Genomic DNA, 54851 nt, shown 5'->3' with positions numbered 1-54851 from the left:
ACACACACACACACACACACACACACGGGGAGGGGGGTGCTCAATTGGAAAGGCACTTGTCTGGGATCCATGTGGTAGAAGAAAAGAACTCCCTCAAGTTGTCCTCTGACCTTCACATTCAAGTACACACACACACACACACACACACACACACACACACACACACACACTAATAAATAAAAAGGAAGGGAATTCCAACATACTGTTGTTACGTGGGCAAGCCTTGAAAGCAATATGCTCTGTGAAGTAATCCAGGTACTAGCAGTTATAACCTTGATGCTGTCTGGTGGCCCAAAGTGGTGAAATTCCTAAGGAGAGCAGTCGAGTGGCAGTTGGATGACTCTGGATGAAGAATAGACAGCTAATAATTGCTAGATACAGTGCCCATTTTCTGAGATGCAGGGTTCTAGAGGGAGGTAGAGGTGATGGCGGATTACACCTTGATTGTTTCTTGTTTGTTTGTTTGTTTGTTTTTCAAAACAAGATTTCTTCATGTAGCCCTAGTTGTCCTGGAACTCCATGTATAGACCAGGCTGACCTCAAATTCGCAGATGATCCACCTTCCTCTGCCTCCCAAGTGCTGAGATTAAAGGTGTGCACTACTATCTCCCAGCACCATGAATGTTCTTAATGTCCCTGAACTGTGACTGAAAAAAGTATTAAAACAGAAAATTTTATGTTATTCATATCTATCCACAACATAAAATTTCAATTTTAAACATATTTTCATTAAATTCAAAAAATAAATTCTAATAATAGCAAGTATTGGGGCTGAGGACATAGCTCAGTCTGTTAAGTTCCTATCTAGTATGCACAATGTTCAGGTTAGACGTCCGGAACTGTGTAAAACACCTGTGATCTTAACACTGGGGAGGTAGAGGCAGGAGGTCACCCATGGCTACATAGAAAGTTTAAGGTCAGCCTGGGCTACAGGAGACTGTTTTCCTTTTTGCAGGCTGGATATGAAAGTTTCTGTTTTGTTTTGTTTTGGTTTGGTTTGGTTTTACGAGACAGGGTTTCTCTATATTGTTTTGGAGGCTGTCGGTCCAGCCCGGCCTCGAACTCACAGAGATCTCCCTGCCTCTACCTCCCGAGTGCTGGGATTAAAGGTATGCACCACCACCGCCCGGCTGGATATGAAAGTTTTTAGTGAACCATGATTGGTGGAGTGATGGGGACTTGTGTATATGTCAATAAATTGCTGTTGGCCAATAGGGAAGCAAGATAGGTGGGACTAGGAGTTGAGGAGGATTCTGGGAAAGAGAGACACAGGCAGTCATGATGTAGCCGCCATGGGAATTAGAGGTCCGGACCCTTTTCTCTGGTAAGAGAAATTCTTAGATTAGCAATTGTGGGTTAAATACTTAAGTCAGAGATAGCCAGTAAGAAACCAAGCAAACAGTCAACAGCTTCATAATTAATATAGCCTCCTGTGTGTTCATTTGGGACTGATGCGGCTCTGGAACCAGGCTGGCGGGAAGGCTACACTCTACAATGGAGTGTGGGACTCAGCACAGTGCAAACCCTCAGGACTGCAGGGCTTGCTATTTGTGGAGGAGACCTCAGCTAGGGATAGATTTGTCCCCACAGTCATCGGGAATGACCTGCTCCCCAGGTACCATGTCTTCAAGTCCATCTGCATTTAACTACTGAATTCCCTCTGCTTTGAGATATGGATCTTCTGGTGACCATGGAGTTTGAACTTGGCAATACACAGGGCATCAATCACATGTTCCACGTTCTGTGGCTGGTCACATGATCCTTCCAATGTGAACCCTGGACACTATATCCTGGGGATTCCCCAAAACACCCCACATACCTGCCTGGAGCCTTGGTTGGGGACACAATTGAGATCAGAGACGTGAGTATCCACTAGAAACTGTCTCCAAGGCGACAGACTCTGTCTCTTAAAGGCGGATGGGGAAGGGGCTGGAGAGATGGCTCACCAATTAAGAGCACTTTCCACTTTTGCAGAGGATATGGATTTGGTTCTCAGCACCCACATGGTGGTTCACAGTCACCCTTAACTTCAGTTCCAGAGAATCTAATACTTGCCTCTGTCTTCCCCAGGCATGCACATGGTGCACATACACACGGGCAAGCAAAACATTCATACATACAGAATAAAATAAACAGAAAAAAAACATTGAAAAGAAGTTGAAAAAAGAAGAAGAGTATAATACCAAATGTCACAAGGATGAAGAATGGGAAGTCCTGTTGTTTTGTTGTTGTTTTTTGTTTTTTATTTTTTTGGTTTTTTGAGACAGGGTTTCTCTGTATTGCTTTGGAGCCTGTCCTGGAACTCGCTCTGTAGACCAGGCTTGGTCTCGAACTCACAGAGACCCGCCTGCCTCTGCCTCCGGAGCGCTGGGATTACAGGCGTGCGCCACCACCGCCCGGCTGGGAAGTCCTGTTTTTAAACTGTGTGTCATATGTATGCGTGAGCAGGGTTGTGCACTTGTCACTGTGTGGATGTGGAGGTCTCAGGACAACTTTTGGGAGTCAGCTCTCTCCTTCCATCATGGCTCTCAGCATGCATGTTTACCACCTCATACCCTGCCCAGCCATCTCTTTGGCCCTGCAGTAAGAACACATGCCCATAACTAGTAGGACACATGTCACACTTTAGAGAAACTACCCAATCTGAAGAGAAATTTGACTCTGTCAAGCAAAGCCAAGGCAGCACACTAATTTAACAAGTTTAGCTCTCCAGATAATCTCTGTCTGTTTCCCATGAGTTGGGATTACAGGTGAGTTGCTATGACTATTTGGCATTTATGTGGGCATTGTGGTTTCAAACTCTGGTCCTAATTAGCCCCCCCCCCCGTGTGTGTGTGTGTGTGTGTGTGTGTGTGTGTGTGTGTGTGTGTGTACATTCCACATGCATGGGTGTTGGCTCTTCTTTCCACCATGTAGGGTCTAGGAATTAAACTTAGTTTATGAGTCTTTGTGGCAAGTTCCCTTACCTATTAAGTTCCTGGACTGACTTTATTTACACATTGTTTACATATTTTGTGGGGAGAGAGCATGCACATATAACAGTGCATGGACAGTGGTCACAGGATAGCTTTTGGGACTCACTTCTCATTCTACTATGTGGATTCTGAAGATCAAATGCAGGCCATCAAGCTTGGCACCAAGGGTCTTTACCCACTGAGCCACCTTGCCAGCCTCTGAACGGAAACGAACAGTAATAACCATACATGGAATAGCTACATTCATACCAAATAGTTGTCTCTAAAATAACATTCCTGGGAATAAAGTGGGTATGGTATGAACTTATGAAAGGATCAATTTTCCAGGTAGACACAGCCATCTCCTCTGGCTCCTTGTCTCCTAAATGTCCAGAGTCCTTTCCTGGTTCAAACAAAAACAAGGATCTGGAGAAGGTGGTTCAGTGGTTAGGAGTGCTTGCTGTTCAGTGCTCTTAACTGCCTAGTCATCTGCCCGTCCCCTTTTCTTGATGCAGGATCTCACTACATAGTCCTGGCTAGCCAAGAACTGAGTAGAACAGACTGGCCTGTAACTTACAGATATCTGCCTGCCTCTGCCTTCAGATTGTTGGGATTAGAGGTGTGTGCCATCAGGTCTAGAAGGATAAGGCATTTCAATGTCAGTAACACAGAGAAAAATACCTACGTATGTGTATGCTATTTGCATGCCTGCATGAGCATATGTATTCACGCATGCGAAAGTCAAAGGTTGATGCTGGATGTCTTCACCTGCTGTCCACCTAATTTTTTTGAGATAGGCTGTCTCACTGCAACTGGCACTCCCCAATTTGGCTAGGAAGATCCTCCTGTCTTTTTTTTTTTTTTTTTTTTTTTTTTTTGGTTTTTTTCGAGACAGGGTTTCCCTGTGGTTTTGGAGGCTGTCCTGGAACTCACTTGGTAGACCAGGCTGGTCTCGAACTCACAGTGATCCGCCTGCCTCTGCCTCCCGAGTGCTGGGATTAAAGGCGTGCGCCACCAACGCCCGGCGGATCCTCCTGTCTTGGTCACTGTTCTATCGCTGTGATGAGACTTTATGACCCTGGCAGCTCTTATAAAAGAAAATATTTAATTGGGGGCTTGCCTGTAGTTTCTGAGAGTTAGTTCATCATCACCGTGGTGGAGAGCATGGTGGCATGCCAGCAGGCATGGTGCCGGAGCGGTAGCTTAGAGTTCTATATCCAGAACTGCAGGAAGAAGGCAGAGAAAGACACTTTTCTTCCAATAAGACCACACCCCTAATCCTTCCTAAACAGTCCACCAACTGGGAATGAGACATTCAAAGATAGGAGCATCTAATCATCCCTCCTCCCGGCACTGGGATTACAGGCATACACTGCCAGGCCCAACCTTTTTTTATTTTGAAAAAAGGATTTTTATTTGTGTGTGTGTGTGTGTGAGAGCGCCTCATTTGTGTAGTGTTCATGTAAGACAGAAGAGAGTGTCATATACTCTAGAGCTGGACTTTCAGGAAGTTATGAGCCATGCAATTTAGGTGCTAGGAACCAAACTTGGGTCCTCTGTGAGAGCAGCAAGAGCTCTTAATGGATGAGCCATCTCTCCAGCTCCATGCCCAGAACCATGGAGTTTCTGGAGACTAGCTTGGGACCTCATATTTCTGCAGCAAGCGTTTACTTTCCTGGCTCAGCCATCTCTCCAACTAAAGAAATAGTTTATGTGACAATCTTAGAGACAAAGCCACCTACAACCACAGTGTATATGGTATTTTTTTTTTGGTCGTTGTTGTTTTGAGACTGGGTCTAACACATGCTGGACCTCATTGTATAGCTGAGAGAGACTTGAACGCCTTGTCCTCATGCCTCTGTCTCTTAAGGGCTGGGTTGCCACTGCAGCAGCCACTGCATTTAACATGTAAGATTCTTTCCTTGTCCTCTTCTGACAAAATTCTTTTCAAATACTAAGAGCCATGCACAGGCAACAGGGGATTTGTTGTAAGTGTTAGATAATGAAGTCCAGGATGGTAGAACAGTCCACAGTGGCCTGACCAGGTTAGAGTCATCTTCCCCATCTAGTCCCCCAGAGATAATTGGCCAGACTAGAGTTACTCAGCCAGAACCTGGTTATCCTAGTTAAGTGTTTTGCGACCTTTGCGATCCACTTCTGGAAGTTAATCTCTTTACCCCATTTCTGCTCACAGGGAGAGTCAGCAGGATTGTGGAAAGGTGCACATTTTTCCCCTCAAGTGCATAAACAGTAAAAACAGGGGCATCTGTTAGTATTCAGATGCCCTTAGGGTTCTGACAGGATGTGCCCTCAGCTGCAACCACTAAGAGCACCTGTGCACATTCACTATGCTCCTTTTGTGTTTGCTTGTTTGTTTTGCTTTTTTTAGTTTTTTGAGACAGGGTTTCTCTGTGTAGCTTTTGCTGTCCTGGAACTCGCTCTGTAGACCAGGCTGGCCTCAGACTCACAGAGATCGACCTGCCTCTGCCTCCTGAGTGCTGGGATTACAGGCGTGCGCAGCCACCACCACACCTCTACTACGTTACTTCTGAAAGGGCCCTGTCCACCTCCCATCTTCCTCTTTTTCTCTGTCTTCCTGCTTCTCTGCCTGCCTCTCTGTTTCTCCTTCTCTCTCCCTCTCTCTCCTCTTTGCCACTCCTGTGCCCAGAGGCAGGTCTCCCCTCTTCCTTCCCCCCTTTTCCCATCCACTTTACCCCAGTAAAACTCCCACCACGCAAGTTCTGTTGCATGGCGTCTTTCTCTTGTACACCACTTTTTAAAATCACAGATATGACGTTGAGCAGGATCATGCCTGACTTTAAGGTTGAGACTCTGGTTGATTCTTTTGCAAGCATAGATAGTGAAGTGAAATACTCAACCATCCAGAGTGCTGGCTCCTGCTTCCAGACGGCTAGTGCTCAGTAACAGCCACACTGCCCACACATGCTTCCCTACAGGTTTCCAAATAATCTGTCTAAAAGTGATCAATTTCAATGTTGCAATTTGTTTTGCCATAATCTAGGAACTATTTGGCTTCAACATTATTCTATTCAATATCAGTTTCCTAAGCACCTAATATGTACCAAACTCTAGGAATACGTGTCAAAACAAGAGCCTCTTGGGTGGTGGGGTGGTGAGGTGGACATAAGGGCTTGCAGTCAAGCCTAACAACTTGAGTTTGATTCCTGGAACCTACGTGGTGGAAGCAGAGACGCAATTCTAGTAAGTTGTCCTCTGCCCCCCACCCCACATGCATGTGGCAACACATTCATTCATTCATTCGGGAGAAAGGAAGGAAGGAAGGAATGGAGGGAGGGAGGGAGGGAGGGAGGGAGGGAGGGAGAGAGGGAGGGAGGGAGGGAGGGAGGGAGAGAGGGAGGGAGGGAGGGAGGAAGACAGGAAGACAGGGTCTTAAGTAGCTAGCCCAGAGTGGCCTAGACCTTACTAACTCAAGAAGACGACCTTGAACTCCTGATCCTCTTGTGCTAATCCACCTCTCAAATGTGATGGCAGAGTGGGGGGGTGACTTTTTGTTCTAACAAGGTTGAAGGCAAAAGAAGCATGTTCCAAAGGAGGACTCGTTGCTTTGAGAAATCAGTGTTACTTTTTGCCCCCCAAACACTCAAACATTCCACAAGACCTCTTGGCGTCAGCAGGCCCGAAGGCAATGATGGTCCTATGTTATTTCCTGTTTCCCCAGAGAGAGTGTGAAAGAGGATGCCAGGCTGGCTTTACAGCCAAGGTGGCCTTTTTGAGCGCTGTCATGAAACTGATGGCCAGTCCTGGGCCTGGGACTCCCCGCTGCCATTCTGGAGTACTGCGCCTCCTAGCACCATGGAAAGGTGCTAGGTTTTCAGTCAATGCAGCACACCGCGCCAATGGGGAAGCGGGGGCTGCCAGTGCCCCCTCGACGGTTGCATGAAGTGTCAGGTTCCAAAATATGACAGCGGGCACTCGGCGGCCACACTGGAAACTCAGCGGCCATCGCCCAAGTCGCCCAAGGCCGGGGGCCTAAGACCCCCTTTGTAGGGCGGGGTCGCGACCCGGCCTTCTTGACGGACAGCTGCCTCGTGCGCTGGGCAGGCCCCCCGCCTCCCCCCGCCTCCCGCAGCGGCCACGCCCCCACTTCCGGCCGGACAGCGGTCACGTGCCTTAAGACCCCGCCTCACAGACGCGGCTTTTCCCCAACCTATCTCTCACTAAGCGGGCAGTGCCTTCCCTTCGCTTCCCTTCCGCCGGAAGTGGGGCGACTTTCCCTTTCCGGCTACGGGTCCCGGAGCGGAGCGGGAGGCCGGACCGGGGGAGCGGAGCGACGGCAGCGGCGGTGGGGTTGGCCATGGCGGAGCTGGTGCAGGGGCAGAGCGCTCCGGTGGGCATGAAGGCTGAGGGCTTCGTGGATGCCCTGCACCGGGTCCGGCAGGTACGAGGGCGGGAGGCCGGGGGCGGGAGGCCGCCTCGCCGACGCCTCGGGTGGGCGCGTAGGACGCGTGAGGCCCGGGCGGTTCCCTCAGGCGCCCCGGGCCCGGAGGAAGCCTTAGCCGAGCGCTCCGCGAGCCCGGCTGCAACCACAGGCCTGCCAGCAGGGGCTCAAATCCCGACAACTCCTGATGGGCACTTGGGTGTAGACCCCGGGCATCCATCTGACGCCCTAGACGTGGCTTCTGCAGCCGTGGGAAACTCACCTTCCTCTTGATGCATTGGAAGAAATCGAGAACATTTTATATTTAGAGGAATTTTGCAGAAAGAAGGGGAGGTGTTAGGTGGGTGGTCCCTAAGAGTTCCTTCTGGCGATTAGTCCTACTTTGCTGGGAAGAGTGTGGGATGGACTCGCTCCAACAGTGAAACTTTACCATCTGGAAGTATCGTGCCTTTTGTCAGTGAAACTGGCTTTTTAGAGGACCTGGGCTTCCCTGGAGAATGAATATGGGACCTCTCTGGTTCCTGGCATCGTGCCTAGAACAGAATTGTCCTTGTATCTTGCCTGAAACTTAGTGACAAGTAACCCTCACGCTCAAACTTCTCTCTGTTCGGTGATATTTATCTTCTCTGACTTTGTAAGCTTGCTGGTTCTTTGAAAGCTGGACTGTGACTAATGATGGTTTGATTCCTAGCAGAATGCCACAATTCTTAGGAAACTCTCACCTATGCACATGAAAATGGAACCATTTCATCACTTTCCTGTAGTCCTGCGAGGGAACCCTGTCTGTCTCCCGTATACTTTGTGTTTAATATTGACGGTTCTGTAGTCAGTGTCTTGAAGCCTAACACTTCCCAAACGTTCCATGATGAATTGTTTGTTACTGCCTAGGACAGCCAGTACAACTGTGAGCATCCATTGATGTCCCACTTGAGAGGCACTCACCAATTATAATGGGTGAACCTGCCACCCATCTCCCCTTCTACCACTCTGCTTACTGGCACTTTGTAGTGTTTTCTTCTGCTGGCCAGGATCCTGAACCCTGTTTTGCACTGGTTGGTAATATCTGCTGGATTTCCCTCTATGCTAGAGTGTCAAGTCATCGTGTTGGCTTTCTGTGACCACTAGCAATTATGGTCATTGGTTTAGAGAGCTCAGATCCTCTGTAGCCCTATAGTTGAACATAAAAAAAATTTTTTTGAGACAGTTTCTCTGTGTAGCCCTGGCTGTCCTGGAACTCCCTCTGTAGACCAGGCTGTTCTTGAAGATCTCAGAGATCTACCTGCCTCTGCCTACAGAGTGATAAAATGAATTTTTAAGCATTGCTAAGACTCTGCATCTCTTAACTTACACAAGGGGGATGCCTTCTGTTAAATGAGGAGTGCTGAAGAGGGAAAACCCGTCATCGTTGTTCTTATTTCTGAAGTGCGCCAGTGGCTGAGCGGTAGTGAGCTCTTTGGAGATGTGTATGTTGCTTCTGAGTGGCATAGCTAGAAGTCCACATAACCTTAGGAATTTGCAAAAAGAGCCTGGTATAGTAGTGCACTCCCTTAATCCCAGCAGTCAGAGGCAGGTGGACCTCTGTGAGTTTGAGGCCAGTCTACAGAACAAGTCTCTACAGGACTGCCAGAGACCCTGTCTCAAAAAAAAAAGAACGAAAGAAAGAGGTAATTTGGGGGTTATTTTATTGGATTTCAATGGTAGGACTAGACCATTACAAATCTGCATTGTAGAAATCTGCTCTTAGAAAGGACCTGGATTGTATTCCCAGCATCTACCCGAGTCCCAGGTTTCTGACACCCTCTTCTGGCACTGCACACAAATTGTGCATGGACATGCATGAATGCAGGCAAAACACCTACACACACAAAGTAAATTTATCTTTTAAAAAATGTGCATTGTGCCGGGCAGTGGTGGCACACGCCTTTAATCTCAGCACTCAGGAGGCAGAGGCAGGCAGATCTCTGTGAGTTTGAGACCAGCTTGGTCTACAGAGCTAGTTCCAGGACAGACAAGGCTACACAGAGAAATTCTGCCTTGAAAAACCAAAAAGAAAAGTACATTATCTGGATAGTCAGGGTTCTGTGTCTCCGTTAAATACACTCTCTAGTGCTGCTAAGATGATATGCCTCCTTCACCCCAGCAAATGGAAGTAAGATTTGTGTTTTGTTTTGTTTGTACTGGGAACTGAACCCAGGACCTTGTACAGGCTAAGTAAACCTTTCAACACACAGTGAAAAAAAATTTGGGGTCTCATTAAGATGCCCATTGGCTGGCCTTGAACTCAGGCTTCTGCCTCAGCCACCTACATATTGGAATTATAAACCTGACATTTTCTAGGCTTGATTTACTTTTATTTCTTCATTTTTTCCCTTATTTTTTAAACTTATTTTATTTGCATTGGTGTTTCGCCTTGGGTGTTGGGTCCCCTGGAACTGGAGTCACAAACAGCTATGAGCTGCCATGTGGGTGCTGGAAATTGAACCCAGGTTCTCTGGAAGAACAGCCACTGTTCTTAACCACTGAGCCATCTCTCCAGCCCCATATTTCTTCTTTTGATAAGCATAGAACTTTCTCCCTTCTCGGCTGGTCTCATAAATATTGGCAACAGTAAGGCCTGTAGGTTATGAGTTGTCTTGTGTCCAATAGTCCTAGTAGTGTGAGTCGCCCCTGGTGGAGTCCAGTCTGTTAAGTCTGTTGTATAGCTCTCATTGAAGTTACTGAGCTTCCTTCCCGGCATTTTGATGCATCTCTGTATGAGTGTCTCCAGGCTCATAACAGTTACCAGTGGTTGCTGTTAGTGTACTTGAGTAGGGGTTCAAAGGGAATCTCTGGAGATAATATAGAAAACTTAAAAATATTTTCAGAGTGCAAGTCCAGAGGATTATTGTGTGGCAGATTAAAAAAATTCACATCTTTTCTGAAAGGTAATGGAAATAAGATCTGATTTGAGACCACTGATAAAGTCTAGGACAGCTAGATATTCACTGAGCATCATGGCTAGTTCTTCAAATCATTGGCTGCTTAACTAATTAAAATGTTCTTTCAGGCCGGGCGTTGGTGGTGCACACCTTTAATCCCAGCACTTGGGAGGCAGAGGCAGGTGGATCTCTGTGAGTTCGAGACCAGCCTGCTCTACAGAGCGAGTTCCAGGACAGCCTCCAAAACAATACAGAGAAACCCTGTCTCAAAAAAACAAACAAACAAACAAAAAAACCAATGTTCTTTCAGCTAGTTTAGAGAGGACTGAACGCTTGGAGTATGGGCTCAGAGCCAAAGGAGGTCATCTTCCAGAATCACATGCTACACTTGTGCCCTTACTTGGGTTACAAGAGGGATTAGTAGACACTAGTCTGTTTTAAAAGTTTTTCTGAGGATGATTAAAAATGTTCCCTGGCTGGGGATATAGTTGGTAGAATGCTTGCGGTATGTAGTACTAGTTTCAGTCCCCAGGGCCATTTAAACTAAACATGGTGGCACACATCTGTATATGATCCCAGCACTTGGGAGTTGGAGACAGGATGATTGGGAAGTTCAAGGTTGTTCTTAAGTACACAGGAAGTACATCAAGTTTGAGTCCAGTCTATTAGCATTCTTCATCTGGTGAAGACAGTAACTTGTTAGCATGGTCATGTACCTTCACAGTGTTACAAACTACTAACAGCTTCCCACTAGCTTTCATGAAGACAGGTAGCTATTGTGCCAAAGTCAGTGTTCTTTAGGACTTTAAGTTCCTGTTTGTTGTGGAAGTGGTTTTGTTGAGGCAGGGTTTTTCTGTATACTTCAGAATGGCCTCAAACTCATGTTCCTCATGCCTTAGTTTCCTAAGAGCTGGAATTATGGGCATGCAACATCACACCTAGCTAAGGAGTTTTGTCTTAGACCCCATTGAGGCCCTATGTATTACCCAGCTTCATAATATGTATTCATACAGAGTGCAATATAAATGGTTCTTCAAGGAGTTGGGCACCATGCTTTGCACCCAAATAAAAGTGACCAGGCCATTATAAAATCGAGAAGGCTAGCAAAATAGCTTAATGGATTATGGGATTTGCCACCAAGCTTGGGGACAGAGTTCAATTTTAGGACCCATGTTTCAGAAGGAGAGCAGTAACTTCCATAAATCATATGACCTTCACATGGACACCGTGGTACATATGCAACCACATAAATAAATGTAATTTTAAATCAATAGAAGATAACCTTTTAGGAAGCTTGTGGGCCTGGAGATCTAATCATTACTGGCACCTTTGTGGAGGAAATATTGATTAGTGTGGGGCCTCAGAAGTTCAGCCTCCTTGTGGTGCTGCCATTTCCTACTTTTGAGACTGAGAGTAGATTGCATGGGGTAAATGCCCTATTCCTTGGGCTAATATGGGCCTTCAGTAATATGATATTGGCATAAGCAGCAGGTTTTCTTTAGCAGAACAGAGTGTGCCTGCTATTAGCAAAAGCTCCATTCATTGGCTATTGGATGCACCTTTGCCCACTTAATATGTGGGTCTACTTTGTGCCTCAGGTGAGCTGCTGAATGCTGAACAAAACAGAATGAAATGGTTTTCTACTGAAATCACTGCCTTTTGCCTGTATGCTCTTCAAATTTCTTAGACACTAGCGTCTATGGGGGATTCTTGACCTGCTGCCGAGGCTTTGCTCTGATAGGGTAGTGCTGAACCCTTGAGAGTGAGTCCACTTGTGAGTTTTGGTTGGCTGCCATGTATTAGTAGAGTGGTTCTCAACCTGTGAGTCTCGACCCTTTTGGGGGTCTACATATCAGATATCCTGCATATCAGATATTTACATTATGGTTCATGATAGCAAAGTTACAGTTATGAAGTAGCAACAAAATAATTTCATGGTTGAGGGTCACCATACCATGAGGGTTGAGAACTGCTGTACTCGTAGAAGTTGGAAACTTATTTGGTGTTGAAAAGTAGGTGCTAAATTAACTGCTTTCCACAGTGTGCCTCAAAGGCTTTTCTCACTTCCAGTTGAATTTAAACACAACAAGATTTGACCGCCAGAGTGTTTGAAATGTAGCAATGCCTTAAGGTTTGACAGCCCACTTATGTTAACACATTTTGCTGTCTTTTGAAGTCCCAGCTATGTAGTAAATACATTGATCACAGCTCTCCAGCTAGTGCTTCATGGACTGGAGAATACTCCAGGAACCTACAGCTATCTTTTCTTAATCCACGCTGTAACAGCTAGAAGCTAGTGTGGTGTCACATACTCATCTAGGTCTCTAGCTTTTCCTAGAAAGCTGACTGCCTTTTGATGTCTGGCCCAGCAGTCATTGTCTTCCACTCAGTCATCAACAGTAGCTGCTGTCGTGACACTCTGGGCTGCCTTCATTCCTGCACCTTGCTGATGCTTTATACTGCCCATTGAGGTTCCTGACTGGCACTTTTCTCCCATCCTTTTCCAAATTGGGAGCCCATCAAGAGGTTCAGGTCTCCTACAAGTAGCTGCTGGACCTTGACTGTTGTGTTTGAGCTGCACACTGTTACTAGGTCTTCGAAAAAGAATTTGTGGGCAGGTATGTTTAGGACATCAGGGTTAAATAAAGGTAGAGCCACCTCCTTGATGCAGAACTTCCTCTGCATCTAATAGCTATGTGCAATAACTCCTACCAGGGTAGAGAGTGTTACATTACTTTATGGAGACAAGTCTTCGATTCTATGAACCAAACTCTAGAAAATATTGCTCTAGGTAATCTTGGCGGCCCTTTCACATTCATGAACATGCAGAACTCCTTCTAGCTACAGCTAGAAAAAAAATGACCATGCTCACTTCCACCTCCTAACTGTTAGGATTAAAGGTGTGCACCACCATGTCCTACTCACTGCCTTGCTTATTCTGTTGTTTCACTCGTGAATCATCCCAATTGAAAAAACATAATTTTTGTCTTTTAGGAAAGAGTTTCATGTAGCCTACGCTAGTTTAAAATCATGAAGTGTATCCCTCAAACTCCTGATCCTTTGTCCACCTCACTAATGATGGAGCTAAGGTGTGTACTACTGTAGTGGGCTGCATTTGGAGACTTGAACTAGTCTGCTTCTGCAGGCACAAACTATAGTGAGAATAGATAGGGACAAGACACTTACCATTATTTGAAGAATTGAGGATTCCTGTGTCTAAGGCGGCTTTCCAGGGGCTGGGCCAGTGGGAAGATAAATAAGACACATTTGTGGCTACTTTTATTTTCCTGTGGAGTTAGATGCAGGACAGGGGCTAGAATTCTCATCTCATATTTGAAAATAAGCCAAAATAGATAGAGCAGTTTTTCTCGAAAAGACACACAGAGGGGCTTGGTGGATAGCCCAGATGGTAAAATTCTTGCCACCCAAACAGGACCTGAGTTCAGATCTCTAGGTTCATGTCTAATCCCAGTGTTGGTGAGGTAGAGACAGGAGGAGCTCACTGAATTGATGAATACAAGGTTCATTGTGGGGTGGATGATGGAGGAAGACTTCCAGCCTCTGGCCTCACATGTCCTACATACATGCTCACACAAGTAATACTCTATATGCTCTGACTCTTGGGGCAGGCTCTTAAATTTTAAGTAGGACTTGATTCTTGTGTCTAGTTCCTTGGATTGTTTCCCCCTCTATGAGGTGACTGCAGCTCTCTGACCAGCAGTGAAGGGATGCTTGCAGAGCAGGATGGAGGGAAGAACACCAAGGGGCGTGCCATCCTCAGTCCCACCTGTCAGCCCAGTGTCTCAGCATGATTCTCTCAAGTGGGCTTCTCCATACCCGCTTTGTCTTCTGCACGTGTTTACTGAACACATGCCACATGCAAGCATGGTGCCCATCATCAGAGAAGGTCTGCTTTAACTCTGGCAGAACATGTACCCCTTTTGAGACTCCTAGGAGCTGAACTTCTCCCCAGAAATATTTCAGTCTTATGAAGTGTAGGATTCTTCTGAAGGTGAATTAGAGAGAGCACCCAGTTAACAGATGCTTCAGGGGACCACAATGAGTGGGGCAGGCCTGGTCCTTCAGAGCACCCACAGTTATAAGGATGCAGTTTAACCACCTCGCTGAGCTTGTGCTCCTGTGAGTTTGTGACATGCTACAGGTGTAGAGTTTCAGTCTGCCCTTGTAGATGCAGTGAACAGTTAGAAAAAGCTGGGAAATAACATCAGGATCAGCCAAGGGCAACACCTTCTATTGACCATGTCCATATTGTGCTGGGGCAGGACAAGAATTCTTAAATAAGTCAACTCATTTGATGGTCATAAAGTCCCACAGTGGGTGGGAATGACATGATGTGACTGATCCATGCTGTAGAAGCAGATCATCTAACTAAGCAACAAGAAAACTTTAACAGGATCTTTTTTTCTGTTTTCTTCTTGGGTGGTGTGTCGCCAGTCAGCCAAGTCTGTCTCAGCTTTTGCAGTATTTGGGTTACAGGCATGTACTACCATGCCTGGCTTATTTAACTCTTATTTAAGCCTCAGTTTTTCATATGTGAAGTGGAAACTTTTTGTTTGTTTTGTTTTGGGGGATAGGGTTTCTCTTTGAAGCTTTGGCTGTCCTGGAACTCACTCTGTAGACCAAGCTGGCCTTGAACTCACAGAGCTCCACCTGCCTCTGCCTCCTGAGTGCTGGGATTACATGCATTTGCCACCACTGCCTGCCAAAGTGGAAATTCTTGATGGTAGTAATTTTCTTAAAAATAGCTGATATTGCAAGGGTACCTTTGAACGTTTGGAAGCCGTCCTGATTCGGCTCTTAGACATAGAAACATTGTTTCTTTTGGGTTTGGCTTGAACTCCATCTAAGCTTGGTAAATGCTATGTGCTGGTTCAGTTTCCAAGCCACACCCCTAGCTCAGTGTTGTTTTAGCATCCAGGTGCTATAGACTCTGGCTTTCCTTTGTTACTGTTTCATTTCCACAAAAGGTTTAAGTGGCCATTTCTGTTCCTAATACTGTGTGCCAGATATTCTGGGTACTTTGAATTTATTATATTGATATCCCTAGGTAATCCCTTCATGATAAGTTCCTTATGAGGTCCTTAAAGACCTTATAAAGGACTGCAGCACTGCAGATGTTTGTGGGTGTGTCGGTCATCTGAATTTGATGTGTCACTTCTCCGTGATGTCTTGGGCATGGAATGTGGGACCAGGACATGGCTCTGCGGTTTGTGGCTCCATATGTTGGCATTAGGTCCATGGCCCTGACCACAGTTTCCTGCTGGTACAGGGAGCAGAGAATGTGCCAGTCCAGCTTCGTATTTCCTCAGACAGGGTTACTAGGACTACTGAAGGCCACAGGTCATGGGAAGCCCACATGCTGTGTGGGTGGCTGCCTAACATTTAGCTGTTCTGCCTGTTTGTAAGGGTGAATTGGTGGACTCCAGCTTCCAATTTGGGTTTGCAAGACGAGCTGTCATGGTGTTGAGCCTGCCATTTCAGTCTTGAATGTGTCATGTCTTAGTGACAGTGATTTATTCTGACTCCTTTGGTCTCAGGACACTGTTTGCTTACTATTTTTACTTTATTTTGGAGATTAGGATCTCACTGTGTATGTTGCTGAAATTCCTTCCCAAGGGAGCAGTGTCTACCCCTTCTCCTAAGGTCCCAGCAACAAACTGCATAATTCCACCACGGAACCGATGAGTTTATTGGACTTACACACAGAACATAGGTGAGGGTTCTTCCCCTGAATAGATCACACCTGAAAAACAACTACTCAGCAGCAGTGAGCCCCCCCCATTGATGGGGTCCCTGTTCTCTTATATATTCTGGCCCCTCCTTCCCCAAGGCTTCCTGCAGTTTAACAACCGGGAGGTGGTGGGAAAGTGGCTGGCTACTAAGGTGAGAGTCTTATAGCTCTCCAGCCCTCCAGGATGGGGTATAAACAGTCGAGGAGTCGGGTTGGGGTGATCCTTTTGCAAGGGGGTGCATTTGAAGTCCTCTTGCCTCAGTTTTCCCAGACACTACAACCACATCCAATTTAAAATACTTGTTTTTGTTTGTTTTGAGGCAGTGTCTTATGCTGCATTCCAGACTGACTTGAAATTCAGGCTGGCCTGGAACTTGTGGCAATCAATCCTCTTCAGCTTCTGAGTGCTAGCATTATAGTCATAAGCTACTTTTTGTGGTTCCAATTTAAAATATTTTCCCTTTTCCTTTTTTTTTAAACTCATGCGTGTTGTATGCATGCATACATGCAAATTCTTGTTTTGCTTTTTAAGACAGGGTTTCTCTGTGTAGTCTTGGGTGTCCTGGAACTCACTCTGTAGACCAGACTGACCTCGAACTCAGAAATTCACCTGCCTTTACTTCATGAGTGCTAGGATTAAAGGTGTGAGCCACCACTGCCTGGCAACAGGCATATTCTTTGTTTGCAGGTGTAGATGCGCTCTGCAAGTATGCTTTGAGGCCAGAGGTTGACGTCTGTGTCTTCCTCTTCTTCATTTGCTTCCCATTTAATTTATTCACTGAACCCAAGCTCGTTGATTGAGCTAGTGTAGCCAGCTTGTCCCAGAGACGCTCTTCCCTCTGCCACCTAAGTGATGAGATTGCAGGTGGGTCACCATGCTTATTTGGCTTTTTTTTAATGTGCACACTGGGGGTTCCAAACTCAGGTCCTCAGGCTTCCGTAGCAAGTGCTTTACCCATTAAGCCTGGCCTTGAAATAATAAGGGGAAAAGCATCATTGTCCAAATGGGAGACTTTGCTGTGCATATAAGGGAACTAAGGACAGTGAGGAATGTGTGATCTTGGAAGTGTGGATCCTGCACCTCCCAGAACAGCTTTGTGTGCCTGTTGGAGGAAGCATGAAGGAAAGGAACCTTGCCACCTTACTCACAGTCATGCATACTGGACTCTGTGAGACTGTGGTGTATTCCAATGTGTGTGATTGCAGAAGCTAGATGGGAGAGGGCTGTTGGGTGTTCTGCTCAGTCACTGCACATTCTGTCACTCACTGAACCCTCCCCTGGCAAACCCCAGCAATCCTTGTGTCTCCTCTCCCTGCAGCATTCGAGTTACAGGCATTTGTGGCTATACCCAGCTTTTTACATAGGTGCTGGGAATTTCGAAGCCTGGTCCTCATGCTTGCAAAGCTGAGCACTCTACAGAACCATCTTCAAGCACAAAGCCAGTATTCTTGACTGATTCCCAGTGCCATGCTCCTTTTCTCCATGTTTCTGCTAATTCGACAGTGAAGGCTAAATGTCTTAAGATGTTGCTTCATTCCTTGTCCATCACTACTTAAAATATAACCCATGTTCCTCTAAAAAAGACAAATTAATGTAGTAGAAAATCAACAACAATCAACAACAGAGTCCCCTTTAGGTCAGAGTCAGAGGTTTTGTGGAGTATCCTGTCTCCTGGGACTTTAGCCTGCACAATCTGAATAGAGGGCTGCCTTAGAGCAGCTTTCCTTAGAGCAGCTTTCTGAGCAGCTGCTAGGATGGGAAGCAAACCCTGAATACTGGACTGGAGTTTGACTAGTAGCTAGGAGCCTTGCTGGAGTTAGGGAGGTTTAAATACTGTCTTCTGCTACTTCTGAGCTTGATGACTTTAGACGGGTCACTCAGCTTTTCTCTGCCTACACAAAAATAATGCCAATACCCTAGAGCAGTGGTTCTCAACCCGTGGGTCATGACCCCTTGGGGTCAAATGGCCCTTTCACAGGGGTTGCCTATGGACCATCAAAAAGCACAAATGTTTACATGCTGGTTTACAGCAGTAGCAAAATTACAGTTGTGAAGTAACAAAATAATTTTATGGTTGGGGGTCACCACAACATGAACTGTATTAAAGGGCTGCAGCATTAGGAAGGTTGACAACCACTGCCCTAGAGATTGTTTGGAAGGAATAAATAAGAAAATATTCGGTGTTTCTTGTTGGTTTATTATATACCAAGACCATTTCCTGGAATCAAGGTTACATTGGTTTTGTTGTCTTTTTTTTTTTTTTTTTTTTTTTTTGAGACAGGGTTTCTCTATGTAGCCCAGACTCTCCTGGAACTCACTCTTTAAACCAGGCTGGGCTCTAACTCCTAGAGAATCCTCCTGCCTCTGCCTCCCGTGTACTTGAGTTAAACGCTTGTGCCACCACTGCCCACAAGGTTGCATTTGTATGATAAAGAAAAACATTGTTTCTTTATGTTGCAACACAATAAAATGTTCACTATACTATAAATGATATGTTGTAACAAAACATTTGTGTAGCCAGGATTCAAGTTTAGACTGCTTTAAAGCTATGGTGGGTCTTGTTTCCTAAATTTGCTTGGGGTTGATTTTGAGACAAGGTTTCTTTAGAGCTAGGGGTAGAGCCCTTGCTAGCATGTGCAAAAGCCCCTGAGTTTGACTGAACCAGGGTCTCCCTTATATAATCCAGGTTGACCTTGAATTTGCAGTCTTCCTGCTTTGACCTATAGTGGGTTTTTGTTGTTGTTTGTTTGTCTTGCATTTTTGTTATTGTAAAGATTTATTCTTAATTATGTAGATGCATTTATATTTGTGTGGGTTTGTGTACGTGCATACAGTGTCCATGGAGGCCAGAGGTGTCAGATCCCACTACCATAGGTGATGGGAACCAAACTCAGGTCCTGTAAGAGCTCTTAGCTAATGTGCCACTTTTCAACCTGGCTTTGTTTGTTTGCTTGCTTACTTTGTTTTGAGACAGTGTCTCACAGTGTAACTCAGGCTGACCTGGAACTCAAGGCAGTACTACTTCTACCTTCCTAGTGCTGGGATTGTAGACATGAACTACCATACTCGGCTCTAGGCTATTTAACTGTTACCCTATGCTACATATACTATATACGTAATATTGTGTTGGTCACTGTTTTGTTGCTGTGAAGAAACATTGTGACTAAGGCAACTCATAAAAGAAAGCATTTAATTGCCGGCTGTCTTACAATCTGAGAGATTTAGTCCGTTATCATCTTGGTAGGGAACATGGTAGCATGGTGCTGGAGGAATGATTGAGAGCTACATCTTGATCAGTAGGCAGAGAGAGAAAGATTGGGCCTTGCATGGGCTTTTGAAAACTCAAAGTCAGCTGGGCAGTGGTGGCCTTTAATCCCAGCATTTGGGAGGCAGAGGCAGACAGAGCTACACAGCCAGAGCTACACAGAGAAACCCTGTCTCAGTAAAGAAAGAAAAGAAAGACTCAAAGCCTACCCCCTGTGATACATTTCCTCTAATAATGCCAAACCTTCTCAAATAAGGCCACACCCCCAGTCCTTCTAATCCTTTCAAAGAGTGCTACTTCCTGGTGACCAAACATTCAAATATATGAGCTCTTGGGGCCATTCTCATTCAGACCACTACATATATTCTATACTACTCCATCTCAGTGTCAATTTCCCAAATTGTAGACAACCAAAGCAATCATAAATTGAGAACAAATACAGAAACTTGATACAGTTTAGAAGGATACTTGTTGATTCAATAAAATGAGCACTAGGAAACCATCCTAACCCTCATTCCAGCCACTTGGAAGACCAGCAAGATAGGAAGGGGGCTGAGCATAGTAGTGCACACCTGCAGTTCTTGTACTCAGGAGGCAGGAGGGTGGTCAAGTGTCAGTTTATCCTGGGATGTGTTGTGAGTTCCAGGCCAGCCTGGATTGCATGAGACCCTGACTCAAAAAGCAATGGCCAGGTGTGGTGGTAAAAACCTGCAATCCCAGCACTTGGAGGCCAAGGCAGACTTTGTCTCAAGTGAACAGAAATCTGGAAACCAGAAGGCATCTTCCAAAGGGAATGGAAAAACCTGTCTAAGGTGCACAACTTGTGGTTAGGTCCTATCTGTATTCAGGATACTCACTGTTTGAACTCTTTTACCTCTTTGGGAATTAATTTATTTACTTACTTATGGGGTTTGTTTGTTTCTTTTCTTTTTTTCTGAGACAGGGTTTCTCTGTGTAACCCTAACTGTCCTGGAATTCACTCTGTGGACAAGACTAGCCTCAAACTCACAGAGATCACCTGCCTCTGCCTCCTGAGTGTTGGGATTAAATGTGTGCATCATTGCTGCCTGGCTGAGAATCGTTATTAAATTAATGTTTTAAAATACTTGTTTTTATTTCTATATCTATGTGAAAGTGTGTGTCCACCAAAGCCAGAAGAGGGGGTCAGATTCCTGGAGTTGGAGTTACAGGGCGTTGTAAGCCATCTGACAGGAGTGCTGTCAATCAGACTTTCTGCAAGCGCAGGAAGCTCTTGACCGAGTTCTCTCTCCAGCCCCTGGTGTCATTTTAAAAAGTTATGGAGCTAGAGAACTGCTTGTCTGTTACAAGCATTGACTGCTCTTCCAGACAATCCAGGTTTCATTCCCAGCACCCACATTGCTCCTCACAACCATTTGTAACTCTAGTTTCAGGGGATCTGACACCCTCTTATGGCCACTGAGGGCACTAGGCACTCATGGTGCACAGATATCTGTGTAGCATAAAATTAAAATAAGTATGTGCATGTGTGTGCTATGTATGCACATGTGGGAGTCAGAGGACAGCTGATGGAGTGTTTCTCTTCCCACATTCATGTCAGTTCTGGAGATCAGACTCCGATGGTCAGACGTGGTGGCAAGCACTTTACCTCTGAGCTCTCTTGCCGACACATTTTTACTATGTGCTAAGAATGTTGAGGCTGCTCTTAAAATTCAGGTGGTAGTCAGGCGGTGGTAGCTCACGCCTTTAATCCCATCTCTCGGGAGGCAGAGTCAGGTGGATCTCTGTGAGTTCAAGACCAGCCTGGTCTACAGAGCGAGTTCCAGGACAGCCTCCAAAGCTACACAGAGAAATCCTGTCTCAAAAAACCAAAAAAAAAAAAAAAAAAAAAAAAAAAATTCAGGTGGCCAGAACCAAGTGTGTGCTTAGGACGGCATCAGTCAGGAAGCTGAGGCAGAGGACTGCCGTTTGTTTGAGGGTGTGTGGTTGGATCTTGTCTAAAACAAGACCCTATGAGTGAGAGGACTGAAAGATGTAGCACACATATACATGTTAAGTGACCAAAAATACTGACTTTCTGGGGTGATAGATGACTTAGCAAGTAAAGGCAATGTGAGTTTGAACTGTGAACAGGTAGTAGAAAGAAGAAAACCAACTACCATAGGTGTTTTTTTCTGACATCTCCTCTCTCCCTGAATTAAATTTTTAAAAGGCAACTTTGAGAAGTTAATTTTTAGCTAAAGTGCAAGACCAAAGTAAAATGTTTGCCTTACCAGAGAAAGCGGTCTAGGTGGGAGACATGGGGTAGCCGCCCCTTAGAGAAGGTGCTGTCTTCCCTCCTGGGAACAACTATGGCTTGGTACCAAGTATTTAAATTTGATTCTCTTTGTAGATTGCTGCTAAAATTGATTCAATTCCTCACTTGAATAATTCCGCACCCCTGGTGGACCCCTCAGTGTATGGATATGGAGTACAGAAGCGGCCCCTGGATGATGGAGGTAAGTTGCTGTAAACGGCTCACCTTTTTGATGGCAGTGAACCTGCCAGTTATTTTGAATCTGTGTCAGTCTTTTCTGAACAGTTCTCCAACATCACATTCTTAGAGGAATGGTGAAGAGGAAGTAGTTAGGATGATTTTTCTTAGCAATTGGCTGGCATTTGAGTTCCTATTTGCCTTGATAATACAGGAATCTTTTCAGCTGGGCTCCACAGTAAAGACTTGGCCTCGGCGTCCACTTGGAAGTAATTTGACCCATTTGAGAATTGTGTTTGATTTAGTTCTCAGTCCCTCTGGCACTTGCATGGGAATTAAAGTTACTACCTTTGTGAAATACTAAGATTTGGTGCAAGTCCTGGGGAAACTGTAGTTGAGTTGACCTCTAAGAAAGGGCAGATTGGTGACCTTTCCAGTCTCTGCCAGCTTTCACCATTTCCATTTGTGTCTGGCGTTAGTTTGTTGTTGAATTTTTTTTAAAAAAAAAATCATCCTGTACTATTTATATGCACTACTGGGTTCCATGGTGACATTTTTAGATACGCATGTTAGTTTGTCCATATCCCTTCCATCTCCCGGTCCCCTGCCTGATCCATCGTCTTCCCTGAGAGTCCTTATATACTTTCATGTGTGACAGGCTCTTCCTAAAAGCATCCATTTTCATTCATTCATTCATTAGCTTGTTGGTTTGTATTTCCAACTGCATCTCTAAAGGAATTGGGACCCCTCAGAGTACCTGTGACCAGTGCTCCAGCCTTGGTTGGTCACAGATGTTTGTGCAGAGTTCACACTTGCTGTGGAGCACACTGTGATGGTGTGAAGTGCGCACATGGGCTTGCATATAGCTGGTGAGACTGTCTTTTCTGCTGTCCTTTCTGTTGATCTGCTTACGTAGCCAGTTGTGTGTAGATACTTTTGTGACCCCGTGTTGTTAAGAGAAAAAACCCCACCAAGGTTTAGAATATTGTGTAAGTTATGTAATCTCCTTTCTAAAAGAGTGTGGTTTTTTTTTTTGTCTGTTTTGAAACAGGGTCTTTCTTCATAGCTCTGGCTTGCTTGAAACTCACTGTGCAGACTAGGCTGGCCTTGAACTCAGAGATGTGCTTGCCTCTGCCTATTAAGTGTTGAGATTAAAGGCATAACCCACTATGCCTGATGTGAGTGTTTATTTGTTTTGGTTTTCTAAGGCAGGGTTTCTCTGTGTAACAGGCCTGGCTGTCCTGGAACTCACTTTGTAAACCAGGCTAGCCTCAAACTCAGATATGCTTCCCTCTGTCTTCTGAGTGCAGAGATTAAAAGTGTGCACCACCACTGCCTGGCAAGATTTTTTTCTTTCTAAATAATAATTGGAGCTGTTTGTAGGCTATAGAGATAGTTCAGCACCTGATGACCTGAGTTCAATCCATAGAAGAAGAGAACTGATTGCCACAGTTTGTCCTCTGAACTCCATAATGCATCTCATCTGTGCATGTGTGCGTGCATACAAAATACATTAAAAAAAAAAAAACAACAACAATAAGATAGGCAATGGTGGTGCACACCTTTAATCCCAGCACTTGGGAGGCAGGGGCAGGCAGATCTGTAGGAGTTCGAGGCCAGCCTGGTCTACAGAGCGAGTTCTAAGACAGCCAGGGCTGTTACACACAGAGAAACCCTGTCTCAAAAAAAAAACAAACCAAACTGTTTGTGGTCTCACATAGAAGCTCACCTCAGGGTTGTCAAAATGCTGGTAACCATTTAAATTACTGCTGCTAAGTGTACCCTATGGTCTCTCTGTTTCTGTAGAGTGATGTCCTAGATCTAGTGTGGTTGAGAGTGGTAAGGGCTGTTTTGCCCAAGTGAAGAGCAGTGACTCAGAGAAACCTCTTTCCCTTTCCAGGGCTTTGCGCTTTCTTTGTTTGCTCCTGTGGGACATCAATATAAGAATAAAATGGAGTTGTCTGGCTCTGAGCACAGATCTTCTTAATGGATGGTATCTCTCTAGTCCAATGTTCCCAGAAATCATGATCAATCACTTTACAGTTTACCCATTCCTGTCTAGCAATTCAGCCTGTGGAGTTGAAGTGTACAAAGTTGGGCAATGCTGTCTTTTGCATAGGGGATACCTAAATATTTGCTAGTGAAACCCTATGGCACTCTTAAGACATTTTTCTCCTGTTTGAAAGAAGTCAGTATGCTGTAATTTAAGAAAAGTGACACATGAGAGAAAGACAGACCATGTGACAGCGTTCAAGCAGAGGGTTTTTTTTTTTGTTGTTGTTGTTGTTGTTTTTGTTTTTCTTATTAGGGAAGGGGATCATAAAAGGGGGCGGGGGGGAGACTGGCCTCCCAGAAACAGGTGCTGTGGGAGAGAAGAAAGAGAGGACAGGATGGGGCGGGACTACAGAGAGAGAGGATGGGAGGTTGGCAGGGCCCTTTAAAAAGGGGGGGGATAGTATGTAGTGAATGTGCACAGGTGGTACTGGTACTCCTAGTGGCTGCTGCTGAGGGCATACCGTCAGAACTTCAAGGACAGGCCAGTACAGATTCCTGAATACGAACAGTAAACATTGTGAGATATGGATACTGGAGACAGAATCTGAAGGGAAGACCGGAATCTCACCTAAAATCCCAAGTCCTTGTTATAATGCATGTATTTTCACATCTTTTATTTTGTTTTTTGAGATAGGGTCTCACTGTGTATCCCTGGCTGTCCTGGAGCTCACTTAGTAGAACAGACTGGTCTGCAACTCAGAGAGATCCACCTGCCTTTGCCTCCTGGATGCTGAGATCAAAGGCAAGTGCCTACTTTGCTTTTTTGGGGTGGGAGGGGGTAGCATAGTCTGGCCTCCAAATTGCTCTATAACCCAGGATGAAGTCCTTCCTAACCCTGGTGTCTCTACTTCCCCAGGACTGGGACTACAGGCATGCCCTAGTATGTCTCTGCCTTGTTACCTCTTTGTGAGATGCACACTTTCTGTTTCTGCTGGTGGTGAGGTCAGACAGCCCACCAGTTTAGCTCCCCTTCCCTTCCTTTTCCCGATATGCTTTCTTAGTGAGGAAGTACCAGGAAGAGTACAGCTGCATCTTACTAGGTCTCCCTTACCGCTGCACGCTTGTTCAAAACAACCAACTGTACTTGAGGAACAAGACATTATCCTCAGGTGGTCTGCACTGTGCATCACGGTTTGATCAAGTAAACCTCTTTGTTAAATAACTTAGAGAAAATTGTTTATTTTTCTCCAAGTTCAGAATTTGAATTTTCTGTTGAGCTGCACAAGAACCCTGGAAATTGGGCCTCTTGGCCTCATCCTCATCTTCTCACTCCCTGGCCACCAGGAGAAGTGTCTTGTATGCACAGGAATAAGTCAGCACAGTCTAGGGAATGGCACTTGTGAGTGCCACCTCAGATGGCTTTGGTGCGGCCCTCCTCCTTCTCCTTCCTCCCCCTCTCCCTCCTCTTCCTTTTATGCTTTTGTTTAAAAAATTAACGTACATTGGTGTTTTGCCTATATATGTATGTGTGTGTGAGGTGTCAGATCCCCTGGAACTGGAGTTACAAGGAATTGCAAATTGCTATGTGGGTGCTGGAATTGAACCTGTGTCCTCTGGAAGAGCGGCCAGTGCTCTTAACCCCTGAGCCATCTCTCCAGCCCCAGAGATGATTTCTTAAGCGTGCTTGGTACTACAGGAGGATAGCAGCTCAACTCACCAGACCTCAGTGCTGTTCCCTAGACTCTTAGTCTTTTTGAGGCAGAGGTGGGAATCGGGCTTGTCATGTAGCTCAAGCAGTCACACACTCATCACTCTTTCTATTGTGTGTTGTACACAGAAGTCAAAGGACTCTCCTTACTTTTATTTGTGGGTTCCGTGCGTCAAATTTGAGGTCATCAGGCTTTATGACAAGTCCCAAACTCTAAAACCCTTCACCTCTGAATGCTGTTACCGCATGTTCTCCGTCTTTAGGGACACCCTGTGACATTCCATCAGTTTGGAAATCCCTGCTCTCAGTTGCAGTGCTTTCCTGTCAGACTTTGTACATGCTGAGGTGTACAGCTCCCCAGAGCTGTCTGACCGGTCAACCTCCACTTCGGCAGCAGCCTGCTCAACTGCTGCTTCTCTGTTCTGCCTAAAGCTAACCCCCTAGCATTGGCTTGTGCTCTCCTGCTTCGTGTTAGATTGCAGAGTTGAACGAGATTTCCTTCTAGAAAGTCTTCATCCAGGCGCAGCCCTAGTGTTGGGGAGCTGGATGGGTTGTAATCAATGACAGCTCTGTCGTGAGACTACCTGTGAGGGATATAGAGGATATTTTTAAGGACTGAGACTGTAGCTCAGTAGTAGCCACCACAAAAAAGAAAGGAAGGACGTGCTTTTACTGTAAAACTATCACAAGTGAGTTAAATCCTGTTTCCATCGGAACTAGTCACACAGAACTGAAATAAAGACTTATAAAATGTAAACCTTTACTATGTGGTAAGTGGTTCCCCATATTTATCATGGGAGGAAGGCTTCAGTGCTGTGCTGATAGCCTCAGACCTCATTGTTCACTCACTGTCACACTGTTGCTTCTTGGATCAGGCCTTGGCTTTAAGGTGTACTGGTGGAGAGGTCCAGGTTCTTGTTCATCCTTGACCCTCCAGTCACGTTAGTCTACACTGGACTCTTAAGCAACCAAAGGACCTGATGTGGTAGATGAGGAATAACAGAAATAATATTACAGGATGGGGGTGTAGCTCAGTGGTCATATACTGACCTAGTATGCAGGAGAGTCTGGGTTCTATCCTCAGCACCTTCTAAGCAGTGATCTGAAAGTGCCAGGATAAATGGCAGAGCTCCCTGTAGGGCCCATGTGGATCCAGGCAGCTAGAGTGAGTTTGCAGGTGTCCTGTGCTCTGCCCTGGAAGGCTGCTAATGGCAGCATCTCCCTGGTAGTAGGGAGAGCAGGGGCAGCGCCTTATGGAGTTGCTGGTGGTGGTCTTTTTTGCTCATGAGCAAACAGGAGTGACATTGAACTTGCAATTTTTGATGATAGCTTCAAACTCCTGATTCTTTACCTCCAAAGTGATGGGCTAGCAGGCATGTTCCTCACTCATTGTCACTTAGTGTTTGAAGACTACAGACCAATTTATTCCAGTTTGAGAGAAACTACAGAGCATACAGGCTATAACTCAAAGCCGTTAGGAGGAAGGAGATGTGGAAGAGGAAGAAAGCACCATACCTTTTTAGTTAGGATGGGGGGGGGGATGACATGTTCATGGAAGTTGGCGAGCCGTTGCATGGGGCTTAGGGGTGTCTTTAGAAAAAAATGAGAAAGCTGAGGGTCAGGACAAGCATCCTTAGGATTTGTTCAGTGTCCAAAGAAAGGAATGGGGACTGAGCAGAACCTATACTTGTTGAGTTTAGTGGTGAGGAACTATTAAGCAGTTGCCTATTCTTTGTTTGTTGAGAATGTCACCAAGTACACTAGGCTAGCCTAGAACCCTCAGTTATCCTGTCTCTACCTCCCTTCTGTCAGTTCTCAAAAATAAGCAATTGGAGGCCAGGCATGGTGGCGCATACCTTTAATCCCAGCGTTAGGGAGCCTAAGGTGGTCAGATCTCTTGAGTTCAAGATTTGTCTGCTCTACATAGTGAGTTCCAGGACAGCCAGGACTACATTAGAGAGACAAACAAGCAAACAAAAAGTAATTAGCAAAATCAGTAATAGATTACTTGCCCAAAGCCTTTCTTTTTCAGCTGGGTTCAGCAGAGGAGTGGTCTGTGGTCTGGAACAGGAGTTACTGTAAAAGACACAGGAAGCCTTTGTGTCCCCCCCCCTCAGCCACCTGAATATCATTGACCTTAACTGAGACTGGGAAAGGGCTCATTTTAATCCGAAGAGACAGGTGGGGCGGGGGCGGGTATGGATGGGGAGGAGAGGGTTGATAGTCAGGAGACGAGGTCTGGGGAGATAGCTCAGTGGGTAAAGCACTTGTGTGAGAACGTGACAGCCTGAGGTCTTGTCCCCAGAACCTGTATAAAGCTGGGCTCAGTGTGCAGTGTCTGCAATCCCAGCACTTCCCGGAGCTTGAAAGCCTGTTAGCCTGGTGTATGCAGCAGTGACCTGAACCTCCATGAAGCCTGCACAACAAATGAATGTGCTCTTGGACACAAATACAGACTTAGAACAAAAATCTGAAGAAAAGATTACTTTTGTTTTGCCTAAAAGTCCTGCCATTTTTCTTCTTGCTGGAGCTGAACTCTATCTACTCAAACACAAGTTGTTGGGGGGGAGCAGGAACAGACGATTAGTAAAGTTGCTGCTCGTTACAACATTTTTTTCCTCATGAGAAAGAGTATATTTGGCACCATTCCTTTTTTTTTTTAAGATTATTGCTGAAATTGGCAGAGTGCTACTCCTCAGAAATAATTTCTTACATTGTCAGCTGCCTCACATTGAGAAGTTCATTAGCCCTCAGCATCCCAGGCAGTTTCCATTGTTTGGTGTGGAAGGTCAGTGAGAACTACCCTATGTGTGCAGGTGTGCTGGAGTTTAGTTACGGGGACTCAGGAAGTGAGGTGCCTCCTTAGTGTGATCTTCCCACCAGGAGGACAGAGGAGGCCCAAGAGAACATGTTAGTTACATGTACATGCCCAATGTCCTTTCTTACTGTTGGTTCCATTTTTAGGTACCCAATAAAATAGGTGCATGAAGCCACACATGTGTAGTAACCGTGTGTTGTGCTTGCATGGAGATGGGAGAGGATCTGGGCTTCTCAGCCTGCCTGAGACTGAATACTGACTTGGTGGGATCTTGTTTAGTCCTTTGACACCATGGCCCTTGAAGGTGTGTATTTAGGGAGGATGGTATGTGCAGGTTTGGTTCTGGTGTTTGGGAGAACCTCCAAGTGTCAGAGAGACAGTTAGAATGATGCCATGTACATGGCCAGTGACATGTACCTTGCCAACAAAAAGGAATTTCTGTTGCCATGAACACAGGCTGTCATTGAGTGGTGTTTGAACAGAAGCCCTGGAGTGTTCCGGCAAGTCTCACAGGGTTCTTTGTGGCCAAGTTGTCCTTCTGTATTCCTGTGACTTCTCTGCCAGAGACAGTCATAGCTGAAGATCATCAGCCTGTGGTGTCTAAGCCAGGGGCTTGCAGTCTACCATATAGCTCTCTCGTTGAAGGCTGCATTCACTAGCTGTTGTTTAGTTCTGTACTTGTGGACTCTTCATCCTCTAGTAGGAGAATTCTGATGGAAATTGAAGAAGCTAAGCTTTCTTTTGAGACAGGGTTCACTATATATAGCCCAAGTTGCCCTTGAAATCTATGTGTGTGACTAAGGCTAGGTCAGCCTCTTAAGTGCTGGAATTACAGGGATAGAACAGCTGTGCAGCCCATAAGCCTCTGCCCTTACCCTTCTCTTCGGCATTTTCTTCTGTCCCCTCCTTCGCTGGTGGACAGTTTTGGAGCAAAACCTGTGATGGGGATTCCTCTCCTAAGCTGGAGAGTGTCCAGTTTTCATGTAAATGGGAATCGAGCACTGGGTAAGGGCAAAGAAAGTTCTAAAAGTCAATTAAAGACAACTCTCTTCCCCTGAGATAAGCGATTAACAGCATACAGTGTCTGTGCTTTGGTTGCAGACTGTCATCTTGCTATTGATCCAGGTGGAATATGGTATTTTTTTCTGGATCAATAGCTTCAATGAACTCAGCAGTTTAGTTTTGGCTATATTGTTTCTCTGCTTTCTCTCCTTTTAGCATGTCATGGTCTGGTTTGCTTTTGTTTGTCTCTTTATGGGCCTCTACTGTGCAGGGAATGGCAGGGGAACTGAACAGGAAACAGCAGTTGGCCTTCTTGAGCCTTCTCGCTTTTCCAGACATCGGTATGATTGATGCTTTCCCTCTTTGCCCAGAGACATTTTTGAATGCTCTTTTAGCATCTCGAAAGGTTCATTCAGTTCTAGGGTTTACAGTCTCCCTTTGTCCACTGACTGTATTTCTTGAACTGCATTTTCCAGAAGAGAAATAGCACAGAACCATTTCTGCTGATGACTGGTGAAGGAGGCGCACATCAATAGCTGAGAGACAGAAACTAGACCAGGGAGCCTGGCAGAGCCACTCTGGGAATATGGTTTGCAGAGCCTGTCCTGGTCGTGAGAGCCGCTGGCACTCAGCTCTGTGAAATGGACTAGAGACGCTGCTGCTGCTGCTGCAGAAGGAAGGAACCTGGTCCTTTGTGGTGCTCTTCTGGTGGGGTAGGGGCTAGCAGAGCAGGGACATATGTGCATGTTCCTAGAGACTACAGCTCTGCAGCTGCCATGGAGCAGTCCTCAACAGTGCTTCCAAGGAGATAAATCTTCTCATTTGGTTTTAAAAGAGCAGGAAGGACCTGGTGTATCTACGTTGGGTTTGAATGCCAAGCAGGAGGGAGCGGACAGGATTTAGACAGGCTTCCTTCCTAGGCCTCTCAGCATGAGGACATACAGATCAATTTCTTATCCCTCGTTCAGCTGGACACTGGGTTAGAGACTGTTGAACAAGACGTCCCCTCCTGTTTCATATCACATAACGCATTCATTTCAGCCACTGAGCCTAAATTACTGTTTGCTTTCTTTCTGTCTCCTTCCCACCCCCTGAACAGTAAGAATGTGGGTAAGGATGAAGTTAGTTTATCCGTGCTAATGCTTTGATTTTTCTTTTCTCTTTCTCTTTGCCACAGTAGGTAACCAGTTAGGGGCCTTGGTACATCAAAGGTAAGCAGTGGGTTATGTTTTATTATTTATTGATCATTTCTAATTGTTTATTGATCCACCATCTGCACTGGAGTGTTAGCAAGTCAGAGGTTGGGAGTATGGGAAGCCAGGGGCTACATTTCCTTAAGACCCATGATTTCTGTCAGCCCTCTCCAAAACACCGTCGGCCGGAGGGAGCAGACTGACAGAGGCACTAAGCCAGCCCCTGTTGAGTCTCAAGAGACTTTCACAATGCTGGAGTTGCTCTCTTCCACTGTAGATTAAATTTGAAAGGAGGGATGCATTGTCCTGCTGGTTCTGTGACTGAGGATCTGCAGCCTCTTCACAGAAGAATGCAGTTCTTGGATGAACACAGAGTATGGGGCTTCAGAAGCAAGATGTGCCTGGGATCAGGGGTTGTTGGGAGAATTTTGGCTTGGTGCCTAGTTTGCTCTCTGCCTCTCTTCTCCCTCATAGCCTTCCATTAAGCTGAGAATTTAGATACAAAGACCCTAGACTTTAAAAGGGCCCATCTATGAGTATCTGGTCATAGCATCACCTACAGGAAGCGGGGAAAGTGCCCAGGAAACTGTGGTGCTTCTCCTCTACAGACTGTTAACTGTCAACTGTGTCCTTAGTCTGCACTGCCAGGACACAGTTCTGCCCTTGTGTTCTATATGGATGCTGGGGATTTCTAAACATCACTAAGAGTCGTTAAATGGAAGGTTTAGCCTGATTTTCTTGTTTGCGTTGTTTTGTTTGTTAATGAGTTAAAATAACTTATATGAGGTTGTTCATATTAAATGCTGATAAGCATTTCTTGTTACACTGTAATTGGCATGTTACTTTTCCAGAATACCTATTCATAGTGCCTTAGACCAGTTTCAGCCTTGCCTTCAGAAGAAAACATTTGAGCTGGGTGTGGTGTTATATCCCTCACTTGTGAGACATAGATGGGATGTCTGTAAGTCCAGGGCTAGCCTGGTCTACATGGGAAGTTCAGGCCAGCCAGAGGTACAGAGAGGGGGTGCATTGGAGGGGAGTTAGAGATTGAGACTGATTGCCAGTGTTGTTTATGAGGGCTGAGGAATTGTCCAGCTTTGTAGTTTTCTCCCTTGTGTGTGTTGTTGTTGGGGGGATCTTGTTGGGATTGGTTTTGTTTTCAATACTGGGGATGAGTTTAGGACTGCCAGCAAGCATGCTAAGTAAGACCCCATACAGGGCTCACCCAGTCCTGACATCACCCACCCACTGTACTAGTGCAGAAGGCATTCTCGTCAGTTCCTGTGGACAGCTCGGCAGGCACAGTGCTCAGTCCTGTGTGTGCAGGTCAGTCCTGTGTACGTACAGGACGCCATGGTCCTGACAGCTGCGCTGAAACATACCATTGTCAGGCTGGCCTGGGAAAGGGGGTGTGGGGGCCAGGGGTTGCTAGGTCTCAAGGGCTCTTGGATGCCAAGAATTGGCCCCATTAGGATTGGGTGAATGCTTGTGTTGCTTGAGAGGGAGAGAAATGAGGAAAAATCCCATTTTACACGGGCTGAGGATAGCTCCTGTCACAGTGATGTGGTGGCAGTGCTGTTTATGCTGTTGGCTTTCTTCTAAGTGCTGCACTCCCCTGAAAACGTGCACTGTATTTGGTCCTTTCCACAATGGGCAAAAATCCAGCTGTGTGGGAGATGCTTAAAAATGTATGCTTTTTTCTTTCTTTCTTTTTTTTTTTTTTAACTACTTGTATTTAGCATCCCCTAAGGTAAATGTTTAGATTTAATTGCTTTCCAGGATGTTGGGCAATTGGATATTGTTCACAATACACTGTATGTTGCATTTCAAAGTTTGTTTGAAAGAGCCAGTGGCATCTTTTTTGTTGTTGTTGTTTTGGTTTGTTTTATTTTTTTTGAAGGCAACCTGATGGACAGGATCGCATTTAACAAGAGTCTCTCACAGCACAAGTGAGGCGATTATACTAGCTTGGCCAGCACTGATTAGGCTCTGCAGGGTGCTGGTTTTCTTGGGCACATACTACCTTAGAAGACACAGGTATATTGGAGGGAGGCCAGGAAACAAAAAGATCAAGAAATCCACAAAGTTGACTCTGTTTGTATCTAGAGGGCACTCCCTAGTAGATACCTGAATCTCTCTCCAAACCCTAGCAGATCTGTAACTGTCCCGGGGTTGACAGCATCTGTTCGGCCCTGCAATCAGAACACAGCTGTATGTAGAACAGGCAGCTAGGGAAGGTTCTGAATGTTTCTACTCTGACCGGGAGGTGGGAAGGGGTGGAGACTTGGATGCTTGGGTGTTCTTGAGGCATGCTTGACCAAAGGGGCTCCGGAAATGACACTCTCTGAGTGGGGGGAGGGGCATGAATCAGTATGATTTGTTGTAAGCTTTAGTCTTGGGGATCTAAGGTGGTTGTAGAATTTTGAATTCTGACTTTTTCTTTAAAAACATTGTTTTTAGGGCAGTAATAACAGAAGAATTCAAAGTGCCTGATAAAATGGTTGGATTTAGTAAGTATCTGCATTGTCTTTTCCTTTCTTACCTATTCTTTTTTGTAATACTTCCTTAATTCTTGTCTGTTATAATCTTTTATGAGCTTGTCACCTGTGGTAAAATGCTAGTGGGAGTGTGGCAGGCATTGGGTTCTACCCCTGGCTATGCTCACCTCACCTAAGTACTGTTAGCTGCTGGTGTCATGTTTAGCTTCTGTTGTTGTGATGCCCAAGAGTTGAGATGGGCTCCCCAAATGTCTGCTTGTAGTGAGCTGTGAGCAGAGTGTAAATGTTTGCTGGGTTAATTAAGCTAGTCGTGCATGAGTAAGTGTGGAAGGGGAGGTACATTCTGACCCTACTCATTTTGTTGCAGTTATTGGCAGGGGAGGTGAGCAGATTTCACGAATTCAAGCAGAATCTGGTTGCAAAATTCAGATTGCCTCAGGTAAGGGTTGCTTTCCTCATAGATTTGTTTAGTAGAAATCAGGGTTACACAACATTTTCCAGATCCAGTGTCTTTGCTCTTTGGTAGAAGCTAGGGTAAGTATGTGCGGTTGCTGTCTGTTTTGCATTTGTGGAGTTGGACCCCACCTGAGCACCAGAGCGGAATGTCAGCCTGGAGATGAGGTTCATACTTGCCTTCTAGGGCAACACTCAACTCTGGCCAGCATGGCCTCTTCCTGACACCTGCTGGCTGGGCTAGCACCTATGTTTTCTGCACCAGAATGTGATGCCAGGCATAGTGGAGCCTGCACCCAGCTTCCCTGTACAGCCACCCTTCCACTTTGTGGAGAGAGGACGGTAGGGTCCTGGCTGATTGTGTGTCAGACACCTTTCAGGACCCCTCACAGCACAGTCAGTATTGATCATTTGATGTTAGAAGACAGATTGAAGAACAGTTTTGTTTTGTTTTAGTTTTGTTATATCATCTGAGGTGTCTTCTTCCCTTTTGAGAGGAAGGGTCTGCAGACATTCCAGTAGAAGATATTTGTCATTTATAAGATACTCGCTGCAGCATCTTGAAGGCAGTAATTGCTGTTAGCTATTTGTCTTGAGAATTTTGTTTGCTTGTTTTTACAGCACTGGGGATTGAATACAGAATCTCACATAGACTAGGCAAATGCTACATCCCCAGTTCCCTCTTTGAACTTTTTTTGAGGAAGGATTTTTTAAGAAGGCACTTTCTAGGGTATTGGAAACAAAGGTTTTCCTCTGGTGTCGAATGGTCCAGGAGCCATGCTGCATCCCTGCTGCCAATTTCCTGGGATGTGGGTACAATAGCTGCTGTGATGTGCTTGTGAAGTCCTTACTAGTACCCTCAGCAGTCTGCAGACTTGTGGCCATGAGACTGCTCTGCAGACAGAGAGCGAGGGCAGCATGATGAAGTGACTCAGGTGCTACTGAGTCTCTGGGCAGTCAGAGTGAGTGGAGGTTGGTAATCAGGACCAACTCACAGAACTCTGCTGTGTCCTCCTGGCTCCCCTGCGGGACTCAGTCTCTATGTTGAGAACTAAAGTTCTCTCCCCCAGCAAGACAAACTGGTCTTTTTGGGAGACTGCACTTCTGTGGGGGTGGTGTAGGAACCAGCCCCAGAGACACAGTCTACACACAGAGGCAAAGGCACATGGTTGCCTGATGCCCACCAACACACCTCATCTTCTTGATTCTTCTTATAGAGAGTTCTGGGATTCCAGAGAGGCCCTGTGTACTTACCGGAACCCCAGAAAGTATTGAGTAAGTTTGTTTTATTTACTTTTTCCTTTTACTCTTCTTCCTCCTTCCCCAAGTGAGGAGAAATGGAAGGGCAAACTGTTGCTGCAGACTGTTGGTCTGTGTTGAATCCGCCCCCAGCACACCTCCAGTAGGAGAAAGGCCTGGGAGGATGCCGAGCCAGGAGAGCTCTTCTGTTACCTTGAACACACAAGCCTAGAATGCCTCCCAACTGTTGTGACCTCTCCATAAACCCAGGGACTCAGCAGTGGACACTCACCCTAGCCAGCCACTTCCTTGTTAACACCTCCCACCCTGGAACAGGCCTGGGTCAGAGGACTGGATCACTGTAAGCAGCAGAGAACAGGGCACCAGGCCTTTTTCCTGGGCTGATTGATCTGCTTACCCTTCTGATACTTGTGAACCAAGAGAATCCATTCTTTGTGGCTTTTGTGCCACTCACAGAGCCTTGTGAACCAGCCAGCAGGTGCCTTGGCTTTGGAGGTCCTTGGTGAGAGCCCTGATAATTTGCCTTGATTTCCTGTCCTGGTACATGCTTGCTCAGAGCCCTGTACCAAACATCAACTCATAAACCCAAGCTCCTCCTAGGGAGGAGGACTGTGTGGGCTGGAGTGGCTCACTTTCCTCTTTCAGTCGTACAGTAGTGTTTCACTAGGGGATGGGGGAGCTGAGATTATGTCTGGCTCAATAGGTAGGGTTGTTTTATTGTTTCCATTTCTCAGGGAGCCTAGATGGGTTTAAATTCTCTTGTTCTGCTGTAACATTGCAAGCAGTGAACCAGAATAAATATCACTGGCAGGTGTGCATTATAGGGCAAGCTGGATGGTTTTGCTGGAGTCACAGCATTTTTTTTTCCAGCACAGGTTAATCTAGTACACTAGCAAAATACTAAAAAGCTGCTGCAGCTGAGAGCCCACAAGATGATTCTGCACACAAAGGCTCAAGACTGCAAAAGACTGCACGTCCTTCCTACTCTTCTAAATGTTACTACTTTGTATCTACCCAAGGAGTTGAGGCTTGAGAATTAACCTTTAGGAGGACTCTTTGTCCAGTACAGCCAGCCTGTCTGGTTGCTGAATCTGTTTGTATCAGAGGAACCAAAAAATAGATGGTGTGTGATGATTTAAAGAATAAATTCTGCAAATAACAGCCAGGGAAAATTCTGGTGCAGAAAAGAAAATTGGCCCAACATATGACATTGGTAGGCTGGGTTGTATACTGTTGCCACGTTGCAGAAATGAAGACAGATAGTAGGGTGCTCCCTGGAATGCAGCTGCAGCAGGACACTGCCCCTTGTGCCCTGAAACCACACTGGAGATGTGGGCTTAGCTGGAAGTCCTAAGCAGTGTTGCTGGCCACAGGGAGACTTTGGGAGTTTAGGAGCTCAAGCGTGGTTACTAACCCTTGCTTTCTTCCGTCTTTCTCATCGCTCCTTCTCTCCCCCACCCTTGTTAACATGTGTGCTGAGTGTTTCCCTGTGAGGGTTGTGCTGAATTGGGGGGCAGAGATGGACAAAGGAATAAGAGGAGGCTTCTGCCACCAGAGCTGCTGACGTTCAAAGTAGGAGGCAGGACATTGTGAAAGTGCGAGCAGGTATAGAGGGCAGACATAGAGGGAATGGGGTGTGGCAGTGGCCAGCTCCTTGAGACTCCACCTGGAAGCTGTAGAGATGTGGTGTGGCGTGTGTTGCTTTTGAATTGCAGTTCTGTAGCATGGCGAATGGTTCAGACCTCCCAGGTTGTAAGGCAGGAGCTGGAGCTGGATGGAGGACTGCTTTGACTCCTTGGTGTTTTCCACCGGCACCATCTCCCTTCCCAGAAGACCTTAAACATCCATTTAATGCTGGGTGTTTGTGATTTTTCTCCCTCCCAAAGACAAGCCAAACGGCTCCTGGGGCAGATTGTGGACCGCTGTCGGAATGGACCTGGCTTTCACAATGACATAGATGGCAACAGCACAATTCAAGAGCTTCTCATCCCTGCGTCTAAAGTGGGTCTGGTCATCGGCAAAGGAGGCGAAACAATCAAGCAGTTGCAGGTGTGTGAGTACATGTGGCGCTGAGCTGGGCTGGCCTTGCACATTATTCCCTTCCAGACCCTTCTCACATGAGACAGGGTTCCTCCTTTTGACAGACATATGCTGACGCCAAGTGTCTGGGGTAGGAGAGAGAGACACATGGGACAGCCTGGAGTTGGGGCTCCTAAAATCTGCTCTTATATGTGCTCATTAGACAAACTAAGGGCACATACCTGGAATTTCAGCGCATGGGGGCCTGAGGGCAGGAGGACCAAGACCAGCTTAGGCTACATAATGAGTTTGAGGGCATCCTTGGCTACATGAGATCTGGCTTGTGGGGCATTTATTTATAGCTAGGTGTGGTGACACAGGCCTGAAATCTCAGAACTTAGGAGGGTAGAGTTGGAAAATTATATGTTGGAAGCTAGCCTGAGCTATATATATTAAGACCCTATCCAAAATTGAGCATACAACTACAAAAGTCAAGCCACGGTATATGTCTTCCCCCAACATCCCAGAAGAACCCAGAAGGCAGAAGCAAGTGGATCTCTTTGTGTTCCAGGCTATCCAGGGCTACATTGAAAGACCTCAAAACAAAACAAAAAACCCAAAAGTGCTCATTTACTTTTCCAAGTGCTTGGGGTTCTTGTCTGTAGAAAGTAGGGTGACTGCCTTACTGTATTCAGATGAAAAGATACCCACTCCCCAGTTTCCATGAGTCACAGCGAGGAGGCAGCTCTCAGCTGTGGAACCCTCTTATGTCAACTGAGACCTTGTAGTCAAGAATGTTTGGGATTGAACATCTCCAGCTAAGGCAGCCCACACTGACCGGAGAGTGGTTAGACACTCACTTGAGTGCATGTTCTACTGAATCTTAAGCAGACTTCAGAACTCTGGGACTTGACAACTGTGAGTGGTGACCTGTGTGTCATATTCCAAACCTCAGATTTGTAGAAAGCCTCCTACAGCCTAGGGTCAATTGTAAATCTTAGGATTTGGTGTCACAGAACCTGCTTTTCAGCCAGTTGGCCCTAGGCCCCTGGGTTAGTTTGAGAACTCATCTCACCAATACCTGGGAGGCAGCGGTGCTTTATTGCAGGTGGCACAGGTTGTCGTCCGCTAACAGATAAGCAGAGCATACCTAGTTTAATGTGAATACTCAGTAGGACCGGCTTCCTGGAGTTCAGATACTCCAGACATGGGTAAAGACACATTGGAATTTTGTCTTGGGTGAACTGTGTCAACAGTTCTGAAGCCAGCCCAGGTCTGGGTGGGAGGTAAGACACAAACTTAGGATGAACTGGCCTAGCCCTGCTTCTTGCAGTAACGTGCAGTTTCCCCATGACACTGAGGACTGTGTTATTGCATATTCCCCAACAGGAGCGAACAGGTGTGAAAATGGTCATGATCCAGGATGGCCCACTGCCCACAGGAGCAGACAAGCCTCTCCGCATCACTGGAGATCCATTTAAAGTACAGGTAGGAGGAAACTCGTGGGTTAAATTTGTCTAGCCCAGTGGTTCTCACCCTTCCTAATGCTGCAGTCCTTTAATACAGTTCCTCATGGTGTGGTGACCCCATCCATAAAATTGCTTTCATTGTTACTTCATAACTAATTTTGCTGCTGTTACGAATCATAATGTAAATATCTGTGTTTTCTGATGGTCTTAGGCTTCCCTTGTGAAAGGATCATTGAACATCCCAAGGGGATGTTAACCCATAGGTTGAGAATTGCTGATCTAACCCAAGTTGTTGGCAGCTGGTGGTACCTCTTTGGGGAAATGTAACTAGATGTGGCCACATAATAACATGCCACTGCCTGAGACAGTGTGTACACTATTTTTTCACATTGCAGATAATATTGGGTGACCCAGTATGTTAGCCTTGCTGTGCTGTGGTCAGCTTAATCCAGGCCAGATGAAAACAGGTGCCAGGCATGTTGCCCTCAACACAGCTTCCTGCGCTGAGAAAGCAGAATTAGGCCTATGGCTGAACACTCCCTCTTGCTGGAGCAGAAATGTGTCTGTGATTATGTGTTGTCAATGAAATTCTAGTGTTATGTCATCAGCAGCCTGTCTTCTTACTGCACCTAACCTATTGTGCTTCTTTAAGAGCAATGGATCTGGGCTGTGTGGTGCATGCCATTAATCCCAGCACTCAGGGGGCAGAGGCAGGTGAATCTCTGAGCCTCCAGGATAGCTAGGGCTACACAATGAAACCCTGTCTTGAAAAACAAACAAAAAGAGCATTGAACTTTTACCCAGTGAAGTTAGTCAGTCCCTCGGTTTCACTGCCCTCTCCTTCAGTTGCGCGCTCTGCACCAGGGTGCTACTGGTGAGAGATAGGTGTAGGACTGTCAGTGCTGTAGCTCCTCCCTCCCTCAGGCCAGCTGCTCCCAGTGGCCCCCTCCTCCGAAGAGCTTCCAGCCTTCTTTAAAATAAGATTACTGGGTTGGAGAAATGATGTAATGGATAAAATGATTGCCTTGCAAGCAAGCATTTTAAGACCTGAATTCAATCTCCAAAGAAAAGAAGCAGCTTTGTGTGAATGGCACTTGTTAATCTTAGCTCAGGGAAGTAGAGAGAAGTGGATCCTGAGAAAACTCTGACCAGTCTTGGCCCAGTCTCCTAGGAGACCTTGAGGCCAGTAAGAAACCCTATCTTAAAAATCAAGGTGAACATCTCCAGAGAAGCAGTGCCTAGGATGGTCTCCGGCCTCCCATGCCAACACAAACATAAGTACACAGTCGGTTGTGTCTTGTGTTGGCACAGTCAAGTTTCCAGGTGTAAGCCGCTGGATTCAGCCGCTGTGTCCCTTTACACAGTGCTAGGGGCTGAGCCTAGGTATCCCTGTGTGGTAGAAGAGCTCCACAGACTCATCCCCAGCTTCTTGGAAGGTGCCGCCCTGAGGAAAACTTACTGGTGGCGAACGTGCTCTCGGGCTCATCCTTGTCGGCAGCTCAGCATCTTCAGTCTTGGGCCGCACTGATCTGACCCTGGCCTTCCACCTGCTGCTGTCTTTTTCCTCCATTTCCCCCATTGGTGCTTTTTGTTTTTGTTTGTGCAGCAAGCAAGAGAAATGGTCCTAGAGATCATCCGAGAGAAAGACCAGGCTGACTTCCGGGGTGTGCGTGGTGATTTCGCCTCCCGAGCAGGAGGAGGTAGTATAGAGGTGAGCTGAACCCACAGGTCAGTGGCAAACAAGGCTGAGTTCAAAGCCATCCTGGTTTACATAACAAGCCCAAGCCACCAGGCCTGTCTCCCCACTCAAAAAAATGTGCCGCTAAAATCACAGTCACACTTCTGTCAGCTCCTTAGCCTCAAACTGGTTATGTAGTTTTCTCATCTTCAAAGCTCTTTAAGAGTACACACACTGCTCAAGGGTATGAAGAAGAAATGAGCATGGAAAACCAGCTAACTGCCTTTCAGGGTAGATAACTGCTGGGTTTTCACAGTTTTGTTTTAAAGGTTAACTTTATGTCCAGACGGGAGCCAAAATCCCAAGTTTTCACAGTGATCTGTATTATGATTATATCAGACTTGGAATCTTGTTTTATTAATGAGATGAAATGATATCAAAATTTGTCCTGCAATTTTTATTTATGCCACATTGTTAATATCATGCATAGTACAGTGAACTAGACTCACAGTGGCCACTCTGGACAAGATGGAGTCAGGCAGAAAGCATAGTATGCGCAAAGTGGTACAGAGCTTGTGTGGTGACCTGGAGGTACTGGGTCTAGATGGTGCCGCTGGTCACTCCACGTCATCATGGGCTCGCTCCACTTCTGGTTGACTGAATGGCAAATGCTGTGGCCTGTGCTTTTTTCCGTTTGCAGATGAAGAGCAAAGGACTGTAGAAGGCCACAGACATAGCCAATGTATTTGTATGCAGTTTCACAGAATTCAGAGATAAATCATTTTAGATCTTCAATCTGTACACAGTTTTAGTCTATAACTTTTTATCAGATTTTATACTTTTTCATAGAGTTGTGTGGAATATAATCATCAGTCATAGAAATTGTCCTAAAACCAAGCGGTGGTGGTGCACACCAGCAGTCGGGAGGCAGAGGCAGGTGAATCTCTGTGAGTTGGAGACCAGTCTGGTCTACAAGAGCTAGTTCCAGGACAGGTTCCAAAGCTACACAGTCTCGAAAAACCAAAAGAAAAAAGAAATTATTCTAAAAGGGAAAAATGCTTTATTATAGTCTTTCAAGATGTGGCCGCTCTTGCCAGAGATCCCAGGACCCACACAGCAGCTCAGGGCTGCCTGTGACTCAAGCTCTACACTGCCTCTGTGGGCACCTTCATGCTTATAAGACATACATACGCACAATTAAAATTTTTTAAATTGGGGCTGGAGAGATGGCTGACCAGTTAAGAGCGCTGACTGCTTTTCCAGAGGACTTGGACTCAATTTGCAGCAACCACATGGTGGCTCACATCAGCTCTCTGACCTCAAAATCTGACATCCTCATACATATATACGTGCAGGCAAAACACCAATGCACATAAAATAAGAATAAATTTTAAAATTGAATGTTTACTAAACCACATGTGCAGAAGCCCTGATGGATTTTGTCTGTCTGTCTAGGTGTCTGTGCCTAGGTTTGCTGTTGGGATAGTCATAGGAAGAAATGGAGAAATGATCAAAAAGATCCAGAATGATGCAGGCGTGAGGATCCAATTCAAACCAGGTTGGTTTGGTGTTAGATCTAGACAGTGGACTGTGTTAGCTGTGTGTATTTTCTTTCTCTTTGGCAATCTCTGTTTCCTTCCTAGTTGTGTTTTTCCTTGATTGTACTGGCTTGATCTTTCTTGCCACCCCACTCCACACACATAAAATAGGAAGACTCCAGCATGACATAATCTAGTTTTTAATTTTGCTAAGTGAAGATTTCTTTACAAAATACACCATTTTGTTTTATGTAGTCAGAGACAACTCAGTATCACAAGGATAAACACCTTTCGTGGAAGGGACAAAGATCTTACTGTGTTGCTTAGGCTTGAGCTCCTTATTGTCCTACCTCAACCTCCCCAGTGATTGAGTGTTCTTCTGTAAAAAGGCACTCATACACAGTCCTCATCACACTGCTCTGAGAGTGTAGACTGAGGCGAGACTGTATTTGCTGTTTGATCTCAGGCTTTTCCTTACCTCTCTCATCTGGTTCCACAGACGACGGGATTAGTCCAGAAAGAGCAGCTCAGGTCATGGGCCCTCCAGATCGGTGTCAGCATGCAGCGCACATCATCAATGAGCTCATTCTCACAGCACAGGTGGGTCCAACACTCTGGGTCACTGAGCCTACCCAGAAAAACAGAGAACCATGGTGCTCTGACCACTCAGGCCCCTAAGTGGAGCTCAGACTTTTCCACATCTGCCTCTTCCTGACTGTATGCTTTTTCTTACTAGTTTATTACTCCCTGCCTTTATTACCCAGAATCTAGGTGATTTTCACTACATATTTCGTGTGTGTGTGCGTGCGTGCGCGACACATACATGGTATGACAAGCGTGTGGCAGTCAATTCCCTGGAGATTCCATCATAGTTGTCTTGAGGATCAAATTCAGTTGTTAGGTTTGGTTGTTAGGGAAGCCATCTCATATACCGTACGCTTTCTTTATGCAAACAGCTGTGTCCAGTCCCTGGCCCATAGGTCATATGCACCCTAGCTATAATTATAGTCCAATACAAAATTACAAACTTATGTAAAACGTTTGGGATTTTAAAATTTATTTTCATTTAATATTTTGTCTTGTTTGGGTAATTGTATTTATTTCATGTGTACGAGTGTTTGCTTTTATATGTGTGTGTCACATGTGTGCAGTACCCATAGAGGCTGGAAGAGGATGTCAGATCTCCTGGAACTGGAGTTACAGGTGGTTGTAAGCCATCTGACATGGTGTTGAGAACCAAACCTGGGTCCTCAGCAAGTGCCCTTAACCACTGAACATCTCTCCATCCCCAGTTATGTGGTTCTGAAACATGAGCTTTGTAGATGACAGTGTCACAGCAGAGTGCCTATCTCCAACAGTCAGATATATGTGATATAAAACCAACGTAGAATGAATCTGGGGAGCACAGCAAAACCTATTCCATCCCTGATGGCACCTGGGATTTGTTGTTGGTATTTTGGGAGGCATTTTGATGGCCTTTAACTTACAGTGATCCTCATGCCTCTGCCTCTCAAGTATTGGGATTGGAGGTGTGTTCTCCTAGTCCTGTTCTTATATTTGGTTCCAAGCTTGCCTTTAGAATGTAGGTGAGTTTGTATGTTAACCTGAGGACTTGTGTTAAGGAACACGTGTAAATTGTGGTAGATTAGCATATCCTCCAGGCCTGCAGGGGTGAAGACATATCAGTAATTAGAGTCAAAGGACTGAGAAGCATATTGGAGATCATCTTATCTACTTCTCCATTAGCTCATGACCTCTGACAAGTTCTGAGGTGCCTTCAGGGATCCTGACTATCTTGGCAGCACCAGACCAAGGGCTTTCACCAGGAGATGTACCAGGTGTGGCTCCTGCCCGCAGTCTCAGGGGTGAAGGGCTATTTCTCAGTTGCAAATGTGTACCTCCTGTTCAGTCCCTGATCACCTAGGTGGGGCTTGGGTTTTACCCAGAGCCCAGGTGGTTTTTTAGGGTTGAACATGGTTAACACCTTTTCTGTCTAAGTGTGAAAGCTGAAGAGCCACCTTGTCCCTCATCTCCACCTTGGGAAAGCTGACTGCCCCTGCCAGAGTCTGATCAGAAACCCTCAGGGAAATGTGTTTACTTGTCGGGCTTCCTGTGCAGTTAGCCTTGCCTTGTGCTGGCTTAGCTTCTGGTTGAGTGTACAGTTCTCCATAGCCAGCAGGTGCCTCTTCCCCAGCACTGAAGAGTGAGGCCTGCTACCCTTGAGTGAGTGGAAGGGTTCCTCCCATTGGCGTCACTCCCATGTCCTCTGTCCCTCAGTCTGGAAGACAGGCTGGGTTTCCAGCTCACAATCCTCCTGCCTCAGCCGTCTCCCCCAAATCTCTGGGGTTACAGACATCTGCCACCATCCTTCTTAAGAAGTCACTCTTTTTTTTATTGTTAAATGTGTCTAATAGGTACAATACTTTGAACAAGATTAGAAACATATATACAGCATATTACAACAATAATCATAAGTTTGTATCAATATATAAAATCCATGTAAATATAAAATATTTAAAACTAATTGTTTCTTTTTGGTTTAAGGAGATTCAGTAATCAACCTGTTTTGGCTAGGACAACACCTAAGTTACTTTGCCTCTCATGCACACGTTCCATTACAGTCAGAGTTTACACTGGTCTCGCATCACTTGGCCTTTCATACTTCCAGGTTACAATTTTGATAGTATAGACTCTAATTTAGAATATATCTTTTAAAATAATGATTACATGAAAGCATCATTTTCTTTTTTAATTTATTATTATTTATTACCTTTTTTTTGTTTTGTTTTTGTTTTTGTTTTACGAGACAGGGTTTCTCTGTATTGTTTTGGAGGCTGTCGGTCCAGCCCGGCCTCGAACTCACAGAGATCCGCCTGCCTCTGCCTCCCGAGTGCTGGGATTAAAGGCGTGCGCCACCACTGCCCGGCTATTTATTACATTTTTTAAATTAGAAACAAGCTTGCTTCACATGTCAAACCCAGCTCCCTCTCCCTCCCCTCCTCCTTCACCCCCACACCACCAAAGAAGTCACTCTTGAGGATCTTTCTGCATGGCCTTCTCGGTATGCCTTCCATTTCTATGCCTTTTTAAATTACATTTGCACTCATTATATGTGCATGTTCACATGCCATGGCCTATGTGTAGAAGTCAAAGGACAACTTGCAGGATTTGGATCTCCCCTCCTCCAGGTAAGTCTCAGGGATTGAGCTCAGGACAGCAATCTTTACAACACTGATCCATCTCACTAGACCAAGAACTTTTTCCCTAAGTCCTTTTATGCTTTCTGCTGGCCATTGTCCTCTACGGCAGCCTTGTGGAGAAGTTCAGTCACATACTCTCAGATGCTACCAGTATCTCTTTTGTATCCATTATCTACTCCAGTAGACCTAACGTGAGTTAACTTCAGGTAATGCCTAATCCTTAGGGCCCTGTAATGAAAAGTAGATGGTCCCAGGCTTCAAGCTAGAGTTTCTGGCTTCCGTTTTTAGGCAGGTGTGGGGTGCTGTGTGTGCCAGCAGGTGTCTTTTTGTAACAATGTTGGTGAATTCTGTTCTGAGTTTGAAGTGTTAAGGGTTCAGCGTGTGGCGTTGGCATATCCTGTCATTTAACCCTCTCACCAGAGAGGGTGAGATGTGCTGATGGCAGTGGCAGACGTCCTCACTGTCACCTTTTTTCCTTACCAGGAAAGAGATGGCCTTGGAGGCCTGGCGGTAGCTAGAGGAAGAGGCCGTGGCCGTGGGGACTGGAGTGTGGGCACTCCTGGTGGTGTGCAGGAGATCACGTACACAGTGCCAGCTGATAAGTGTGGCCTTGTAATAGGCAAAGGTAAGAGGCAACTGTTGGGGTGTCTGTCCCCTGCAGCTGCTTAAGGGTGGTGAGCCAACTCTCCAACTCTCAGGCCTATATTCATAGCATCCTCTGGGGTCCCTAACTTGGCTTGTCACGATGGAGGCAAAGCACCTGTTTGAGTGTGGACAGACAGGAAGTTAAACCCACTACCTAGATCTGTTCGACTGTTGGAGAGAGATTGGGGAAGGTGTGGGCCTAGGGCTCTTGTCTGTCGACTGGAATGCACTTGGCTTGCTAGTTGCTCCTAGACATTTGGGGCAATTTGGAACACTGTGTGGACGCCTCATTTCTGCCTGCACAATGTCCTCCTTTCTGACATCCAGGAGGGAGCAGTCAGAGTAGGCCGTGGAGCACCTTGACTTGGCTGGCCTCCCTGGGAGCACTGAGCTGAACTTTGCTACCAACCAAGTTGGCTTTTATGTTTTCCTTCATTATTCATTTGACTGACAGCATAGGGAGAAAAAAATGACTTCTCCCCAGAGTCCCACAGGGAATGTGACTTGAGCTGTCTCTACCAGCAGATCTCAGCCACGCCTGTGTGACCTTGGGAGCTGAAGTGGGTTTTACCACCACAGACACCCAGGATCTGAAGATATCACTCCTGTGTCCGTGTCTTTCAGATTATTGGATGGAATAGTGAATAAGGGTTTTGGTTTGAGACCAGGCTGCCTCTACCTCCTGTCTCAGCCTCTAGGTCAGTGATTTTCAACCTTCCTAGCTCATTGACCCTTTAATTCCTTGAGTTGTGGTGACCCCAAACATAAAATTATTCCATTGGTACTTCATAGCTACTGTTGCGTAGGATATTTGATATGTGTCCCCTCTGGAGGTTGTGACCAAAAAGTTGAGAACCTCTGCTCCAGGTGCTGTAATTGCAGCATGGTGACAAGTAGAGCAGTTTGTTTTTGTTTTCTGCTAAATGTGTCATTGACCCTGCTTGCTACTTAGAATGATAGACATTCTGACACCCCACCCAACCCGTTGACAGTACTAAGAGGCTAAATTCACCTGATACCTATAGGTAGGGGGGATCAGATATAGGTAGCCTTTTAAAAACCATCTTGTCAGGGATATTTTAGTGTGTTTCAGCAGACCCTAGCAAAGTACCCCACTGTGTGTGTACGTGTGCGTGTGTGTGGTATCATTGTCTACCCTCCACAGAGCCACCCAAATAGGCCCTAGAGGACAGTGATAGCAGTGAAGTGGTGGCTGACACCCTGTCCCTGTGTTCACTAACAGTCTAGACCCACCACAAGCTAAGGTGACCATCGTGAGGGTCTTTCATATAAGCAGCTTCCTTTTCTTGGGAAAAGCATGTGGCTAAAGGAGAGAGAGCCCAGGCAACCAGGCAGAGCTCTCCCTCCCAGCTTCTGTCCTTGGACAGCCTCCCGGGCCCCTGCTGGATTTCCATGATAAACACAGCAACATTGACAGATAGTCTGGCCAGCCCTGCTCTTGTCAGCCAGGCCTTTTAGCAGCTTTGATTAATTGCTTTACGATTTCACATCCAGCCGGGCCGCTGGTGGGTCACTTCTGCCCCCCATCAGGTGGAAGAATGGAGCAGGCTGCTGAATGAGTCCAAGACAGCCACCATGTGCCAAACTACTGACCTCATTTTGAAGGAAGATGAACTTCAATTAACTCCTTCTGGCCGCATGCAGTTTTGCGGTGCCTCCATACCCGATTAGCATGCTCCTGAGGTCCCAGCAGAGCATCTTGGGCTGCTGGCCCGGCTGAGGTGGGCTGCTGGGGGCTCTGCTGTCTGGGCCTGCCAGTCCTCAGTCTCAGGCACACTAGTTCTCGCCTGCTGGCCAGGGGCCATCTGAGATTAGACTGGTGCAAGTGCCTGTTTCTTCTTTGTTTCTTGTTGAATCTCCACAACTTGACTGAGAACAAAGCTGCTCGCTCTTCATGGGGCAGAGATGCTGGGCATGCAGCAAACACTCAGCTGTCGCCTCTAGTCTGTCCTCAGTGAGCCTTTGGGAAGGCTCACCAAGACTCACCTCCATTTTTGTTTCATGACCCTTTGAGGGTGAAATAGAGACAAAGCTTTTCCTCAGCTGCCTGTCTCTTGCTTGGATGAACTTTCATCTGCTGAGGGAGGCAGTAGGGAAGGTTGGGGTGTGTAAAACAGGGCTTTGGGATACCCTACAGTGTGTTACACATTTCATTTCAAACTGGGTTTTCTGGGAAATGGGCAGGGCAACCCAGCACAGGCACTCGTGAACTCCCTGCTCCTTCATACCAGACCTGAAGCATTCTAGCTTCTTCAGTCTGTAAATCTTGTGCTCCAGGTTTCCCTTGAATTCTGGCTATACTCCACTCCCCCAGAGTGGATGGATGCAATGGATCCGTGAGTTCGGTGGAATTTCACGAGGATTGGGTCATTGTTCACCGGTGGAGTTTTTGTTACTCACATTTCATTAAGTTTTGCCAGTTTTCAGAGAGGACAACTACATTTCCATCACCCTGCTCCATCCAGGCTCTGTGCCCCTCCTCCTCCCTCTCTGTACCGCTTCTGTCTGGACCCATCCCCCCACCAAGGCAGAGGGACCTGAGAGGGAACAGGGTGTGATATTGAAGGCCAGAGTGGGCTCCAGGCATTGTTGGGGCCTGTAGCCGCCCATTTGACCTGTGGAGGGAGGGCAGCCCCTGCCTAGACTCAAGGCCCCATTGTATATGGTAGGGCCATCAGGTCTCCATTCTCACAGTGCGAAGGATCAGCCTTGTCTGGGTGGACTTCAAGTCAGGAATGAGTTCAGTGACCAGCAGATCCAAGGGCCTTGAGCCCAGACCCTTCTGGGGCCCCGTGGCCTCAGACCTCAGTCCAGCTCCAATAGGTCATCTTCACTTCAGATAGCTACTGTTGCCAGCAAGAAGCCCTGGATTTTGTCAGGGCCCTTGTGCAATAAGCAGAAGAAAGTGGCTATCTATCAACAAGAGTTGGCATGTACCTTCCAGCCTCCCCTAAACATAGGACACACAAACTCAGAGCCACCTCTGGTCCAATCAACTATATCTCCCGCCTGCAGGGGGTGAGAACATCAAAAGCATCAACCAGCAATCAGGTGCCCATGTGGAGCTTCAGCGGAACCCCCCTCCTAACACGGACCCCAACCTGCGGATATTTACCATCAGGGGTGCTCCTCAGCAGATCGAGGTGGCCAGGCATCTCATAGATGAGAAAGTTGGCGTACGTACCGGGCCTTTCCCCACCTGGCTTATACTAGCTGGATTTGCTTTTGGATGTCCAAGGTACCTGCCTTCCCCCCAGAACCTTGCGCTTCCTGTGCCTCTCCATCCTCGCATCACGTGGGGGCAGCCTCTCCTCTGCCAAAGCGAAAGTCCAAGGCTCAGGGAATGCCAGGCCCAGATGCAATGAAAGAAGCCTCTGGCGTGACTGACCGAGGCTCCAGAAGTCAGACCTCTGAGCGTGTCCCTGCAGGCATAGAGCAGCCTGACAGTGGCCTTCCCCCAGCACTGCCCCCAGGCTCCCTCAGGTGTCACCCTGGCCACCAGCCCCGCAGGCAGCTTTCATTGACTCTGGCTTTAGTTTCAGGCACCTCAAAGCAGATAAAGAAAGGGAGTGTTGATGGAGGACAGATGGGCCACTGCTCACCTCAATGGGGACGTAGAATGGCAGAAAGAGCCCTGGGCCAGCCTAAATTGACGGGAGAGTCAAGCAGGTTGGTCCTCCCCCAGGGTGACATGCCAGGGCAATCATGGTGGTGCCAGGACTGGCTGTGTGGTGGTCTGTCAGTTGAGGGGCAGAGCCACCACTGCAGACACTGTCTGCTGGGGGAAGGAAGCTAGTGTGAGTGCAGAACGGTCTCCTTCACTTGACTTGCCTCCCATAGTGGGCTTCCCTGGGCGGACCCGGGCGGAGGGCGCGGTGACAAGGTGACAGGGGTGAGAGCTCCTCTGTGCCCACACAGGGTGCCGGCCTCGGAGCCCCTGCAGCCTTTGGACAGAGCCCCTTCAGCCAGCCACCAGCTGCGCCACATCAAAAGTGAGTCCTCTGCCTCTATCCTGGTGGAAGGTTCATTTCCTGCCCAGCCTCCTCTGTCCCGCTCCTCAGAAGTGCTTGCCTAAGTCCTGGGCAGGGACGGTACTGTGTGTTTTTATCTCCTTTCCATAGATCACTGACCCGTCAGGATTAGGCCTCAGATCTCAGGGGGTTTTCAGTCATGGCCAAGGGAGCACACAGCCTGGGTGGAGGGGAGGGGCTTGAAAGGGCAGCCCTTCCTGCAAATCAACAGTGCTCCTCCCTTCCCTACAGTGCCTTTCCTCCCAGGGGCTTCCCCAACATCGCTGCTGCTAAAGTTAACGGGAGCCCTCACAGCACCCCTGTGAGGTAGGTGATCAACTGTCCTTCTGCCAGTGGGAGGGTGAGGGAGTCAAACAGTAAAGAGGGGTGGTTGGAAGGCAGGGGAAGGGTGTGTGACCCGTGCTGTCGTGAAAGACTCTTCTGTCATCCACAGTGGCCCTCCAGCTTTTCTGACCCAGGGCTGGGGCAGCACTTACCAGGCGTGGCAGCAGCCCACACAAGTCCCAAGTAAGTGACTCACAAGAGGGTGAGGGTGTGTGCCAAGGTGGCCTGGCTGAGGCTCCCAGATCAGAGAAATGGGGGTGTGAGGTCTCTGCTCCACTCCAGCTCCTCCCCAGAGACGGGGACCCAGCATGTGGGGATACACAGGGAGGTGAGGCTGCTTTTCCATGGCTCACATGACCTCAGGCTTGGCAGTGGCTACAAGTGACAGTGGTGTGGTTTGATGAGAGTCTCTCCTGTCTCCATTTTTTTCTGAGAGGGCTGAGCTTTCCTGGGCCCTGCTCTAAGCAGCCTCCTGCCTGTCCTGCCAAGGACCCTCTCACTCAGTCTTCTTGTGTCAAGGTGATGTAGAGCAAGGGGCTTTTTCTGTCACCTGGACTTGAGGAAACCAACAGGAAGCTACTGGAAAGGTGCCGACTTCACTCCATCTCCACACCCAGCTCTGCTCTGACTTTTTCAAACCTGACGGCACAAGTGTCAGGCTATGACAGGTGCTTCCGTGTCAGCAAGTGCCCAGGCAAGACGATGACAGGATTGTGATCCCATTTGCCCCCTTGTTCTCAGAGTAAGCCCTGAGAGAAAAGCTGCTCCTCTCCACAGCCCCAAAAGGAGCACTTAGGGCCAGGGTTCAGCAGAACCTGAAGCCCAGTTGATTGGCCTCGTTGTGAGCAGGAGGAAGCAAGAAAGGCGGCCCTTCCACCTGTGTGGTTGAGCTCTGCCTGTGTGCAGTGCCGGGCCTGTGCATACAGGTCAGGAAGCAGGCCTGTGCACACCCCTACGCTGCAGGAAAGAAAGCAGTTCAGCAACTGTTCCTTCCCCTGCCACTGGTTTCTAGTTAATGGGCATGGCAGAAATAAAAGGCTTTGCTGAGCTGTGTTGAGTGGCACATTCCTCACATTCCTGTCTGCCTTAGGCTGATTCTGAAAAGAGATAAGGGCTTTGGTGAGTCCTGGCCCTGCTGACTTGTCCTCTGCTTACCTGCCCCGAGCCCAGTGGGTGTCTCCTCATGTCTGCCTCCCCTGCTAACCGTGGAGAACGGGGTGCCTAGGCCTCTGTGCTGTTCCCATGCAGAAAGGCTGGGCAAGATCCTAGTTGGATGTCTGTTGCTTCTGCCATTGGTGTGTGCACAGTGTGCCTTCGTGTCATGTTCTACACCGGGAGCTCCCGCTCTCACTTTCCTCGTCTAGAGGCGTAGTACGGGAACCTGAGGGGCCTGATGAGGTATCAGCACTGTTTGCACTCTGTCCACTGGGAACTAGGTCCAGAAAGTCTAAGACGCCTATGGCTTCAGCCCTGCCTCCTAATGACCTTGGTTGCAGCCTTGCTCTGTGATTACTGCGCCTTCCCTGCTGGAGCCCAAGTGATGCAGGATGGGAGTCCATGAGCAAGGTCTGACTGCTGTCTGTTCTCTGCACAGGCCAGCAGAGCCAGCCACAGAGCAGCCAGCCCGACTACAGCAAGGTCTGGGAGGACTATTACAAAAAGCAGAGTGAGTGCAGCTACCATACACTGCCCAGCTGTGGGCTTTGCTGTCCAATACCACCTGGTTTACACCCCCTCTGGGACGGCACCTGGGGACCTTGTCTCTGCCATGCCCTGTCAGAGGAAGTCAGATACGGCCAGTGGCTGCTGGTTGTGTGTGTTGTCCTCAGCCATATACCTCCCACCCCCTGTGCCCTTGGGGGTTGGGGTGGGGCATGTCAGGGTAGGCAAGAGGTCACAGTGCAGGGAAGGGTACCACTTCACTGGATACTGGTGGCTTATCTTTCCTGTGGAAGTCCATTCTCTTTACAATACCAGGAACCAAGTCAGGCTTGAGGGGCGCCTACACAAAAATGTCCCCTGAGTGATTATCAGTTGCAAAGGGCCTGGGCTTATTCCAGTTGAAGCCCGTTCTGGGTCTGATGCAAGGCTCTCCTGGCAACATCTTGCACCTAGAACAGTCACTTGCCAGTGAGAAGGCCTAGGTTAATGCTGTCAAAAGCTGCTTGGCTTTGAAGGCAGTCCTCTCTGGGCCACTAGCTCCTCGGGTGACTTGACAGGCAGATGTCATGTGGTCTCATCATTGGGGGTCTGGGTGAGTTCAGGTGCCTGCATTCGAGGTACCCAGGGCCTGCTTAACATCAACTCCAACCTGCCCACATCTAAGTGGCACGCTGCACTATCTCTTCCCACTGTGGCTGTGTTTATTCTCTGACACCCAGATTTGCTGGGTGGGCAGTGTATGGGAGTCCTGTAGAAGTAGCAGAGACTAGCAACAGAATGCCCACGGCACTTGATACAGCAAGCAACTCGGCAGTACCAAATGGCAGCAGCATTGGGGGGCGAGGGACGACAGGTGCCCAAAGGCCTGGAAAAGGCCTCCCATTCCCTCCTTTAACTCTCTGTTCTTTGTCATCCAGGTCATACCACCAGTGCTGCCCCACAGGCCAGCTCCCCGCCAGACTACACGATGGCCTGGGCAGAGTACTACAGGCAGCAGGCAGCCTTCTACGGACAGACTTTAGGGCAGGCTCAGGCCCACAGCCAGGTCTGTAGCCAGTCCCCAGCGCCGTGATGCCACCCAGCCTTTTTTGTGCTTGCCTAGTCCCAGGGTGAGCACGCTGGCCTGTGGGGGATCTCCTCTGTCTCCCTCTATCCCAGCCTTGAGCTTGCTCAAGTGCTGCTCTCTAGCTCTGGGCTTTAATAGCCCAGCTATAAATAAGTCCTGGACTTTCCCTGGGTCTGCAGTGAACTTCAGGGCCACTCAGTAGTTCCTGAAGGGCTGTGGCCTTTGTTTGCACAGCAGGGGGTAGTAGGTCCACACCCTCGGGGACCTAGGACCAACTTGATTTCTTTCTTTATGTGTGCAAAGTTGGAGGGCTCTTTCCAATCCTCAGCCAAGAATGAGCTTTCTATTAAGGGGGAAGGGCCTAGTGCTCCCACAGGGCACCTTGTCAGACCTTGTTGGGACTGGTGACCCAGGAAACGCCCTCCCCAATGTCCTGACCCTAGAACCTGGGGTCCTGAGACTCCAGCAGCAGGCAGATGGGGCTGACCCTCTCCCCTCCCCCCACAGGAGCAGTAGATGGGCGTCTGCGGCGGCTCTTCCCCGAAATCAGTGTGAGAGAACCCTGTTTGTTACAGAGATTTTTAGATTTGCAAACCTTTCAATGAAGAACCTTTGTTTTGTTCTGTGAAACACTATATTTAGATTAACTGAAATTTTCTAAAAATCGGGAAAATTAGTTACTAAACATTGCTGATAATTTCTGTGTCATGATTTCTTTGTTACTTCAAATGTGTAAGCTCTGGGTTCTTTTGGAGCAAAGCCTGCAAGCTCAGGTGCCCGAATTCTCAGAGTCTGGACATTTCATCAAATAATGGGTTTGTTTTGTTTTTGTCTTTTTATTTACAGTTTTTTGTTTGTTTGTTTCTGTTTTCTGTTGCAACAGAAAAATGGCTTGGAAGTCTTAGGTGGTAATGTAACAAATTCTTTAAAAATTTTTAAACAGTATTTAAATATTCATAAATGTAAATTCATTAAGTGTTTCACCTCTAATTTCTTGTATCTTGGCTGTCCAGTTTTATTGCGTTTTTTTTTTTTAAGCTGAACTATTATGTATTGTAATTAATGATGTGAATTCTGAACTGAGACGGGTCCTTGTGTTGCGGGAGGGGCGTTTGTGGGTTGCGTCATTCCTAGCATTCTGAGGGTAATGCAAAGACTCATGCAGTCCGCCGTCGTGTAAGCTGCCGACCGTCTCCATTACCTAGTGCGGTTGTGTGTCTAAGACCTCCAAGCTGGTTTTAAAAACGAAAAGCCTTTCTCTATTCTCAGAAATATAAATACTGTTATTTTTAATATTAAAAAGAAATTCAATATAACTTTTAACAAACACTGTGGACATTAAACCATATAAAAATGTAGTAACTATTTTTTAATTCCAAGGTGTTTTTTGCTTTTTTCTTTTAAATATTTTCTTAATATTTGTCAAATTAACTAGATAAATAAATAAATCTAGTATTAACCACAGTATGAGTTAAATAATTTTGATTTAATAAAAGGGATAATATGATTTCCAATGTTTACTGTAGTGTATCTTGTACAGATAACATGTATTTTTAAAGAGAAAAAAACAGAATTGGAGCTATTTTTTTCTTGTATTTTGAATTGACCCGGAGGAACATTCCGTTTGAAATGTACTCAAGTTACAGTCTCTGGTTCTCTTGTTTTCCTTACAATGCTTGAAATGTCTAACTATTAAAAAAAGGCAGTTGGAAATGTTATGCATGATTGTTTGTTTTTTTAAGGTGTTCTTTTTATTTGACTGACAATTCATTTTACACTCTATATAATAAAATTCCCACAAGGTATCTTGTGGGCAAAGTGTTCTCTGTCTGTTTTGTCTGCTGGCCCCTGGCTCTCGAGCTTCCTTGCTTTGCATTAGCCTGACCACTCTTGGGTTTTGCTTCCCTGGCTGCTGCATCCTGGCCCTACTCACCTGTGCTCGACTGGGTGAGGGTTATTCTCGCAGGCTCAGGTAGGACTCTGGGACAGCAGCAGATGTGGACTGCCCCTGCCCACTGTTGTCCCACTGCAGGCCCGACCACAGGACTTACCTGATAGGCTAAAGGCAGCCTTTCTGGCTGTTTCTGTCACCTTTTGGAGGCAACTGGCTTGAAATTCAGTTTCTTGCCAGGGCATCTGCATGGCTCAACCTTCACCTTACACCGCTATGCTGTAGTATTATCTCAGTATAGACAACAAGCCCATTAGCTCAGAACCCTTTGTGTGTGTGTGTGTGTCTGTGTCTGTGTGTGTGTCTGTGTCTGTGTCTGTCACAGGAGTGAAAGACACATCTGTGGATCCTTTAGCCCAAAAGGGGCTGGGGATAGTGTCCCATCTGGGCCACACTGAGGCCTGTTGAGAGCCGGAAGACAGAAAGGAGATGTGGCGTCTTTAACTACACCTCTAGAGAATCGAGTTTGACGTTGAGAGATTGAATAGTGAAAGCCACTTGGGGAGGGGGGGCGGCCAAGAGGGCATCGGCGCTGATGACGGTAATGGGAGTTGGAGA

General features: G+C 46.7%; 1 protein-coding gene across 6 annotated transcripts; it reads left to right on the top strand.

Moving 5' to 3' along the window:
* The first annotated feature begins 7201 nt into the window (after window positions 1-7201).
* On the top strand, window positions 7202-54163 carry Fubp3 (far upstream element binding protein 3). 6 transcript variants are annotated; one of them, XM_013124833.3, is made up of 19 exons: window positions 7203-7374; window positions 21682-21787; window positions 30463-30496; window positions 32939-32988; window positions 33344-33415; window positions 34647-34704; window positions 36576-36738; window positions 38098-38196; window positions 39784-39888; window positions 41311-41413; window positions 41893-41993; window positions 45077-45218; window positions 48275-48435; window positions 49178-49251; window positions 49522-49596; window positions 49724-49797; window positions 51209-51280; window positions 52194-52321; window positions 52850-54163. In XM_013124833.3, exons 1-19 carry the CDS (start codon window positions 7291-7293, stop codon window positions 52856-52858), a joined length of 1710 nt encoding a protein of 569 aa, XP_012980287.1. In that variant the 5' UTR covers window positions 7203-7290; the 3' UTR covers window positions 52859-54163. The 6 variants fall into 6 exon arrangements, with proteins under 6 accessions (XP_012980286.1, XP_012980288.1, XP_012980287.1 ...); XM_021236211.2 differs by having other exon boundaries at window positions 52194-52385; XM_013124832.3 differs by having other exon boundaries at window positions 7202-7374; window positions 30466-30496; window positions 52194-54163.
* The last annotated feature ends 688 nt before the right edge of the window (window positions 54164-54851 follow it).

The sequence above is a fragment of the Mesocricetus auratus genome, unplaced genomic scaffold (assembly GCF_017639785.1).
Source record: "Mesocricetus auratus isolate SY011 unplaced genomic scaffold, BCM_Maur_2.0 Super-Scaffold_100004, whole genome shotgun sequence".
Classification (NCBI taxonomy): domain Eukaryota; kingdom Metazoa; phylum Chordata; class Mammalia; order Rodentia; family Cricetidae; genus Mesocricetus; species Mesocricetus auratus.
Note: the sequence above shows the minus strand (reverse complement) of the source record. Positions and strands in the feature narration are given on the sequence as shown.

What these genes read in the sequence shown, in the direction of transcription:
- Fubp3 (XM_021236211.2), top strand. Translation starts at nt 7,291, where the DNA reads ATGGCGGAGCTGGTGCAGGGGCAGAGCGCTCCGGTGGGCATGAAGGCT. An exon ending in TCATAGATGAGAAAGTTGGC is followed by an intron (nt 48,436 to 49,177) that starts GTACGTACCGGG and finishes GTGCCCACACAG; the next exon opens with GGTGCCGGCCTCGGAGCCCC. An exon ending in CCTCACAGCACCCCTGTGAG is followed by an intron (nt 49,597 to 49,723) that starts GTAGGTGATCAA and finishes TGTCATCCACAG; the next exon opens with TGGCCCTCCAGCTTTTCTGA.